This window comes from Pongo pygmaeus, chromosome 6 (assembly GCF_028885625.2).
Source record: "Pongo pygmaeus isolate AG05252 chromosome 6, NHGRI_mPonPyg2-v2.0_pri, whole genome shotgun sequence".
Classification (NCBI taxonomy): domain Eukaryota; kingdom Metazoa; phylum Chordata; class Mammalia; order Primates; family Hominidae; genus Pongo; species Pongo pygmaeus.
In genome coordinates, this window is record NC_072379.2 from 22,874,087 (window position 1) to 22,935,034 (window position 60,948).

General features: G+C 46.9%; 1 pseudogene; it reads left to right on the plus strand.

Moving 5' to 3' along the window:
* Positions 1-5,502: 5,502 nt before the first annotated feature.
* On the plus strand, positions 5,503-54,583 carry LOC129040877 (beta-glucuronidase-like; annotated as a pseudogene).
* Positions 54,584-60,948: the final 6,365 nt, after the last annotated feature.

Consider the following 60,948-nt stretch of genomic DNA (forward strand, 5'->3'; position numbering starts at 1 on the left):
CCAGGCCTCTCTTCTTGGCTTGTAGATGGGCCATCTTCTCCTTGCATCTTTCCTCTATGTGTGTTTCTGTGCCCAAATTTCTTTCTTTTTTTTTTTTTTATGAGGACACTGGTCATGTTCTATGAGGGCCCACCCTAATCACCTCATTTTACATGTTTTTTTGTTTGATTTTTCTTTTTTTTGACAAAGTCTCACTCTGTTACCCAGGCTGGAGTGCAATGGCATGATTTCAGCTCACTGCAACCTCTGCCTCCCAGGTTCAAGCGATTCTCCAGGCTCAGCCTCCCAAGTAGCTGGGATTACAGGTGTGCACCACCATGCCCAGCTAATTTTTTGTATTTTTAGTAGAGACGGAGTTTCACCATGTTGGCCAGGCCGGTCTTGAACTCCTGACTTCATGTGATCCGCCTGCCTCGGCCTCCCAAAGTGCTAGGATTACAGGTGTGAGCCATCGTGCCCGGCCTTCATTTTACTTTGATTACTTCGGCAAAGAAGGTCACATTCTGAGGTACTGGAGGTTAGGATCCCAAGAAAGGAATTTTGAAAGGGATACAGTTCAGCCTAGGACAGTGAGACGTGTGGAAAGGGCCCCAGGTCACGGCTGCTGGAGGATCCAGGACTAATGAGCAGCTAAAGGAAAGAAGGGCTGGAGAAGAGCAGATTTCCAAAGGCCTGGGCACCCTCCCATTTAGGAAGCCTGCCCCAGAAGTCCCTTTGTGGCAGCTTTGAAATGCACCTTTCTGGCCCAGGCCAAGGGCTGTGCTATTGTGATGATGTGTGAACCAGAAGACACCCATTGGTGTGCCCGTGACACATCTCACAGACCCAAGACCGTCCTCTCCTCCCAGAAGTGAGTCAGCGAGTTTCAGGATCAGAGCATCTGGGCAGGTGACAGGTCAGCGATGTCCCTTCTGCACAGTTCCCAGGGTGTCTGGGATGGATTAGCTGGGCAGCAAGATCATAGAGCAACCAGGCCCTAAACTGCTCCAACGAGGAGGCAGGACTTTTCCTCCCTGCCCTTTTCAAACTTGCTGTGGTGGATTCCTTTTTTTAGTTCGGGGAAGATTGATGATTTCATTATTTGTGGCACTCAGCAACAAATCTCAGAGTTGCAGCTAAAGTGAGCTCTTTCCCCACGCTGCATCTTCTGCTCTGTTATTCATCATGTTTAATCATTCGCTTACCTCTGACTGCTGCCCGCCTTGGGAGGGCAGGGTATTATGGACTTGGGACAGTTTTACACTTTAGAGGCTGAGGGGAGGGGACTGTGTTAGGAAGGAACGGGGCTGGGGTGGGAGGGCCATGGCTCAAGGTGGGCGGGAGCCAGTGAAGCTTCAACGGAGGCAACAGAATGACCAATAAAGGGAAGTGACAACAAAACTCTCCTGGGACCTCAAAGGCTGGCCCTGTTTGCCAAGAAAATCTCTCATAAAAGGGGTGAGACTTAATGCCAAAAAGAAAAGGAGAGAAACGGCCAGAGGGTTCTCTGCCAAGAGAATGTTGAAGAATTTAATTCCAGATGAAATGTGCTCTTGTTTGTGTACAATTAATTTTCTCCCCAAATGAAAGGTTTTTTCTGTCACACGAGTGTTTCAATAGCAACCACGTAATTAAGGTAGCATGTGTCTCTTCAGTTTGGGAAGCGGCTGTTTGTGTTCACTTGTTGGGGAAGCACACATTGCTTGGACTTGTTCCTGGGTCTAAGAAGGTAAAAAACAAAACAAAACAAAACACACAAAGAATGGAAGAAAACATCTCCAAATAGAGACTTGGCTCCCGTGGGGATAATGTCATCCGGAAAATGTGAGCAGGACCTTCCCTGAGAACCAAGAGGCCTGAGCTTCCTGGGATGGGAGGCTGTGAGGAGGAGAACTTAGACAGTTTCCAGAAATTCTAAAAATGGAGTCATGAATTCAAATGCCCGCGGGGGCCAGGTAGAAGGTGTATGTCCTGGAAGGGGTTGGCTGTAGTTTTTCAATACAAGTGTGTTTTGTTTGCATAGCAATACACAGGTGTGAAAACTTTAGTTCCACAAAGGAGTATGCACTCTCATTTGTGTTGAAATTTATGGATCTCTTAATTTAACTTTCGTGGGTGTTTTTTCCTTTTAATAAAGAGATGGTGTATTACTTTTCTACTGCTGTGTAACAAATTGCCACAAACTTAGGGGTTTAAGAGAGCAACCATGTCTTATCTCACAGGTTTTCCAACATGATGTGGCTGGATTCTCCTCTGACGGTCTGACCAGGCTAACATCAGGGTATCTGCCAGGCTGTGGTTCTTATTTGGGACTTGCCGGGTGCAGTGGCTCACATCTGTAATCCTAGCACTTTGGGAGGCTGAGGTGGGAGGATCACCTGAGGTCAGGGGTTTGAGATCAGCCTGGCCAACATGGTGAAATCCCGTCTCTACTAAAAATACAAAAATTAGCCAGGCGTGGTGGTGTGTGCCTGTAGTCCCAGCTACTCGGGAGACTGAGGTGGGAGAATCGCTTGAATTTGGGAGGCAGAGGTTGCAGTGAGCCAAGATCACACCACCACACTCCAGCCCGGGCGACAGAGTGAGACTCCCTCTCAAAAAAAAAAAACAAAAGTACATTGTGTTACCCTAAAACTATCTCTTTCACCCCATGTTGCCCATGGAGCAGTGGTGAAGGGCTCTGTCCTGGGGGATAAGTCTACACTGGGCTGCTCCCAGCCCTTGGAAGTAGATTAACTAGGCTGAATGGAGGAGGAAACCGGGCCACAGCGAGATATGCATGTCAATGAGTCAGCAGAAAAGGAAGACTCCCCCCAGTTAAAGAGAAAAATGAGGCTAGCCAGGTGTGGTTGCTCACGCCTGTAATCCCAGAACTTTGAGAGGCTGAGACAGGTGGATCACCTGAGGTCAGGAGTTCAAGACCAGCCTGGCCAACATGGAGAAACCCCGTCTCTACTGAAAATACAAAATTAGCTGGTTGTGGTTGTGCACACCTGTGATCCCAGCTACTCAGGAGGCCAAGGCAGGAGAATTGCTTGAACCCAGGAGGCAGAGGTTGCAGTGAGCCGAGATTGCATTATTACACTCCAGCCCGGGCAATGAGCAAACCTCCGTCTCAAAAAATAAATCAATAAAAATTTTAAAAATAGAGAAAATGAGGCGAGTGGGAATACTTTTGCTGAAACATATGCAAGGAAGTCTTGTTGAATGATTGCTGAGCAGGGATGTTAATAAAGAGCTTCTGGAAGTGTGGGGTGAGGACACCTCACTGTCACGTGGTCACCATTAGCCACTGCACCTGGCCTGGACTTTTTAAGCGCATAATTGGATAAGCAGGCATTGCCAGAGGGGAGTGTCTAGAGAGGTTAGGAGTAAAGCATTCAGAGAGGAGGGAAGGAAGAAAAACAAAGAGGGTGATTTAAATAACTGAGGTCCCTGATTACAAACTCCCCACTGTCAATTTCATTCTGTCTCTACGGAAAACAGACAACTGATTCATTCTGGCTACTTCCTATTGAATAGGGGCACAGTCAGGGGGCCGTGGAATGAACCTATCCACCCGGAATTGAAAGTACTCGAGAGTCCCTGGACTTAGAGAAGAGATCCGCTGGAGCATCATGGGGAGTGTGTTACAGCAATACAGTCCACAGCAGAAGAATAATCCTATCCTTGTAATCATGAGCAACTTTTCCCACCAGGAGGCCTGATACAAATCATGAGGAGAGCCATTGATTTAAAGACATTGTGGGATCAGACATAGCACTGGACTGGTTTGCTTGTGCATGTCTTGTAGGGCTGAGGATGTTTCCAGAGTTATCCTGGAAGTACACACAGCAGTCGATCTTTTTTTTTTTTTTTGAGACAGAGTCTCATTCTGTGGCCCAGGCGGTAGTGTACGGCTGTGATCTCGGCTCACTGCAACCTCTGCCTCCTGGGTTCAAGCAATTCTCGTACCCCAGCCTCTGGAATAGCTGGGATTAGAGGTGTGCACCACCACGCCTGGCTAAATTTTTTTTAATGTTTAGTAGAGATGGGGTTTCACCAGGTTGGCCGGACTGGTCTCGAATGCCTGGCCTCAGGTGATCCACCTGCCTCAGCCTCTCACAGTGGTGGGATTACAGGCGTGAAACATCATGCCCATCCAGCATTCAATCTTAATTATTAAATGGATTAATAATAAATTCTGCACTATCAATTGTACCCCGCGGCCTCTATGGTGATCTGACAGCAGAATGGTTAAATGTATTTAACAGGTTACAGGAGGAGCTGTGAATAATCACGAAGGAGGTCCTGACACATGTGCATTGAACAAATAAATATGAATGTAATATAAGACCAGTGTTCATTTTGGGATGCAGATTTAACATTTAAATGTACAGGCTTGAGCCACTGTGCCAGGCCTGCTTTTTAATAAACTTTTACACCTGTTCTGCAACTTGCCTCCTTCTGGCTTTATGCCTTATGACCCTCAGTCGAATTCTTTCTTCTGAGGAGGCAAGAATTGAAGTTGTTGCAGATGTGTACAGATTCATCACCAGGAACTCGGATACCTACCACCGGCAACAGGTGGAGGATGCTAGGTGAAAATGTTATGTAAGCTGCATGGTTTTTACAAATAGTAGTGGTTTTCATGTCCAGCCACATCCACTGCACCTTTCCTGTATGAAAGTCCCGTCAATAAACCTTTGCTGTCTCCAGATCTCTTCTTCTACCTCTTCCACATGGTGCCTTCCCTACTGGTGTAAAGTGGGGTCCTGCAGGGCACCCTCTCCCTGCATTTTTTTTTTTTTTTTTTGAGACAGAGTCTCACTCTGTCGCCCAGGCCGGAGTGCAGTGGCACGATCTTGGCTCACTGCAAGCTTCGCCTCCCGGCTTCAAGCGATTCTCCAGCCTCAACCTCCCTAGTAGCTGGGATTACAGGCGCCCATCATCACGCCCAGCTAATTTTTCTTTTTTTTTGGTATTTTTAATACAGACGGTGCTTCGACATGTTGGCCAGGCGGGTCTCCAAATCCTGGCCTCAAGTGATCCCCTTCCCTCGGGCTCCCAAAGTGCTGGGATTACAGGCATGAGCCACAGCGATGGAAGATTCCCGCTGGAGAAAGTGAGTGGAGGTGCTCCTTGAAGAAACGGGAATCCCACCAATCTCAGGGGTCCTCTCCTGGCCTGCGGCCCTGGATCGTCCAGCCTGGGCCGAGGAGGAGAGCAGACGTCGCCCTTCTTGGCTGGGGCAGAGGGTGTGGGTCCCGTTTCCCCAGGGTTCCCAGCCATTGGCTCCACTGGGCAGCGCCCGGCCCCGCCCAGCCCCTCAAGGTCTGGCACTCGCCCTCAACAAAGATGGCGCGGACGGCCTCAGGCGCACCACGGGACATGTGCGTCACGCGACCCACCTGCAAGGCTCCTCCCGCGGTGCGCTTAGCCCCGCAGACGGCGGCCGAGCAGAGGAGCGGGAAGCGTGCTCTGGTCTTTGCCCTGGCGGCTCTCTAGCGCTGTTACGGGGCTGCGCGCTGGCTGCAGGGCAGGATGCTGTACCCCCGGGAGAGCCCGTCGCGGGAGCTCAAGAAGCTGGACGGCCTCTGAAGCTTCAGCGCCGACTGCTCCGACAACCGGCGCCGGGGCTTCTAGGAGCAGTGTTACCCTCGTCCGCTGCACGAGGTGCGTGCTCGGGGCAGGGCCGGCAGGCGCACGGAAGCCCGGCGGCGGGAGTGGGAGTAGGGGAGCACGGTCACCCCCTCAGGCTCCTTCACCTGAGCGCCTTGAGACTGGGAGCCCAACTGGGAGGAGGTTAAAGGTCAGCGGGCTTGGGGACGCGGGGTTGGAGGACAGGGGGACCAGGGGGAACCAGAAGGGCCGAGGCAGAGGATGCAGGAGAAGGAGGAAGCACTCCTGCCGAGCCCCCTCCCGAGGCGAAGGCTGAGCCCTAGCAGTGTCCTATTTTTTATGTTTATTTTTAATTTTTAAAATTGTTTGAGACTGAGTTTGGCCCTGTCGCCCAGGCGGGAGCGCAGTGTTGCAATCCTAATTTCTGACCTCAAGCGATCCTCCCACCCCAGCTTTGCAAGTTAGCTGGGGCCACCACGCCTGGCTAATTAAAAAAAAAATTCTGACCAGGCTCGGTGGCGAACGCCTGTAATCCCAGCACTTTGGATGGCCGAGATGGGCAAATCACCTGAGGTCAGGAGTTCGAGACCAGTCTGGCCAACATGGTGACACCCTGTCTCTGCTAAAAATATAAAAACTACTTGGGTGTGGTGGTGCATGCGTGTAATCCCAGCGACTTGGGAGGCTGAGGCAGGAGAATTGCTTGAACCCAGAAGGCAGAGGTTGCAGTGAGCCGAGATCACGCCACTGCACTCCAACGTGGGTGACAGAGTGAGACTCCATCTCAAACAACAACAACAACAAAAAAAACTTACTTTTTTTAAGATATAGGGTCTCACTATGTTGCCCAGGCTGGTCTCGAACTCCTGGTCTCAAGCCATCCTCCCACGTTGACCTCCCAAAGCGCTGATTATAGACATGACCCACCCAGACACTCATCTGGCCAGAGCAGCAGGCGCTGCACAGAGCTGGGCCCAGGGATGGGGAGGAGGGGACAGTTTAGACGTCATGAGGTCAGCTCTGCCTAGGCAGGAAGTTTCCTTGGTTTTCAAGTTCAGATAGAGGACAGAACGTGACAGGCCAGGGACGCCACCCCTGTTCCCCTCCTCACTTGGATGTGGTTAGCAGAGAAGTGGGACCAGGTGAGATCTGAGCCGCTTTTGCCTGATCTACATCCTCTTTTTCTGACTTTGCGGCATTCAGTACAGGAGGAAGAGAGAAGAGGACTGGGTGCCTGTGTGTGCCCCACTCACAGTGTCCTAAGCAAAGCCCCCCCATGCCCCCAACCAGCCTTCCTCCCTGTGCCAGGCAGTGGGTCATCTGTCTCTTAGTTATGGGTCTGAACCTTCTTGCCTCGGGCTGGGATGTGGCCCTGGGCTCGCTCCTGTCTCGGGAGATATTGGGCCCCATCCACTCTGAGGAGGAACTCCTGGCCCCACTGGCCCAGGTGCACAAACCGCTCTGGCAGTTGACCTGTCATCAGCGAGTAATCTGTCGGTTCTGTCAAGAGTCCCCGCTATGTGTCAGGGCTTCCGCTAGGCCTGGGGACACAGCTGTGCAGCACACTGGTCCCAGATCCCTTTGGGGTCCTAGGAGCTGAGCCCGGCCCTTCTCTCCACAGTTGGGCCCCACCCTGGACATGCCGGTTCCTTCCACCTTCAACGACATTGGTCAGGACTGGTGGCTGCGGCATTTTGTCGGCCAGGTGTGGTACGAATGGGAAGTGACCCTGCCAGAGCGACGGACCCAGGACCTGCACACAAGAGTGGTGCTGAGGATTGGCAGTGCTCACTCCTATGCTGTCGTGGTCAGTGTGGCCAGGAGGAGGCAGGGTAGGTGGGTGGGCATGGCTGCTGAACAGCATGGGACCCCCAACTGCCACCCACAGCCTATCTTCTGGGGTGGGACAATGGGGTGCCCTGCCTTGTCCTGGGGGCTGTGCCCTGTGTAGGGGGATAGGTGGCCTGCTATACCCCATTGGGATGTCATTCTTCCCGTCTGGCTGGCAGGCCCCTGAGCCCCATGCTGCAGGTTATGTGAGGGAGTGCCTGATAGCAGGACCCCTTCTCGTGCCCTGACCTGACGCCCCTTCCCCATATCTCCTGTGTCTGCAGTGGGTGAATGGGATCGAAGCACTGGAGGGTGAGAGGAGCTATCTCCCCTTCCAGGCCGACATCAGCAGCCTGGTCCTAGTGGGGCCTCTGCCCTCCCACCTCCGCATCACTGTCGCCACCAACAACACACTCACTCCCTCCACCCTGCCACCAGGGACCAATCATGATATGACCGACACTTTATGTGGGTACCATCCTGCCTCCACCGCGCGCACGCACCTTCCTGCCCAACCTTGTAGTCTTCTTGCTAGGGTCAGGGTGGCCTTCGCAGAGTGGAGGCCCTGGATCTGGGGAGGCTGGGGAGGCCTGTGAACTGAGGTAAGGGACCCAGGGCAAGGGCCCAGCGAACCATAGTCCTCCCACCCTAGGTATCTCAAGGGTTACTTTGTCCGGAACACAGACTTTGACTTCTTCAACTATGCAGGACTGCAGCGTTGTCTGTGCTTCTGTACACAACACCCACCACCTACATCGATGACATCACCATCACCACCGGCATGGAGCATGACAGTGGTGAGGGTTTCTGGTAGGACCCTCCCTCAGTGGGGCCAGGGTGACTCTGTTTGTTCCCTGTTTGGAAAGTTCTCCCAGGAAAAAGGTGCTGCCAGCATCTCTAAACCCTCCCAGGTTCCCATCCCCCTAGGAAGCTAAAATCCAGCTTGTCTGAGCGGGCACCGGCTCCTGAAATCACCCATGTGGTTGACCTGGCTTGGAGAAGAGCGGTCTGGCCTAAGGTCACACAGCTCAGGGTGGCTGTCCTTTCCCTTCCCCACGGTGCTGCTCTCACTCCAGCTCCCCTTGCTACACATCATGCTCAAGGAACAGGCCGCTTCAGGGGGCTGGGCATGGTGGCTCACTCCTGTCGACCCAGCTCTTTGCAAGGAGGCCCTGGTAGGAGGATCACTTGAGGCCAGAAGTTCAAGACCAGCCTGGGTAATATAGCGAGACCATCACCACAAAAAATTAAAAAATTTGCCTGGCATGGTGATATGTGCCAGTAGTCCCAGCTGCTGAGGCAGGAGAATCACTTGAGCCTGGGAGTTCAAGGGTGCAGTGAGCTATGACGGCACCACTGCACTTCGGTCTGGGCAACAGAGGGAGACCCTGTCTTGTTTTGTTTTGTTTTGTGATAGAGTCTCGTTCTGTTGACCAGGCTAGAGGGCAGTGGTGTGATCTCGGCTCACTGCAACCTCTGCCTCATCGGTTCAAGTGATTCTCCTGCCTCAGCCTCCCGAGTAGCTGGGATTACAGGCACCCACCACCACGCCCAGCTAATTTTTGTATGTTTTTAGTAGAGATGGCATTTCACCATGTTGGCCTGGCTGGTCTTGAACTCCTGACCTCAGGCGATCCACCCACCTCAGCCTCACAAAGTGTAAGGATTACAGGCGTGACCCACCGTTCCCGGCTGGGATACTCTGTCTTTAAGAAAAAAAAAATTAAGTTTTTTTACTTTTTAAAAATATATCTTTTTCTGAAATGAGGCCTTGCACTGTCGCCCAGACTGGAGTGCAGTGGCGAGATTATTGACAGCTGTTGTGGGACCACTGTACTAAGTTTAAAAGAATTTAGGCTGGGTGTTGTAGCTAATGCCTGTCATCCCAGCACCTTGGGAGGCGAAGGTTGGCAGATCACTTGAGCTCGAAAGTTCAAGACCCGCTTGGGTAACATAGTGAGACTGTGTCTCAAAATAAATAAATTAATTAAATTAAATGAAAAATAAATAAGAATTTAAACAAGAATCACAAGGCAAAGACAATGCAGCATAGAGCAATTGCAAAGGAAAAGTATTTTGGAAGTTAAGTGCAGAATAGCCAGGGCACAGTGGCTCATGCCTGTAATCCCAGCACATTCAGAGGCCGAGGCAGGTGGATCACCTGAGCTCAGGAGTTCAGACCAGCCTGGCCAACATTAGCTGGGTGTGGTGGCGTGTGCCTGTAATACTGGCTACTCAGGAGGTTGAGATGGGAGAATTGCTTGAACCCGGGAGGTGGAGGTTGCAGTGAGCTGAGATTGCAACACTGCACTCCAGCCTGGGTGACAGAGCGACACCCCGTCTCAAAAAAAATAGTGAAGTGCAAAATACACAGTTCACCCTGAGAGAGAGAATTCAGGGCAGGCTGCTCAAAAGGATGAGACAGCGCTGATTATTACAAGGGAAGCTCCCTTTAAGGAGCTGGGAAGAGGTGTTACTCTAAGCAAGCTCTGGGTCGTCCTCTTGGTGCACATGCACAGTAGCTGTACTTGCTTGTTCACAGGTCGCGTGTCTCAGTGCCGTAAGGATGCGGTCACTTTCTTGACTGCTTACCCTGCCTCAAGATCGTAGCTCACTGCAGCCCCGAACTCCTGGCTCAAGCAATCCTCCCACTTCAGCCTCCCAAGTAGCTGGGGCTACAGGGGCTGCTGGGGCTGCAGGCATGCACCAACATGCCTGGCTAATTTTTTTGTATTTTTAAGGAAGAAGTGGTTTCCCTATGTTACCCAGGCTGGTCTTAAACTCCTGGGCTCAAGCGATCCTTCCACCTCAGCCTTCCTAAGTGTTGGGATTACAGGTGTGACCACTGTGCCTGGCCAAAAAAATCTTTTTTTAAATTTAAAAAGAGCGCCAGACACGGTGGCTCATGCCTGTAATGCCAGCACTTTTGGAGGCCGAGTCGGGTGGATCACCTGAGGAGTAGGTGCGACTTCTACAATTGGTTTGGTGGAAATCAAATCCAAGTACTACTACAGCCAATGGACAGGGGACCAGGCCTTCTGTGATGGTGAGTGATAGCATCCCCAAAAGTTAAAAATACCAAATGCGTGACAGTTCTCCCTTGACTGGTTAATAGGGTGATAGTCACTAGTCCATCGAGATGTCTTATTTAAGGGGAACATGTGGGCAATCTTAGTTTTATGGCCCTGAGGTAAGAACCAGATGCCAGGTATAGTTGCAGTATAGTCACCCCCAAGTATTATGGGCCTGGAGCAAGGAGGGTAACACACCCAAGCGGGATGATGATTTCTCGGAGGTTGGTAGATTAAGATACCAAAATTTGGTAGGAGATATCCATATTGGGAGGGTGGTTTTGACTGAAATGTGCTATTCCAATGAACCAATGAATGTACTATGTAATATTAAGGATTTTGAGTACTGGTCGATATCCATGTGGAACTAGTTCTATATGTAAGTGTAGTATTATGTACGATAGTTAAGAAATTGCTAATACTTATATTCATGTGGAGCAAGCTTGTAATGTCATATAATCTGAGAATATACTGTGTACAATTGGGCATTGATAGTGCTGTATATTCATGGAGACTAGCAATAATGCACAAAGTACATAAAAGTATTAGTGTATTAGTGTTGATGGTCAGCACTTACATAGTAGTTAAAATGCGTGCCAAAAAGAATACAGAGAATAGTTTAATTAGAATCTTGGCTTTGGGTGTTGATGGTGAAGTGGGAATGCTTTTTCTCTGAGTTGCCCTGGGGAGGGGACTCTCCATTTCTGCTTTACAAGACTGATGTATTGGATTATACTACAAGGGCAGTTTCATTTAAGTAGTTTATTTTCGATTAGGGCGGTGAGTGGTATGAGGGCAAGAATAATAGAGAAATATATCTTAGATGCTATCTGTCCAATGGTAATAAAAGGCTGTTCAACTGGCTGTCCTCTGATTCATGTGAGTGTGAATAGGTCGGTGACTAAGATTCAGAACAGATACTGACTTAATGGGTGAAATATGATGCTTTGTTGTTTGGATGTGTGGAGTGCAGGAATAACTGCTAGAATGAGAATGGATAATAGAAGGGCCAGTACGCCTCCTAATTTATTGGGGATGGATCATAAGATTGCATATGCAAATAAAAAGTATCACTGTGGTTTAGTGTGGGGCAGGGTATTTAGGGGGTTGACTAAGGTGTAATGATCTGGGTCACCCAGGAGGTCAGGCGAAAACAGTACTAGAATTATTAAAAGGAGGAGGAGAAAAATTAAACCTAGAATATCTTTGGTTGTGTAGTAAGGGTGGAAGGTGATTTTGTCAGAATGTGATAAAATTCCTGAAGGGTTATTAGACCCTGTTTCATGTAGGAATAAAAGGTGGAGAAGTGTTAGCGCTATGATGATGAAAGGTAAGATGAAGTGGAAGGTGAAGAATCGTGTAAGAGTGGCTTTGTCAACTGAAAATCCACCTTAGATTCATTGGACAAGGTCAGTTCCAATATATGGGATGGCTGATAGTAGGTTTGTGATTACTGCAGCGCCTCATGGAAGAACAATGGATTCATTGGCCTCATGGAAGAACATAGCCTATAAATGCTGTTGCTGTGGTTGTGAGTAGAAGGATAATGCCACTATGTCAGATTTCTAAATATATGAATGACCCATAATATAAGCCTCCGCCGATGTGTAGGAAGAGTCAGATGAAGAGTGCTGAAGAGCCGTTAGTGTGAAAATAGCGGACTCTTCAGCTGTAGTCCACATCTCGGTTAATATGGGTGACTGAAGAGAAAGCAAATGAGGTATCTGGTGTGTAGTGTATGGCCAGAAAGAACCCTGTGATGATCTGGAGGATTAAGCAGGTACCAAGAAGTGAGCCAAAGTTTCATCATATAGAGATATTAGATGGTGCGGGGAGATCAATGAATGAGTAATTAATGATTTGTATTAGTGGGTTTGTTTTACATATAATGGTCATTAGTGTTCTTATAGTTGAAGTACAGTGATGGTTTTTCATATCATTAGTCATGGCTATAACTCATGTGGGAATAATGACATATGCTTTATTCTTATTAAGTGTTCTTTTGTTACGGGATTTGTAGGTTTTTCTTCTAAACCTTCTCCTATTTATGGGGATTTAGGGTTAATTCTTAGTGGTGCTGTAGGTTGTGTTGTGTTGAATTATGGTGGGGCTTTTATGGGATTAATAGTCTTTTTTATTTATTTGGGGGGGATGATGGTTGTTTTTGGATATACTGTGGTGATGGCTATTGAGGAATACCCTGAGGCATGAGGATCAAGTATTGAGGTTTTAGGAACTTTATTACTGGGGATACGAATAGAGGTGGTGTTACTTTGATGAATGGTGAGTATGATGGGGTGGTAATCATAGTTAATTTTATTAGTGTGGGAAGTTGAATAATTTTTGAGGGTGAGGGGCCAGGGTTGATTTGTGAGGATTCCGTGGGTGCTGGTGCTTTATATAATTATGGGTGTTGATTGGTGGTGGTTGCTAGTTGAACATTGTTTGTTTGTATTTATGTTGCAGTTGAAATTACTTGGGGGTAATAGAGTAGACAAGAGTAAAGTTAAAAAGGGTGGAATAAAAAAAGAAGAAATAACATTTAATTAGGCCTTTTTGAGTAGTTATGGTAATGGAGGCTGTGATTTGGGTCTGTGAAATTGTCTTTGGTATGGACTTTTCTAGTCAAGTTAGATCTAGCAGAAGTGATGCCAGGTTTTGGCTTGTAGATAGGTTTGAGTGAGGGGTTGTAGGATGAATTGTGATTGAGTAGAATCCTAATATATTGGAGAAGTTGAATGTTTGTAATGGATATGTTATCTTAAGATTATTAGTTATAAAACTAAGTTCCATTGCCAGTAAGAGTCCTAGGATGGTTACACCCAAGGCTGTAAGTTTTGGTTGTTTGGGGGGATGAAGTTAGGGATAATGCTATTGGTGATGAGAAACCCAGGGAAGATACGGCAGACTATAAAGCATTTAATTGGGTTTATTAGGGAAGGGTTATTTTCATCAATGCTGATTAGGGTTGGGAAGCGGCGTTGTCCTATTAGAGCAAAGAAAATAATTTGGATACTATAGATCCTTGTTAGGGAGGTAGCAATAAGAGTACTAGAGAGGGCTGAGGCTTTGGTATATGATGTGTTTGCAGTTGTGATAATGAGGTCTTTAGAATAAAAGCCTGTGAGGAAAGGCATAGCCGTAAGTGCTAGGCTGCCAATAATAAGAGAGGAGGAAGTAAGGGGTAAAGTCTTAAATAGTCCTTCTATTTTTCGGATATCTTGTTCATCGTTGAGGTTATGGGTGATGGATCCTGAACATATAAATAATATAGCTTTAAAAAAGGCATGGGTGCAGATATGTAGGAATGCTAGGTGTGCTTGATTAATGCCAGTTGTAACTATTATAAGGCCTAGTTGACTTGAGGTGGATAATGCTATGATTTTGTTGATAACATTTTGTGTTCGAGCACAAATTGCTGTAAGTAAGGTGGCAAATAGCCCCTAAACACAGTGTAAGGATTTGGATTAATATACTATTTTCTATTAAAAGGTGGAAGTGGATAAGCAGGAAAACTCCTGCTACAACTGTAGTGCTAGAGTAGAGTACGGCTGCGACTGGGATTGGGCCTTCCATGGTGGAAGGAAGTCGGGTGGAGGCCAAATTGAACTGACTTTCCCGCTGCTGCTAAGAGAAGGCCAATTAATGGAAGAAGATCGGGGGAAGGATTTGGGATAAATGCTTGTTGAGGTTCTTATGTATTGCAGGATGAGAGGAATCATGCTATAGCTAAAATGAAGCCAATATCGCCAATGCGGTTATATAGAATCGCTTGGAGGGCTGCTGTATTAACATCTGCTCGGCCCTGTCATCAGCCAATCAGTAAAAAAAGACATAATTCCTATGCCTTCTCATCTGACAAGAAGTTGAAAAAGGTTGTTGGCGGTAACTAGAATTAATATTGTAGTGAGGAAAATAAATATTTGAAAAATTGATTAATGTTGAGATCTGATTTTATATACCATATTGAGAATTCTCTAATAGATCAGGTGACAAATAGTGCTACTGGGATAAATTTTATGGAGAAGTAGTCTAGTTTGAAGCTTAGTGAGAGATTAAGGTTTGGATTGTTATTCAATATCAGTTTGAGATGATGGCTTCGTGGTCTATATACACAAACATTGTGGGAATGAAGCTAATGGTGAAGGTGCATGCGGTAGATATTTTTACATAATATGGATACGAGTTCTTGTGAGAGTTGATTAAGGTAGTAATGATTGTAAGGTTAAGGAGATTAAGTTTATAGTAATGGAAAAATACATGATTATTACTTGTATTTGGAGTTGCACCAATATTTTTGGTTCCTGAGACCAATGGATAGCTCTTATCCTCTAAAACTTGAGAAAGCCATGTTGTTGGGCACGGGGGCATGAGTTAGCAGTTCTTGCATACTTTCTCAGTAAATAAGAAATTGCAGACTTCTGTTACTAGACCCACAATCTAATGTTCTGATTAAACTATATTCACAGGGTATAAAACCTATAATAATTTTAGGGTTTAGTGATAATAGGAGAATAGGTGCAAGGTGTACAAGTATTAGCATATTTTCTCGTGTGGAGGAAGGTTTAATACTGTTAATGTAATCTGTAAGTGTTCCTTGTGTTGTGATAAGCACGTATAGGGAATAAAGGGCTGTGATTAATATATTCGTCCTATAAGCTTATTGATGATGTTTGATCAGGAGAATGAAGCTACCCTTACAAAGAGTTCTATTAGATTAATGGTGGGGGGTAAGCCAAGGTTAGTAAGGTTTGCTATAAGTCATCAAAAGGCTGTTAGTGGGAGTAGTGTTTGAAGACCTCAAAAGAGTAATATGATTTGGCTATGGATTCACTCATAGTTTGAATTTGCTAGGCAGAATAGTAAGGATGAAGTAAGTCTGTGGGCAATTATGAGGGTGATTGCACCGGTAAAGCTTCAGGGAGTTTGAATGAGGATAGCCATAATAACAAGTGCTGTATGACTTACAGAGGAATATGCAATAAGTGATTTTAGATCAGTTTGTCATAGACAAATAGAGCTTATCATAACTATCCCTCATAAGGATAACAGGAGGAAGGGGTAAGGTGTATATTCTGTCGGAGCTGAGGATAAGGGTAAGCCGTATTATGCCATAGCCGCCTGGTTTTAGGAGAACTGCTGCAAGTACTATTGAGCCTGCAATAGGGGTTTGTACGTGGGCTTTAGGAATTCATAGGTGAAGTCCGTGTAGGGGTATTTTTACTGTAAAACCCATAATACATGCTAATCATATAAGGTTATTGGATCAGGAAATTAACAGTTCTTGGGTGGTAAATATTATTATCGTGTTCAGTGAAGCGAAGGTATTTTGAGTATAAATAAGTATAATAAGCAGGGGGAAGAGATCCCACTAGTGTATAAAATAAGAAATATGAGCTTGCATTGAGGCGTTCTGGTTGGTTACCTCAGGGGGTGATAATAATTAAGGTAGGGATAAATGTAGCTTCAAAGAGAATACAAAATATAATTAGCTCTGTGGCTGTGAATTCCATAATTAAAGAAAATTGTAGGGAAATCAATATGGAAATAATAGAGCTTTTTCCATGGGGGTGACTCACTGGAGAGGTGGTACTGGCTTGCTGTAATTATAAGAGGTAGTAGTCAGGCTGTTAAGATTAGAAGGGGTGATGTCAGCAGATCAGAAGAGAAAGTTAATGAGAAGTTGAATAGATTGTCATTGAATTGATTAAAAAATAATAGGGCAATGAAGCTGATGATTAGGCTGTGAATAGTCATATTGATTCAGATTATAGAGTTTTTAGAGAGTCATTTTATTGGTAGCAGTATAATTATTGGAATAATAATAATTTTTAGCATTGAAGTCAATTTAGGTTATGTATATAGTCTAGGTCATAGGTGTTGGAAATTGAAACTAGTATGGCAAGGCCCGCTGTGGCTTCGCAGGCAGCAAATACTAGGAGGGTAATGGGTATTATGAATGCTAGGGTGAAATGTATATTTAAAGTTATAAGGGTATTTATGATGAATAATGATAATATTATTCCTTCTAGGCATAGTGGGGATGATATCAGGTGGGATCGAAGATTAATATCCCCAGAAGTGATGTGTTATATGCTAATATGATATTGATACAAATAGAGGGCATTTGGTAAATATGTTCTATCATAATCTAATGAGTCAAAATCATTCATTTTGACTTAAACTATCTACCAATTCAGTGCAATCTAATCCTTTGGGAGTTCATTCATAAGTTAACCCTAGAACTAAAATTATAACTAGTATTAAGGGCTGTGCTGATTATGAGTGTCAGGGTGCTTGTTTGAAGGGCTCATGGCAAGGGTAGTAGTAGGACAATTTCTAAGTCAAATAGGAGGAATGTGATGGCTACTAGAAAAAATTTTATGGAGAAGGGAATGTGGGTGGAGGGTAATGGGTCAAATCCGCATTCATAGGGGCTGGATTTTTTTATATAAATATTAAGTTGTGGGAGCCAAAATGTAATAACTATTAGTGATAGGGCTAATAGGGCATTGACTGCTAGGGCAGGTTAATTACTCTTTTTCAGATGTTGTCGAAACTGATTGGAAGTCAATGGCACTGTTTATACTAAAAGAGTAAGATCCTCATCAGTAAATAGAAACATAGAAGAATAGTCATACTACGTCTACAAAGTGTCAATATCAGGCCACGGCTTCAAAGCCGAAGTGATGGCTAGATGTAAAGTGTTATTTTAATTGGCAGGGGAGACAGATAGTGAGGAATGTTGATCCAATAATGATGTGAAGTCTGTGAAAGCCTGTAGGTGTGAAGAATGTTGAGCCATAAATTCCATCAGAAATAGCAAAGGGAGCCTCCAAGTATTCTGAGACTTGTAGGAGGGTGAAGTAAATACCGAAGGTAATTGTGATAAGTAGTGCTTGAATTATTTGTTTTTGATTATTTTCTATTAGGCTGTGATGGGCTCAAGTAATTGAAACCCCTGATGCAAGTAATACAGATGTATTCGGGGCGGGGGGGTACTTCCAGAGGGTCGAGGGAGAAATGCCTGTTGGGGGTCAGTGTCCTCCTAGGTCTGGAGTTGGGGCTAGACTAGAATGGTAGAATGCCCAGAAGAACCCAGCAAAAGAAAAACAAAAAATTACTTCTGAGATATTAAATAGAACTATTCCATATCGGAGGCCTTTTTGGACAGTTGTTGCATGGTGGCTTTGAAATGTACTTTCTCAGATAATGTCATGTCACCATTGATATATAGTCAGTGTATTGTTTAGTAGGCCTAAGGTTAAAAGAGTAATAGAGTTAAAGTGAAATCATAATAGCTAGGCCAGATGTTATTAGGAGAGCTGAGAGAGACCCTGTTAACAGCCAAGGGCTGGGTTTCACTAAACGATAGGGGTGTGTTTGGTGGGTCGTTATGTGTTGTCATATAAATAAAGGCTTACTAATAGCATAAAGACACAAGCTTGGATATGGGCCACAGCGAATTTGAGAGTGGTCAATAGAATTAGAATAATAAGGGTGATTGAAGCTGTGGGAAGGTTAATAGTTGATAATACCAGTGTGGTTCCTCCAGTTAAGTGTATGAGTAAGTGACCGGCTGTAATGTTGGCTGTTAAACGTACAGCTAGTGCCATTGGTTGAATAAGTGGACTAATGGTTTTGACGATTACTAGTATAGGGGTAAGTGGAATGTGTGTGCCTGGTAGTAGGAAGTGAGCTAAGGAGTTTTTAGTTTTCCAGTAGAAGCCTGTGATTACTGTGCCTGCTCATAAGGGGATTGCTATACCGAGATTTATTGATAATCAGGTAGTTGGTGTAAATGAGTGGGGTGGAAACCCAAGGAGATTGGCTAAGGCAATAAAGAGAATTAGGGATATTAGTATAAGGGATCAGGTTCATCCTTTAATAGTATGTGTGATTATTATTTGTTTTAGAACAAGTTGAACTAGTCATTGTTGAATAGAAATCAGTTGGTTATTGATTAGGTAGTTGGAGGTTGGAAGTAGTGTGGTGGGAAAGAAGATGATTAGTGCTGCTGAGGGTAAACCTAGGATTGTCGGGGCAGTAAATGAGGTGAGCAGATTTTAGTTCATTTTAGTTCTCAAGGGTTGTTAACATTTTTGTGTTTTAATTATTTTTGGTGTAGGGGGTGTGTGGTAAATGAACTTTGATAGTTTTAATTGAATAATGGAGAATAAAGTTATGATTGTTGATATAGTAATAATAGGTCATGTGGAAGTATCTAGTCGAGGCATTCACTGTAGAGAGGTATGATTTCTCTCAGTCTTTAACTGAAAAGGTTAACACTGGGGTAGCTTTACAGTGATATTATAGTGCAGATATAGACCAAGTTTTGAAAGTTTTTAATGGGACTAATTCTAGAACAATAGGTATAAAACTGTGGTTAAATCCACACATTTCTGAGCATTGTCCGTAGTAGATGCCTGATCATGTAGCAGGTAAGGCAAATTGGTTTAAGCGTCCAGGGAATGCATCTGTTTTTAACCCTAGTGAGGGAATAGTTCATTAGTGCAGGAGATCTTCGGGTGCGATTAGCATACGGATGGGAATTTCTCTTGGGAAGATTGTTTGGTTATTGACTTCAAGGAGTCGAAGTTCTCCTCATTTTAAGTCGGCTGTTGGAAGCATAAGAATTGAAGCTTAATTCTTCATAATCTGTGTACTCGTAGCTTCAATACCATTGATGTCCAATTGTTTTAACAGTGAGAGAAGGGTTATTGATTTCATCTGTTATATACAGGATACATAGGGATGGGAGGGCAATTAAGATTAAGCTGATGGCAGGCAAGATAGTTCAGACAGTCTCTAATTCTTGGGCATCTGTGGTGCTAGTATGAATTAGTTTTGTTGTGTTAGAGAAATAATGTATAGAACCAGGGAACTAATTAGGAAAATAATTATAAGAATGTGGTCATGGAAGGCAAGTAGTTCTTCTGTAAAAGGGGATGAAGCGTCTTGAAGACCTAATTGAACTGGATGGGCCATTAAGATACATAGGGCTTAACCTATAACTTAACTTTGACAAAGTTATGAAATAATTTTACTAATACCGAGAAACTTACAGAGGTTATGGGATTGGCTTGAAACAGTCTGTGGAGGTTCGATTCCTTCCTTTTTCACTTAGGTCCTCATGTAGGTTGGTTCTTCGAATGTGTGAGAGGGTGTTGGACAGCCATACAGTCATTCTAAGTCGGTAGATGGTTGTGCAATTGTTAGAACTTTTCGTTTTGAAGCAAAGGCTTCTCAGATCATGAAAATTATTAGCATTACTGCTGTTAGGGAAATAAATGAGCCTCTGGATGAAATAATATTTCATGTGGTGTATGCGTCGGGATAATTGGAGTAACATCGAGGCATACCGGATAGGCCGAGGAAATGCTGCGGGGGAGAAAGTTAAACTGACACCTCTAAATATGATGGCAAAGTCAATTTTAACACAGATTTGATTAAGTGTATAACCTGAAAATAGGGGGAATCAGTGGACAAAGCCTCCTATGATAGCAAATACGGCTCCTATTGATAAGACATAAGGAAATGGGCTACAACATAATATGTGTCATGTAAAACAATATCTAGTGTTGAATTGGCTAGTACAATGCCGGTTAGACCTCCTACTGTAAAAAGGAAAATAAATCCCAGGGCTTAGAGTATTGTGGGAGATCATTTGATGTTACTGCCATGTAGTGTAGCTGATCAGCTAGATTTTGACACCAGTAGGAATAGCAATAATTATAGTAGCAGAGGTGAAGTATGCTCATGTATCTACATCTGTTCCTACTGTCAATATGTGGCGAGCCCATACAATAATCCCTAAGAAGCCAATTGATATTATGGCTTACACTATGCCCATGTACCCAAATGGCTCTTTTTTTCCAGAATAGTATGTTGTGATATGGGAAATTATCCTGAAGCCCGGTAGGATGAGGATACAGACTTCAGGGTGACCAGAGAATCAGAGTAAGTGCTGATATACGATAGGATTTGCCTCCACCAGCTGGGTCGAAAAAAGTAATATTAAGATTGTGGTCAGTTAACGGTATTATAGTGTCGGCGGCTAGGACTGGGAGAGAAGGGAGTAGGAGAACCGCTGTAATTAGGACTGATCAGACGAAAAGGGGTGTGTGACATTGGGACATAGCTGGAGGATTTATGTTAATAATTGTGATAAAGTTAATGGCCCCTAAAATAGAAGAGACACCTGTCAAATGGAGTGAGAAGATGGGTAAATCTACAGAGGCTCCTGCATGTGTTAGGTTTCCTGCTAAGCGGAGGGTAGACTGTTCAGCCGGTTCCAGCACCAGCCTTTACTACAGTGGATGCAAGTAATAGTAGGAAAGAGGGTGAGAGGGGTCAGAAACTCATATTATTTATCCGGGAAAATGCTATGTTGGGGGCGCCAATTATCAGAGGGATTAACCAGTTGCTGAAACCTCCAATTATAATTGGTATTACTATAAAGAAAATTATGAAAAATGCATGACCGGTAACGATGACATTGTAAATTTGATCATCTCCTAGTAGAGTACCTGGTTGGTGAATAAGGAGGCTTAAGGCTGTAGCCACTATCCCTGCTCATGCACCAAATAGCAGGTGTAATGTCCCGATATCTTTATGGTTGGATGAGAACAATCCACAGTTGGTGAACATAAGTGAAGTGAGAAAAGGTAAAAAGGCTGAGTAAGCATTAGACAGTAAATCTAAAGACAGAGGTCAAGGCCTCTTTTTAGCAGCCCCGAGGTGATTTTCATGTTGCATTGCAAATTCAAAGGAGCACCTTCAATCCTGCTGGGGCTTCTCTGCCTTTTTCCCCCAGAGGCGGGAGAAGTAGATTGAAGCCAGTTGATAGGGTGTTTAGGTGTTAACCAAATTTTCGTGGGTTTAAGTCCCACCAGTCTAGCCATGGCTTAGCTTAATTAAAGTGATTGATTTGCATTCAACTGATGCAGAATACAGTTTTGCAGTCTTTAGGTTTTTTGCAGAAACTAAGTATAATTCACTTGTTAAGAGCTTTGAAGGCTCTTGGACTTACTTAACCTAAATTTCTAGATTATAGGTAGCGTTACTGGAGAGATTGGTAGGAGGAGGGTAGAGAAGATGGTAAGTGGGGGGAGAAGTTATACGGGTTTTGTATTTTCAAACTATCATTTTATTTTTATATTATTGGATGTGGGGAATATTGTCACTGAAGTGGAGTAAACTAAGCATATGTAAATATACAGATTGAGTAGAGTTATGATAGCTATAATGATTGGGATAATAAGACTTATTTTTTGTAAACTCTTGAATGGTGATTCATTTAGGCAGGAATCCTATGAATGGAGGTAAACCTCCTAGGGATAATTGATAGAATTATAGATACTAACCATGTTAATTTGTTTCAGGCGTGGGATAGTGATAGGGTTGTGGTGCTTGAATTCAGGCTGAGTGCTAGGAATACAGTGGTGGTTAAGATGAAGTAAATAGGTTAAAAATGGTAATGTTTGGGTTATATATTAGTACTGCTCTTATTCAACCTATGTGAGTAATTGGGGAGTAGTCTAGAATTTTACGTCGTTGTGTTGGGTTAAGTCCTCCTCCACTGCCCACCGTAATAGGTAGGATTGAGAGAGAGAGGAGGATGTTGGTGTTTACTGATGGAAAAATTTGATGTATAACCGAAATAGAAGCTAGATTTATCATGTGAGGAGGAGGATGCCGGATGTTAGGAAAGTTCCTTGAGTTACTTCTGGAGCTCAGAAGTGAAAAGGGGCTATCCTTAGTTTTATTACTAAGGCTGTTATTATTATTAAGGATGAAAATTGATTAATAGTATTTATTATTGTTCACTGTCTGAAACAGGTTATTGGAGAGAATACTTATTATGAGGACTATAGATGTGGTTGCCTGTATAAGGAAATATTTAGTGTCTGTTTCTGTAGAGCGGGGGTTTATTTTTTTAATTAAGATTGGGATGAGGGCTAATATATTTATTTCTAAGCCTGTTCAGATGAAAAATCAGTGTGAGCCTAGCATTGTGATAAGAGTACCTGTAAAAATAGTAAGGTAAATAATAAGTTGAGCTAATGGGTTAATTGGGACGGGAAGGGTGTAACCAACATTTTCGGGGTATGGGCCCGATAGCTGATTTAGCTGACCTTATCTTAGGACATGGTGTGATAGGTAGCATGGGGAATTTTGGATTCTCAGGGGTGGCTTCAATTCCTATAGTTCTAGAAATAAGAGGTTGAAATCCTATTGTTTACTCTATCAAAGTAATTATTTTGTCAGCCATATTTCTTACATTTGAGGTGGGATGCTGGAGATTAGGATGGGTATTGAGATATGTCATATACAGAATGCTAGTGTAAGTGGTAGAAAGGTTTTTCATAGGAGGTGTATGAGTTGATTGTAGCCAAAACGGGGATATGCTGTTTGAATTCATAAAAATAGGGAGGTTAAGAGGAGGCTCTTGGTAATGAAATATGTAGTATAGAGTTCTGGTGAATATATAGTGTGTAATGTTCCTAGAAAAATTATAATAGTTAGGGCATTTATTATGATAATATTCATGTATTCTGCTATGAAGAAGAGGGCAAATGGACCTGCGGTGTATTCGATGTTGGAACCTGAGACTAACTCTGATTCTCCTTCTGTTAGGTAAAAGGGGCTCGGTTAGTTTCTGCTAATGTGGAGAGAAATCATATTATGCCTAGGGGACTCCAGAAGTGCTGATCCAGAGAGAGTGTCTAAAAATCTATTCTCAGAAATGAGGGAAGGCCTTATGTCCATGAAACAGCAGATAGTATTAAAATAATCATTGTAATACCTATAACACAAGGAGAACTGGAATAGAGAATCAGAAGATTGCTGTGGTGACAATTCTGCTGCCTCCATCGATGGGGCATACCCCATTCTAAGTGGGAAATCTGTTTTTAGACAATTCCATTAAAAAGTTCCTGTCACTGGGTATGGTGGCTCACACCTCTAATCCCAGCACTTTGGGAGGCTGATAGGGAAGGATCTTTTGATCCCAAGGTAGGAAGCCATCCTGGCCAACATAGCAAAACCCCTTCTCTACAAAAAATAAAAAGAATGAAAAATTAGCCAGTTGTGGTGGTGTATGTCTGTAGTTCTAGCTATTCAGGAGGCTGAGGAAGGAGGATCCCTTGAGCCTGGGACTTCTTGAGGCTGCAGGGAGGTATGATCACACCACTGCACTCCAGGCTGGGCAACAGAGTGAGACCTGGTCTCTAAAAAAAAGAAAGGAAAAAGGTTTTCTCCCTAACCAAACTACAATTAGCTGACCAGTGCCTGTCACCCATGAACTTGAACACATGTGGTCTGACCCCACTGGAAGGAACGAGCCTGTCTTAGTTCAGGGAGATCCAGGATTTGCATAGCTCTTCTCCAGCACTGAGCTACTACTCACATTTGCCTCTCCTGTTCTGCTATCAACTGGCTTGATCTTTTTCTCTTCCTTTGTCTTTTAACATCTATTTACACCAAAGCTCAGTACTGGCTTCCTATGGCTGCTGTAATACATTACCACAAATTAAAAAAAATAATAATGATTTTGGCCAGGCATGGTGGCTCACACCTGTAATCCCAGTGCTTTTGGAGGCCGAGGCAGGCAGATCTCTTGAGGCCACAAGAGTTCAAGACCAGCCTGGCCAACATGGTGAAATCTCATCTCTACTAAAAATACAAAAGTTAGCTGGGCGTGGTGGCATGTGCCTGTAGTCCCAGCTACTTGAGAGGCTGAGGTGGGAGAATCACATGAAGCTAGGAGGCAGAGGTTGCAGTGAGCCGAGACCATGCCCCTGCACTCCAGCCTAGGTGATAGAGTGAGATTCCTTCCTAAAAGAAGAAAAAAGAGAAACCAAACTTTTTAAATAATTTTATTTTATTTTTTAAAAACTGAGATGGGGTCTTAAACTCCTAAGCTCAAGCCATCCACCTGCCTCAACCTCCCAAAGTGCTGGGATTATAGGCATGAGCCACCATGCCCGGCCTAACCCATGAATTCAATGACTCAACGTAATATGTGTTGTCTTATAATTCTGGACATCACAAATCTAAAATTGGTTTTTCCGAGATGAAATCAAGTGTCAGCCAGGATCTGGAGGAGGATCCATTTCCCTGTTTTTTTCCAGTTTCTAGAGGCCACCTGCATTCCTTGGCTTGTAGTTCATTCTTCTGTCTGCAAGAGCAGTGGTATAGCATCTTCAAGTCTCTCTCTGCTTCCATTGTTGATCTTACTTTTTTTTGAGACAGAGTCTCGCTCTGTCGCCCAAGCTGGAGTGCAGTGACGTGATCTTGGCTCACTGCAACCTCTGCCTCCCGGGTTCAAACAATTCTCCCGCCTCAGCCTCTCAAGTAGTTGGGACTACAGGTGCCCACCACCACGCCTGGCTAATATTTTTGTATTTTTAGTAGAGATAGGGTTTCGCCATGTTGATCAGGCTGGTCTCAAACTCCCGAACTCAGGTGATCCACCCACCTTGGCCTCCCAGAGTGCTGGGATTTCAGGCATGAGCCTCCACACCTGGCCTAGTCCCATTACTTTCAGTGGGAAAATCCGCAATTACTTTTGTACCAATGTAATAGTAACATCAAGGATCACTGGTCACAGATCAGTGTGACAGATATTATTATAATAATTATAGGATGGGCGTGGTGGCTCATGCCTGTAATCCCAGCACTATGGAAGGCTGAGGCGGGTGGATCACCTGAGGTCAGGAGTTCAAGACCGCCCTGAATAAAATGGTGAAACCCTGTCTCTATTAAAATGCAAAAACTTAGCCGGGCATGGTGGTGTATGCCTGTATTCCCAGCTATTTGGGAGACTGAGCCAGGAGAATTGCTTGAACCCGGGAGGTGGAGGTTGCAATGAGTGGAGATCACACCATTGCACTTCAGCCTGGGCAACAAGAGGGAAATTCTGTCTCAAATAATAATAATAATTATTATTATTATTGTTATTCTGGGCACAGTGGCTCATGCCTGAAATCCCAGCACTTTGGGAGGCCAAGGCGGGTGGATCACATGAGGTCAGGAGTTCGAGATCAGCCTTGCCAACATGGTGAAACCCTGTCTCTACTAAAAATACAAATATTAGCTGGAAGTGGTGGTGGATACCTGCAATCCCAGCTACTTGGGAGGCTGAGGCAGAATTGCTTGAACCCAGGAGGGGAAGGTTGCAGTGAGCTGAGATCATGCCATTGCACTTTAGCCTGGTTGACAAGAGCAAGACTGTGTCTAAAAAATAAATAAAATAAAATGAAGAGGAGGAGGAGGAAACAGCCAGGTGAGGTGACTCACGCCTGTAAAGGAAGAGGAGGAGGAGGTGGTGGTCCTGGTGGTGGTGGTGGTAGAAACAGCCAGGTGTGATGGCTCATGCCTGTAGAGGAGGAGCTGGAGCTGGAGGAGGAGGAGGAAACAGCCAGGCAAGGAGGCTCATGCCTGTAAAGGAGGAGGAGGAGAAGGAGGAGGAGGAGGAAGAAAAAACAGAGGAGGAGGAAGAAAAAACAGAGGAGGAGTAAACAGCCAGGCAGGTGGCTCAGGCCTGTAGAGGAGGAGGAAACAGCCAGGCACACTGCCTCCTGCCTGTAAATGAGGAGGAGGAGGAAACAGACAGGTATGGTGGCTCACGCCTGTAAAGGAGGAGGAGGAAACAGCCAGGCGTGGTGGCTCACGCCTGTAAATGAGGAGGAGGAGTTGGAGGAGGAGGAGGAGGAGGAGGAGATAGCCATGTGAGGTGGCTCATGCCTGTAAATGAGGAAGAGGAGAGGAAACATCCAGGCATGGTGGCTCACGCCTGTAAGTGAGGAGGGAGAGTAGATACAGCCGCAGTGGCTCACGCCTGTCAAAGAGGAGGAGGAGGAAACAGCCAGATGTGGTGGCTCATGCCTGTAAAGGAGGAGGAGGAGGAGGAAGAAACAGGAGGAGGGGGAGGAAACAGCCAGCCCCTGTGGCTCATGCCTGTAGAGGACGAGGGGGAGGGAGAAAGGTGGGGAGGGGGAGGGGGAGGAGGCAAAAACAGGCAGGCTCTTTGGCTGGCAACAGCCAGGCATGGTGGCTCACACCTGTAGAGGAAGAGGAGGAAACAGCCACAGTGGCTCACGCCTGTAAAGGAGAAGGAGGAGGAGGAAACAGCCAGATGCAGTGGCTCACGCCTGTGAAAAAGGAGAAGGCGGAGGAGGAGGAAACAGCCAGGCCCAGTGGCTCATGCCAGAGGAGGAAGAGTGGGGGAGGTTGATGGGGGAGGAGAGGAAGGGGGAGGGGGAGGAGGAGGAGGAGGAGAAAAATAAGAAAAAGAAGGAACAGAACAAAAAGAAAAAGGCATGTTCCATGGCTGGCAATAGCCAGGCATGGTGGCTCATGCCTGTAGAGGAGGAGGAGGAGGAAACAGCCAGGTGAGGTGGCTCACGCCTGTGAAGGAGGAGGAGGAGGAAAAAAAGGTGGAGGAGGGGGAGGAAAAAAAGGTGGAGGAGGAGGAGGAAAAAAAGGTGGAGGAGGAGGAGGAAAAAAAGGTGGAGGAGGAGGAAAAAAAGGTGGAGGAGGAGGAGGAGGAGAAAGAAAAAACAGCCAGGTGTGGTGGCTCATGCCTTTAATCCCAGCAGTTTGGGAGGGGGTGAGGCAGCAAGCTGAAAGGAGGGAGGAGGAAAAAAAAGAGGAGGAGGAAGAAAGGAGGAAGGAGGGAAGAGGAAAAAGAAACAGGAGGAGGAAAGGCGGAAGGAAGAAGGACGAATAAAACAGCTGGGCTGGGCTCCGTGGCTCATGCCTGTAGCCCCAGCTACTCGGGAGGCTGAGGTAGAAGAATCTCTTGAACCTGGGAGGCAGAGGTTGCAGTGAGCTGAGATCATGCCACTGTACTCCAGCCTGGGTGACAGAGTGAGACTCTGTCTCAAAAAAAAAAAAAAAAAGAAACAGGCACGGTGCCTCACGCCTGTAATCCCAGAATTTGGGAGGCTGAGGCGGGAAGATTGCTGGACATCCAGGAGTTTGAGACAAGCCTGATCAACATAGTGAGAACCCATGTCTACAAAAAAAGTTAAAAATTAGCCAGGAATGGTGGCACAAGGCAGTCATCCCAGCTACTCAGAAGGCTGAGGCAGGATGATCACTTGAGCCTAGGAGGTTGAGGCTGCAGTGAGCTATGGTCAAACCGCTGCACTTAAGCCTGGGCAGTGGAGTAAGATTCTATCTCAAAAAAATAGTAATAAAGTTTGAAATACAGTAAGAATTACCAAAATGTGACACAAAGACACCACATGAGCACATGCTGTTGGAAACATGGCACCAATCCACTAGCTCAACACAGGGCCACAATCCTCTAATATGTTAAGAAATGGGCCAGGCATTGTGACTCACGCCTGTAATCCCAGCACTTTGGGCTGGATCGCCTGAGGTCGGGAGTTCCAGACCAGCCTGACCAACATGGAGAAACCCCATCTCTACTAAAAATAAAAAATGAGTCAGGCATGGTGGCGCATGCCTGTAATCCCAGCTACTCAGGAGGCTGAGGCAGAAGAATTGCTTGAACCCAGGAGGTGAAGTTTGCTGTCAGCCAAGATCATGCCATTGTACTCCAGTCTGGGCAACAAGAGCGAAACTCCATTTAAAACAAACAAACAAATAGAAAGTTAAAAAGTTAAAGAACTGGTTGTTGGAAGAGCTTGGCACCTCCGCTCTCTTGCTTCCTCCTTTGCCGTGTGATCTGCACATAGCTCCCCTTCACCCTTCTGCCGTGAGTGGAAGCTTCCAAGGCTGCAGCAGAAGTAGATGTTGGGGCCATGCTTCTAGTACAGCCTGCAGAACCGTGAGCCAGACAAATCTCTTTTTGACAAAAAAGAGACCAATGACCCAGCCTCAGCTGTTCCTTTATAACAACCTAAGAGGATGAGCTACTTTATTGGGTTGTTGTGAGAAGTAGATGAGATAATACAGGTAGAGCCCCCAGATGAGGGTCTGTCTGGCACGTGGTGTATCAGTCAGGACAGGCTAATTAAGCTGCAGTAACAAACAACCCCAAAACCTCAGTTGTTTGGATCAATAAAAGACTTACTTCTCATTCATGCTACACATACATGACAGGTTGGAAAGGGGGCTTTGATTTCCATAAGTTGCTCAGGGATCCCAGCTGAGGGATGCTCAGTTTCACTTGTGCTTCCATGATCACCAAGGCAGGAAAAAGGGTTGCAGAAAATCAGGCGTTGGCTTTTAAAAATATTGCTGTTTGCTGGGCATGGTGGCTCATGCCTGTAATCTCAGCACTTTGGGAGGCTGAGGTGGGTGGATTGCCTGAGGTCAGGTGTTCATGACCAGCCTGGCCAGTGTGGTGAAACCGCTTCTCTGCTAAAAATACAAAAATTAGCTAGATGTGGTGGTACACGCCTGTAGTGCCCGCTACTCGAGAGGCTGAGGCAGGAGAATCACTTGAACCTGGGAGGCAGAGGTTGCAGTGAGCCGAGATCATGCCACCGCACTCCAGCCTGGGCAACAGAGTGAGATTCCGCCTCAAAAAAATTTTTTGTTGTTATTGTTTTTTGTTTGTTTAAGGCTGGGCATGGTGGCTCATGCCTGTAATCCCTGCACTTTGAGAGGCCAAGTAGGGGGCAGATTACATGAGTTTAGGAGTTTGAGAACAGCCTGGCCAACATGGCAAAACCCCGTCTCTACAAAAAATTAGCCCAGCATGGTGGCGTGCACCTGTAGTCCTAGCTATTCGGGAGGCAGAGTTGGGAGGATTGCTTGAGCCTGGGAGGCAGAGGTTGCAGTGAGCTGAGACCGTGGCACTGCCCTCCAGCGTGGGTGACAGACTGAGAACCTCTCTCTCTCTAAAAAAAAAAAAAAAAAAAAAATCGCTGTTTACATTTCATTGACCAAAAAGTCACACGGTCACCCCTCACATGACAGGGTCAAAGACATGCAGCATGCAGTTCCACTTCGTGTCTAAAAAGAGGGCGAAATAAATATTTGGTTAACATCTACGGTTAATCATAATTTAAAAAGTAGGCAGAGGAGAGCTCACTGAGGATGCGACATTTGAGGTGAGGCTTCAATGACAAAGAAGCGGAAATTATAGGAGCTACACATGCAAAGTCTCTAAGGCAGGAATGGGCTTTTAAGGAACAGAAAGTAGTAGCTTGACTGTTTGGAGAACGGTGAATGAGAGTAAGAATTGAGCAGGGGCTGGGTCATACAAAGCTTTCTTGGCCATAGTAAGGAGTTTGAATTATATTTCAAGTGCACCAGGAGACCGGGCAGGGTGGCTCACACCTTTAATCCCGGCACTTTGGGAGGCTGAGGTGGGAGAATCATTTGAGCCAAGGAGTTTGAGACAGACCAGCCTGAGAAACAAAGACCCCAAAATGTCACCCAAAAATTTAAAAATGAGCAGGTCACGGTGGTACATGCTTGTGGTCCCAGCTACTTGGGAGGCTGAAATGGGAGGATCGCTTGAGCCTAGAAGGTCGAGGCTGCAGTGAGATGTGATGGTGCCACTGTACTCCAGCCAGGGCAACAGAGTGAGATCTGTCTCAAAAGAAAAAAAAAATTGGCTGCGTGTGGTGGCTCATGCCTGTAATCCCAGCACTTTGGGAGGCTGAAGCAGTGGATCACTTGAGGTCAGGAGTTTGAGACCAGCTTGGCCAACATGGTGAAATATGTTTGTATTTACTAAAAATACAAAAATTAGCTGGGTGTGGTGTTGCGTGCCTGTAATCCCAGCTACTCAGGAGGCTGAGACAGCAGAATCGTTTGAACCCAGGAGACAAGAGATTGCAGTAAGCCAAGATTGCACCATTGCACTCCAGCCTGGGAGGCAAAGTGGGACTCAGTCTAAAAAAAAAAAAATATGTGAACTGATACATTGGGCTGTGACTTCATGAAAAGATACTATCATTGTTTATAGTACTGGTACAGGTTTGTACCCTATAAACACAAGAATTGTAATAACTTCTAGTGCACATAATTATCATAAAAATGCAAACTCTATTTTAAAAAGTTAGCTGGGTGTGGTGGCATGCACCCGTGTCCAGCTACTTAGGAGGCTGTGGCAGGAGGGTTGCTTGAACCCAGGAGTTGGAGGCTGCGGTGAGCTATAATCGCACCACTGCACTCCAGCCTGGGTGCCAGAGCACATCCATGTCTCTAAAACATGCAAGCAAAATGAAACAAAATAAAAACTCTGTGTGTGTGAGATTGCACACACCAAATGATTGAGGCCGTTCTGTTAGGAGTGATGACACATTATGACTGGGTAGCAACAAGAATGAAATTATATGCTTACAATTGTACTTCTCTGATGACTCGAACTATTTCATACACATTAGCTTCTGGGTCCATATATATCAAATGTTATTTCTTTTTCCTCTTTTTCTTTTCCTTTTTTTTTTTTTTTTTTTTTTGTTTGTTTGTTTTTGAGACAGAGTCTTGCTCTGTCACCCAGGCTAGAGTGTAGTGTCACAATCTCAGTTCATTGAAACCTCTGCCTCTGGGGTTCAAGTGATTTCCTTGCCTCAGCCTCCCGAGTAGCTGGGATTACAGGTGCATGCCACCACACCAGGCTAATTTTTTGTATTTTAGTGGAGACGGGGTTTTGCCATGTTGGCCAGGCTGGTCTCGAACTCCTGACCTCAGGTGATCTGCCGGCCTTAGCCTCCCAGAATGCTGGTATTGATGGTGTGAGCCACTGCACCCAGCCTTCTAATGTTACTTTTCTACTACCCTTTTTTTTTTTTTTTTTTTTTGAGACAGGGTCTTGCTCTGTTCCCCAGGCTGCAGTGCAGTGGTGCAATGACAGCTCACTGCAGCCTCAACCTCTCATGCTCAAGCGATGCTCCCACATCAGCCTACTGGGTAGCTGGGACTACAGGTATGTGCCACCACGCCTGGCTAATCTTTGTATTTTTTTAGAGATGGGGTTATGCTATGTTCCCTAAACTGGTTTCAAACTCCTGAGCTCAAGCAATCCGCCCACCTCAGCCTCCCAAAGTGCTGAGATTACAGGTGTGAGCCACTATGCCCAGCCAAAAAAAAAAAAAAAAGGAAGAAAGAAAGTATTCTGCTTACCGTGATCCTGGGAACTGGGACGTCTAAGTCCATCAGATCCTAATGTTATAAAGACTGGAAACATGGCCGGGTGTGGTGGCTCACGCCTGTAATCCCAGCACTTTGGGAGACTGAGATGCGCGGATCACGAGGTCAGGAGATCGAGACCATCTTGACTAACACAGTGAAACCCCATCTCTACTAAAAATACAAAAAATTAGCTGGGTGTGGTGGCAGGCGCCTGTAGTCCAAGCTACTCAGGAGGCTGAGGCAGGAGAATGGCGTGAACGCAGGAGGCGGGGCTTGCAGTGAGCCAAGATTGCGCCACTGCACACTAGCCTGGGTGACAGAGTGAGACTCCGTCCCAAAAAAAAAAATACTGGAAACACATTAGAAAACTCAGCCAGGTGTGGTGGTGCATGCCTGGAGTCCCAGCTACTTGGGAGACTGAGGTAGAAAGATCTTTTGAAGGCTGGGTGTGGTGGCTCACACCTGTAATCCCAGCACTTTGGGATGCCCAGGCAGGCAGATCACGAGGTCAGGAGTTCGAGACCAGCCTAATATGGTGAAACCCCAGCTGTATTAAAAATATAGAAATTAGCCAGGTGTGGTGGCAGGTGCCCATAATCCCAGGTACTCAGGAGGCTAAGGCAGGAGAATCGCTTGAACCCAGGAGGTGGAGGTTGCAGTGAGCTGAGATCACACCATTGCACTCCAGCCTGGGTGACAGAGCAAGACTCTGTCTCAAAAAAAAAAAAAAAAAAGATCTTTGATACCAGACTGAGCAACGTAGTGAGACCCCATTTCTGAAATAAATGTTTTTTTAAAAATTTGCCTGGGCCGGGTGCGGTGGCTTAAGCCTGTAATTCCAGTACTTTGGGAGGCCGAGGTGGGCAGATCGCATGAGGTCAGGAGTTCAAGACCACGCCACCCAACATGATGAAACCCTCTCTCTACTAAAACTACAAAATTAGCTGGTCATGGTGGCACATGCCTGTAATCCCAGCTACTTGGGAGGCTGAGGGAGAAGAATTGCTTGAACCTGGGAGGCAGAGGTTGCAGTGAGCCGAGATCACGCCACTGCGCTCCAGCCTGGGCGACAGAATAAGACTCCGTCTCAAAAAAGAAAAACAGAAAACTTTTTTTTTGTAAGATACAGGGTCTCACTACATTGTCCAGGCTGTTCTCGAACTTCTGACCTCAAGACATTTTCCCACGTTGACCTCCCAAAGCGCTGATTACAAGCATAAGCCACCCAGACACTCATCCTGCCAGAGTGTCATGTGTTGCAGAGAGCTGGGCCCGGGGATCGGGAGGAGGGGACAGTTAAGACATCCTGAGGTCAACTCTGCCAAGGCAGGAAGGTCCGTTGGTTTTCAAGGTTCAGATAGAGGACGGGATGTGACATCAGGCGAAGGATGCCACCCCTGTTCCCCTCCTGACTTGGGTGTGGTCAGCAGAGAAGTGGCACCAGGTGATGTCTGGGCCGCTTTTTCCTGGTCTACATCCTCTTTTTCTGACTTTGTGGCATTCAGTACAGGAGGAAGAGAGGAGAGGGCTGGGTGCCAGCATGCACCCCACTCACAGTGTCCTAAGCAAAGCCCCCCATCCCCCAACCAGCCTTCCTCCCTGTGACAGGCAGTGGGTCATCTGCCTGTTAGTCATGCGTCTGAACCCTCTTGCCTCAGGCTTGGATGTGGCCCTGGGCTCTCCCCTGTCTCAGGAGATATTGGGCCCATCCACTCCGAGGAGGAACTCCTGGCCCCACTGGCCCAGGTGCACAAACTGCCTTGGCAGTTGACCTGTCTGGCCCTTCTCTCTGCAGTCGGGCCCTACCCTGGACATGTGAGTTCTCTCCAGCTTCAACGACATCGGCCAAGACTGGTGGCTGTGGCATTTTGTTGGCTGGGTGTGGTACAAACGGGAGGTGACCCTGCCAGAGCAATGGACCCAGGACCTGCGCACAAGAGTGGTGCTGAGAATTGGCAGTGCCCACTCCTATGCTGTTGTGGTCAGTGCGGTCAGGAGCAGGCAGGGCGGGTTGAGTGCACACGGCTGCTGAACAGCATGGGACCTCCATCTACCACCCCACAGCCTGTCTCCTGGGGTGGGACAGTAGGGGACACTCCCCTGCCCAGAGGGCTGTGTGCTGTGTAGGGGGATAGGTGGCCTGATCTACCCTATTGGGATGTCATTCTTCCCATCTGGCTGGCAGGCCCCTGAGCCCCATGTTGCAGGTTATGTGAGGGAGTGCCTGATAGCAGGGCCCCACCTCTTGCCCTGACCTGCCACCCCCTCCCCTTATCCCCTGTGCCTGCAGTGGGTGAATGGGGTTGACACACTAGAGCATGAAGGGCAGACATCAGCAGCCTGGTCTAGGTGGTGCCCCTGGCCTCTTGCCTCCCCATCGCTATCACCATCAACAACATGCTCACCCCCTCCACCCTGCCACCAGGGACCATCCGCTACATGACCAACACCTCCAAGTGGGTACCATCCTGTCTCCACCACACCCACCCACCTTCCCATCCCACCCCGTGGTCTTCTTGTAAGGGACAGGGTGGCCTTCACAGAGTGGACTTCTTCAACTAAGCGGGACTGCAGTGGGCTGTGCTTCTGTAGACGACACCCACCACTTACATCGATGACATCACCGTCACCACCAGCGTGGAGCATGACAGTGGTGAGGGCTTCTGGTAGGATCCTCCCTCAGCGGGCCCAGGGTGGCACTGTTTGTTCCCTGTTTGGAAAGCTCTCCCAGGAAAAAGTTCTCCCAGCTTCTCTAAACCCTCACAGGTTCCCATCCACCTACGAAGGTAAAATCCAGCCGGTCTGAGTGGGCACAGGCTCCCAAAATCACCCATGTGTTTGACCTTGCTTGGAGAAGAGAGGTCTGGCCTAACATCACACAGCTCAGGGTGGCCATGCTGTCCCTTCCCCATGGTGCTGCTCTCACTCCAGCTCCCCTTGATACACATTGTGTTCAAGGAACAGGCAGCTTCGGGGGGCCGGGCACAGTGGCTCACTCCTGTCAACCCAGCTCTTTGCAAGGAGGCCCTGGTGGGAGGATCACTTGAGGCCAGGAGTTGAAGACCAGCCTGGGCAACATAGCGAGACCATCACCACAAAAAATTAAAAAATTAGCCAGGCATGGTGATGTGTGCCACTAGTCCCAGCTGCTGAGGCAGGAGAATCACTTGAGCCTGGGAGGTCAGGGGTGCAGTGAGCTATGACCATGCCACTGCACTCCGGTCTGGGCAACAGACGGAGACCCTGTCTTTTTTTGGAGACAGATTTCTCGCTCTGTCACCCAGGCTGGAGGGCAGTGGTGGGATCTTGGCTCACTGCAACCTCCACCTCACGGGTTCAAGCGATTCTCCTGCCTCAGCCTCCCGAATAGCTGGGATTGCAGGCACCCACCACCATGCCCGGTTAATTTTTGTATTTTGTTTAGTAGAGATGGAGTTTCACCATTGCTGGCCTGGCTGGTCCTGAACTCCTGACCTCAGATGATCCACCCGCCTCAGCCTCCCAAAGCGTAAGGATTACAGGCGTGACCCACCATGCCCGGCTGGGATACTCTGTCTTTAAGGAAAAAAAAATTTTTTTTAAGTTTTTTTCTTTTTTAAAATATATCTTTTTCTTTTTCTGAGATGAGGCCTTGCGCTATCTGCCAGGCTGGTGTGCGGTGGTGAGATTATTGACAGCTGTTGTGGGGCCGCAGTTCTAAGTTTAAAGGGATTTAGGCTGGGTGTGGTGGCTAATGCCTGTTATCCCAGCACTTTGGGAGGCCAAGGTGGGCGGATGACTTGAGCCGAAAGTTGGAGACTCACCTGGGCAACATAGTGAGACCCTGTCTCAAAAAATAAATAAAATAAATAAGTAAATAAGAATTTAAACAAGAATCGCACAGCAAAGACGATGCAGCATACAGCAATTTATTGCAAAGGAAAAAGTGTTTTGACAGTTAAGTTCAGAATAGCCTGGATGCAGTGGCTTGTGCCTGTAATCCTAGCACTTTCTGAGGCTGAGGTAGGTGGATCACTTGAGCTCAGGAGTTCAACCCAGCCTGGCCAACATTAGCTGGGCATGATGGCATGTGCCTGTAATATACCAGCTACTCAGGAGGTTGAGATGGGAGAATTGCTTGAACCCAGGAGGTGGAGGTTGCAGTGAGCTGTGATTGCAACACTGCACTCCAGCCTGGGTGACAGAGCGAGACCCCGTCTCAGAAAATATAATGAAGTACAAAATACACGGTTCACCGTGAGAGAGAGAGAATTCAGGGCAGGCTGCTCGTAAGGATGAGACAGCGCTGATTATTACTGGGGAGACACTGGGAGTCTTACATGATGAATTCCTAAGGAGCTGGGAAGAGGTGTTACTCTAAGCAAGCTCTGGGTCGTCCTCTTGGTGCACATGCCCAGTAGCTGTACTTGCTTACATCTACTTACAGGTGAGTTTACACATCACCTGTCTCAGCGCCGTGGCTGGCATGTCCAAAGGACACGGTCACTTCCTTGACTACCTACCCTGCCTCAAGATCATAGCTCACTGCAGCCCTGAACTCCTGGCTCAAGCAATCCTCCCACTTCATCCTCCCGAGTAGCTAGGGCTGCTGGGAATGCAGGCATGCACCACCACGCCTGGCTAATTTTTTGTATTTTTATGGAAGAAGTGGTTTTAATATGTCACCAAGGCTGATCTTGAACTCCTGGGCTCAAGCGATCCTTTCATCTCAGCCTCCCCAGGTGTTGGGATTACAGGTGTGACCATGTTGCCTGGCCAAAAAAATCTTTTTTTAAATTAAAAAAAAAAAAAGCGCCAGGCGTGGGGGTTCACACCTGTAATCCCAGCAATTTTGGAGGCCATGGCAGGAGGATCACCTTAAGTCAGGTGTTGGAGACCAGCCTGGCCAACATGTCAAAACTCCATCTCTACTGAAAAGTACAAAATTAGCTGGGCATGGTGGTACACGCCTAAAATCCCACGTACTTGGAAGGCTGAAGCAGGAGAATCACCTGAACCCAGGAGGTGGAGGTTGCAGTGAGCCGACATCATGCCACTGCACTCCAGCCTGGGGGACAGAGCGAGACTTTGTCTCAAAAAAAAAAAAAAAAATTAAAAGTTTTAAAAAAGCAACAGAAACAAATGACTGCCTGGGAGTGGTGACTGCAGGACACTCCCGTTTGTGTGGCCCAGGTCATGTCCCTCCCTCAGCCCTGGTATTTCTTGCCTCCTGCAGGGCTGGTGAATTACCAGATCTCCGTCAAGTGCAGTAACCAGTTCGAGTTGGAAGTGCCTCTTCTGGATGCAGAAAACAAAGTCGTGGCCAAGGGAGCCAGGACCCAGGGCCAGCTGAAGGTGCCGGGTGCCAGCCTCTGGTAGCCATACTTGACGCACGAATGCTCCACCTATCTGTACTCGTTGGAGGTAACGGTGGTTTGGGACTTGCTTAAGGGAGGTCTTTTGCCCCCATCTGGTGGCCCTGGCTTCAGCAGGAGCCCAGGACAGGTGGATGGGCAGGCATGGTCCTCTGATGTTTCCTACCCTTGGTGGGAGGCCCAGGTTTTTTTTTTTTTTTTTTTTTTTGAGATGGTCTCACTCTGTCACCCAGGCTGGAGTGCAATGGCCTGATTACAACTCACTGCAGCCTTGAGCTCCTAGGCTGCAGCAATCCTCCTACCTGGACTGCTGAGTAGCTGGGACTACAGGCACATGCCACCATGCCTGGCTAATTAAAAAAAACCTTTTTTGTAGGCTGGGCATGGTGGCTTACACCTGTAATCCCAGCACTTTCGGAGGCCGAGGTGGCTGGATCACTTGAGGCCAGGATTTGAAGACCATCCTGGCTAACACGATGAAACCCCGTCTCTATTAAAAATACAAAAAAAAATTAGCCAGGCGTGGTGGTGGTGGGCCCCTGTAGTCCCAGCTACTCGGGAGGCTGAGGCAGGAGAATGGCATGAACCCAGGAGGCAGAGCTTGCAGTGAGCCGAGATCATGCCACTGTACTCCAGCCTGGGTGACAGAGTGAGACTCCATCTCAAAAAAAAAAATAAAAAAATGCAAATTTGCTGGGCATGGTGGTGCATGCCTGTAATCCAACTACTCAGGAGGCTGAGGCAGGAGAATTGCTTGAATTTGGGAGGCAGAGGCTGCAGTGAGTTGAGATCATGTCACTGTACTCCAGCCTGGGTGACAGAGTGAGACTGTCTCAAAAAAAAAATTATTTTTAGAGATGGGGGTCTCACTCTGTCACCAGGCTGGTCTTAAACTCCTGGACTCAAGTGATCCTCCTGCCTTAGCCTCCCAAAGCGTGGGAACTCCAGGCATGAGCTACCCTGTCTGGTCAAGGGGAAGGCCCAGTTTTGAAGGGCAGGTCCCCAGGGTCAGCCAGGGAAGGGCAGAGCCTCTGTTTGCTACATCTCTGCTTGCAGCCCCGAGGCAGCTGCTGGGGTGCATGAAGGGCCTTCCTGCCAAAGGGCAGGCCAGATGGGGCTCAGGCTGTCAGGGTGCTCACACCTGGTGCTTTGGTTGTCGTAGGTGCGGCTGACTGCACAGATGTCACTGGGGCCTGTGTCTGACTTCTACACACTCCCTGTGGGGGTCCGCACTGTGGCTGTCACCGAGAGCCAGTTCCTCATCAATGGGAAAACTTTGTATTTCCACAGCGTCAACAAGCATGAGGATGTGGACGTGAGTTGGGGCTCCTGGGTCCTCGTGGGGGCTGCTTCTGGTCACCTTCTACTTTTGCCTTCCCTGTGTCCCGCAGTTGAGCACAGCTCAGGGTAATGAGGCAAATGGCTCCAAACTGCCCTGTGGTGGAGCTGGTGCTTGGGCTGGAGAGGGGGCTCGTGGGGTGGCTCTCCAGGGTCCTGGCTGTTGGAGGAAGTGCAGCTTTGACAGGGACATGGGTCACTCGGCTCTGCTGTCTCCTAGATCCGAGGGAAGGGCTTCGACTGGCCGCTGCTGGAGAAGGACTTCAACCTGCTTCGCTGGCTTGGTGCCAATGCCTTCCACACCAGCCACTACCCCTACGCCGAGGAGGTGCTGCAGATGCGTGACCGCTATGGGATTGTGGTCATCGATGAGTAGTGTCCCTCCATGGGCCTGGTGCTGCCATGAGTCCCCACCACGCACCCACTCCGCCTTCCCAGCCCGCGGGCCTCACCGTGATCTTCTGTCCCTTCCCTCCTGGCCCGCAGGCAGCTCTTCAACAACGTGTCTGCATCACCACATGCGGGTGATGAAGGAACTGGTGTGCAGGGACACACCCTGCCATGGTAACGTGGTCTGTGGCCAAGGAGCCTGCATGCTACCTGGAATCTGCCGGCTACTACTTCAAGTGAGTGCCCCCTGCCTGCCCTGGGCTGGATTGGGAAGGAGACCCAGGCAGGTGGCTCGCTGGGGTGGGTGTGTGCTGTTCAAGATCAGCCCGTCTCAGCCCTTTGGGAGGGCTGCCCATACCCGGACAGTTCAGGGGACCAAATATCTACCCACCCAAATTATGGTTTTCTTTTGCTTGCTTGCTTTTTTTTTGAGATGGAGTCTTGCTGTGTCGCCCAGGCTGGAGTGTGGCAGCACAGTCTTGGCTCACTAAAACCTCCGCCTCCCGGGTTCACGTGATTCTCCTGGCTCAGCCTTCTGAGTAGCCAGGATTAGAGACATGCATGAGCCACTGCGCCTGGGCTGTTTTTTGTTTTTTTGGACAGGGTCTCACTCTGGTTGCCGAGGCTGGAGTGCAGTGGCACAATCTCAGCTCCCTGCAGCCTCAACTTCCCAGGCTCAGGTGATCCTCCTGCCTCAGCCTCCCAAGTAGCTGGGATTGTAGATGTATGCCACCATGCTCAGCTAATTGTTGGCCTTTTTTTTTTGAGATGGATTCTCACTCTGTCGCCCAGGCTGGAGTGCAGTGGCATAATCTTGGGTAACTGCAACCTCCACCTCCCAGGTTTAAGTGATTCTCCAGCCTCAGCCTCCCAAGTAGCTGAAATTACAGGTACGTGCCACCACGCCCAACTAACTTTAGCACTTTTCAGTAGAGACAGTGTTTCACCATGTTGGCAAGGCTGGTCTTGGACTCCTGACCTCAGGTGATCTGCCTGCCTTGGCTTCCCAAATGCTGGGATTACAGGCGTGAGCCACTGTGCCTGGCTAAGTTTTGTATTTTTAATAGAGATGGGGTTTCACCATGTTGGCCAGGCTGGCCTCGAACTCCTGGCCTTAAGTGACCTGCCTGCCTCAGCTTCCCAAAGTGCTGGGATTACAGGTGTGAGCCACCGCACCCGGCCTCCCTTTTTTCCTTACAATCATGCAATTCTAACTCAGCGTTCAGAGGTGGATTTTTCACTTGCAGCAGAGGCAGTAGAGGTTGTAGAAATGCTCCTTGAGGCAGACGCCACACCCTGATTTCATGGAGTGCTTTGGGCTGAGCCAAGTCTGCAGTAGGCAGAAGGTTCTAAGAAGTTGTCCCAGCCTGGGCAAAGGACAGTTCAGAGCTGGGGGGCACAGGGGTGTGCTCAGCAGGACTGGGTGGACAGGTCCTTTGTTGCAAAGGTGGAGAGCACTGGCTTCCAGGAGCAGGTGCCTGACACAGGCTTCTTTGGGAGGTGGCCAGAGGAGATGCTTGATTTCCGGGGCAGGAATTGGAGGGAGCTGCCCAGGCTGGAGTGGTTCAGCCAGGCTGTCACAAGGCTTTGAAGCTTCTCATCTGAGAGCCCACACTCCCTGTTTGCTTGATGCATTAGTAAATATCCCACCCAAATCTGCATCCATCCGCTCCTGTGTTCAAGAGCTGTTTCAGGGAGTCAACCTCATTTTTGCCAGTGTTCAGCCCACTGACCTCAGCTCTGTGTACCTGGAAAGGTGGCTGCTCCTCTGGGGGGACAGGATTCGGAGGCAGGGGAAGAAAGAGTGATGTTAGAGAGCTCAGTCTAGGACTACAGGATCGTGTGCCCTTACATAAAATACATCTGAAGTTAGGGAAGAAAGCAGTGGCTTCATGCCTTTTTTTCTTTTCTTTTTTGTTTTGTTTGTTCATTTGTTTGTTTCGAGACAGGTTCTTGCTCTGTGGACCAGGCTGGAGTGCAGTGGCACGATCCCGGCTCACTACAACCTCCACCTCCTGGGTTCAAGCGATTCTTGTGCCTCAGCCTCCTGAGTAGCTGGTGTTACAGACGTGTGCCACCATGCTCGGCTAATTTTTGTATTTGTAGTAGAGACAGGGTTTCGCCATGTTGGCCAGGCTGATCTTGAACTCCCGACCTTAAGTGATACACCTGCCTCAGCCTCCCAAAGTGTAGGGATTACCAGTGTGAGCCATTGTGCCTGGTCTCGTGTTGTGTTCTGGTGGGGGAAGATGGGACAGAGAGGATGGAAGGGTGTCTGAGCCATTCCTGGACTGATGGAACCTGTCTTCTGCCTTTTGTAGACAGGATGGTGATCGCTCACACCAAAGTCTTGGACCCCTCACGGCCTGTGACCTTTGTGACCAACTCCAACTGTGCAGCAGATAAAGGGGTGAGCCTGGGGGTCCCCCCTCATTTTTCCCCACCTTTGCCTGGGCTTGTCCTGAAGCCTGATCATGGAACAACTGGAAAGGACCATGAGCTGCCAATCTGGGTTTTTTTTTTAATTTTGTTTTCTTACTTAAAAAGATAGAGACAGGGTCTCGCCATGTTGCCCAGGCTGATCTTGAACTCCTGGGCTCAAGTGATCCTCCTGCCTCAGCCTCCCAAAGGTCTGGGGTTACAGGTGTGGGCCACCGCACCGAGCCTCAGCCAGTCTGTTTTCAAAGATGATCTTTAGGTTAGTGAGAATTCTCTCCCTGCTTACTTGCCAGGCAGTGTGGCTTTCTCAATACAAGGAGGGTGGGCATAGGACAAATCCCATAGGTGGGATTTGTTTGCTCAGTTTGGACTCAGCGTTTTTTGCACTTTGATTTAATAGACTCATAAAATGTCAAAGGTTTAAAGGAGCTTAGAGTTCATCTGGCCCACACCTGGCTGATCAGAATCTCTAGGGGAAGTTTTTTTGAAATGGCAATCTCTGCATTCTGAGATCCTGATTCAGTAACTCCAGGGTTGGAGCCTTTGTTTTTCTTTTTCTTTTGTAGAGGCAAGATCTTTCTCTGTTGCCCTGGCTGGAGTGCAGTGGTGTGATCATAGCTCACTGCAGCCTTGAATTCCTGGGCCCAAGCGATCCTCTTGCCTCAGTGTCCCGAGTAGCTGGGATTCCAGGTGTGCACCACTGTGCTTGGCTAATTTTAAATTATTTTTTAGAGATGGGATCTCACTATGTTGCCCAGGCTGGTCTCAAACCCTTGAGCTCAAGTGATCCTCCTACCTTGTCCTCCCAAAGTGGTGGGATTACAGGCACAAGCTGCCATTAGCATTCTTTTTTGAGGTGGAGTCTTGCTCTGTTGCCCAGGCTGGAATGCAAAGGTACAATCTTGGCTTACTGCAACCTCCCCCTCCCAGGTTCAAGCAATTCTCCTGTCTCGGCCTCCGATGTAGCTGGGATTACAGGCGCACACTACCATGCCCGACTTAAGTTTTGTATTTTTTAGTAGAAATGGGATTTTGCCATGTTGGCCAGGCTCGTCTCAAACTCCTGACCTCAGGTGATCCACCCACCTCGGCCTCCCAAAGTGCTGGGATTACAGGCGTGAGCCACTGCACTTGGCCAGCATTCTTACTAGAAAGAAGTGTATTCAGGATGCATTAGAAACTAGCCAGTTGGACACAGAAGCCTCTGCTGCTCAGCCCTGAGCACCACTTTGCTGAAGCTGCCGGTGGCTCGGTCATCTCTGCCCTGCTCCTAGGTGGGACTCTCAGGCCCTCTACAGCCCACAGTGCTGCCTCGTGAATGCTGCCTCATGAAAGGTGCCTCAAGATTCTCTGTGATGACCGGGCATGGTGGCTTACGCCTGTAATCCCAGCACTTTGGGAGGCTAAGGTGGACAGATCACTTGAGGTCAGGAGTTCGAGACCAGCCCAGCCAACTGGTGAAACCTTGTTTCCACAAAAAATACAAAAAATTAGCTGGACGTGATGGCGCATGCCTCTAATCCCAGCTACTTGGGAGGCTGAGGCACGAGAAGCACTTGATCATGGGAGACAGAAGTTGCAGTGAGCAAGATCGCGCCCCTACGTTCTAGCCTGGGCAACACAGTGAGGCTCTGTATCCAAAACAAAACAAAAAAAGACTTTCTGTGAGAATGACTGCATCGGCCCCTCAGATGGGAGCGCTTCTCCAGAGCAAGGTGAGGGGAAGCCCAGTGATGGGACTGCTGCCTGGAGAAGAGTCAGTTCCAGTGGCGGGGGCCCTGGGCTTTACCTGAGGACTGCGTGTTGGCAGCTGCTCTGCTTCTCTCAGCCGTTTTCAGCTGCCACATTGGTGCAGTCACAGGCCTGCTTCCTTTGGGCCATTTTGTCACCATGTTTCCTGCCTGTGAGGCAGGGTAATTTCAGGATCTAAACTGGTGAACTTGGATGTTCTCAGCCTTGAGAGGTGGCTCTTCCCTTCTAGTTATTTTTTTATTTTTTATTTTTTGTTTTTGTACAAATGGGGTCACATGACGTTGCCCAGGCTGGTCTCAAACTCCTGTGCTCAAGCATTCCTCCCACCCTGGCCTCTCAATGTGCTGGGATTACAGGCCGGAGCCACTGTGCCCTGTTCATTGTCTTACTACTGTATTTTTAGATCCAGGGTCTTGCTGTGTTGCCCAGGCTGGTCTCGAACTCCTGGCCTCAAGGCATCCTCCTGCCTCAGCCTCCCAGAGTGTCTGGATTACATCCCCTTCTTACCTTCTCTGCCAGAAGAGCCCCTAAAGCGTATGAGTGCTGAATCATGTGGTCTTCTGGGCGCTGAACGGGCTCAGCTGCTCTGGTCCTAGGCTCATGTGAACATGATCCGTGTGAACAGCTACTACTCTTGGTATCATGACTACAGGCACCTGGAGTTGATTCAGCTGCAGCTGGCCACCCAGTTTGAGAAGCCCATTATTCAGAGCGGGTACGGAGCAGAAACAATTGCAGGTTTTCATCAGGTAAGTGGTATTGAACTTTCTGCTTGTGTGTTCTCTCGGGACAGAGATGTCACTCACCTCCCCCAGCCTGCCCTGCGTCCACTGCACTGCTCCCCTCACTTCAGCTTTGGGCTCATCTCCCACTGCCCCATCCATGTTCCCTCCCCGCCAGCAGCCAGGCCTCTGCCCCACTCACTTGATCCTCTGAGGTGGCCTCCTTATCGGCTTTGTTTCTAGACAGCCTCGTATCACCCGTGCCCAAGTGGTCTTTCTAACAAATCCAAATTTGTGTGTGTTTGTTTGTGAGACCGGGTCTCTCTCTGTCTTCCAGACTGGAGTGCAGTGGTGTGATCACTGCTCACTGCAGCCTAAACTTCCTGGGCCCAAGTGATCCTCCCACCTCAGCCTCCTGAGTAGCTGGGAACATAGGCACATGCCAACATGCCTGGCTAATTTTTTTACTTTTGTAGAGATGGGGTCTTGCTATGTTGCCCAGGCTGGTTTTGATTCCTGGGCTCAAGTGATCCTCCTGCCTCACCCTCACAAAGCACTGGGATTACAGGTGTGAGCCACTGCGCCCGGCCACAGATCAAAATTTGAGAGTCCTGTCATTGGCTCCCCCATGCCCACAGGACAAAGCCCTAACCCCTGGTCAGGACACTCAGTGTCCTCTGCTCTCTCCTGGGTTTTCATCTCCTTCTCCCCTCTATCCCAGCCACTGATCTGTTTCCACTGCCCTCGTTTGCTCTCCTGCTCTTGCTTGAGCTGTTTCTTCTGCCTGGAATGCCCATGTGGGCACCATAATCACCAACTAAAAGATTCTTGTTTTTTCTTTATTTTTTTAGAGATAGGTTCTTGCTATGTTGCCCAAGCTGGTCTCGAGTTCCTGGACTCAATTGATCTTCCTGCCTTGGCCTCCCAAAGTGCTGAGATTAGAGGTGTGATCCACTGTGCTAGCCTTTTTTTTTTTTTTTTTTTTTTTTTGACAGGGTCTTGTTCTGTTGTGTAGGCTGGAGTGCAGTGGTGCCATCATAGCTCACTGCAGCCTTGAACCCCTGGGCTGAAGCGATTCCCCTGCCTCAGCCTCCTGAGTAGCTGGGACGACAGGCATGAACCACCATGGGCAGTCTATTTTTAAAATTTTGGGGGCTGGGCGCGGTGACTCATGCCTGTAGTCCTAGCACTTTGGGAGACCGAGATGGGTGGATCACGAGGTCAGAAGTTCAAGACTAGCCTGGCCAACATGGTGAAAGCCCGTCTCTACTAAAGATACAAAAAATTAGCCGGGTGGAAGTTGCAGTTAGCTGAGATTGCGCCATTGCACTCCAGCCTGGGTGACAGGACGAGACTCCATCTCAAAAAAAAAAAATTATTTTTTTGTAGAGATCTAGTCTCACTCTCAGGCTGGTCTTGACCTCCTGGCCTTAAGTGATTCTCTCCCCTCAGACTCTCAAAGTACTGGGAATATGAGCATGAGTCACACGATGCATGGCTGAAAAGATTTCTATTCACTCTCAGAGTCTCCCCACAGCTGTCCCCCTGTGGGGAGGTTTACCCTACCTGCGCCAGGCTGAGGGAACCTTCCGCATGCTCTGCCCCTGTTGCAGCCCGAACCTGGCTCTCCCAGTGTTCTCGCCAGGCACTGCCGATGTTTCTTTGCCTCTCTTTGACTGGACTGTGGGCTCAGGAGAGAGGAGTTCTATGTATTGTTGCTTCCCAGGTACTCTGTGATGTCTGACAAAGCACGCGCTAAATAGTATCTATTGAGGGCATGCCGTCTGGAACATGATCTTGCTTTCATACCATGATTTTGCTGTCAAACCATATTTTCATGTGGACGCAAAGTTACATTCTACAGAGATCCAGTGTGTTATAAATGCAGATTTTCTAATAAATTCAGACTCAAGAAGGCTTCTTGTTGCAGAGTTTGTTTTCATGCACAGAAAAGGTAGAGTTTCTTATTTCCCAGGTGTCTGGGGAATGATGATGAATACCAAGAAGTATCTTAATGAATGTGTTTATTTGTTGATTCATTTTTGAGACGGAGTCTTGCTCTGTTGCCCAAGCTGGAGGGCAGTGGTGCAGTCTTGGCTCACTGCAACCTCTGTCCCCCAGTTTCAAGCAATTCTCATGCGTCAACCTCCCTAGTAGCTGGGAATGCACCACTACACCTGGCTAATTTTTGTATTTTTAGAGATGGGGTTTCACCATGTTGACCGGGCTAGTCTCAAACTCCTGACCTCAGGTGATCCACCCACCTCAGCCTCCCAAAGTGCTGGGATTTCAGGGGTGAGCCACTGTGCCCAGCCTACAAGTTTATTTTTTATTTCTTGGGAAGAATCAACTTAAGTACTAGTTAACCTCAACTCTGGTTCCACTTCTCCCCTTATCTTGCTGTGCAGATTTGGAAAAGTTAATAAACCTCTCTGTGTACTAGGTTTCTGAAAGCTGGCAAAGCACATTTACCATCCTTCATTCACAGCATTATTATTAGGAACATATAAAATATTATGTGTACAGCAACAACAACAACAACAAATATTTCAGTCCCTGATAGTGAATGGAGAAGGCCTTAGTTGTGTTTGCGGTGGTTTTTATGTATTTGTGGTTGGGATGTAGCCTTGGGCTGAACGTCTTTTCAGGTTCTTGAATTTGTAGGGAAAGCAATATAGACATAGGAAGATTTGGGCTCAGACTGGGTGCGGTGCCTCATGCCTGTAATCCCAGGACTTTGGGAGGCCTAGGTGAGAGGATTGCTTGAGGCCGGGTGTTTGAGATCAACCTGGGCAACATAGCAAGACCCCATCTCTACACACACACACACACACACACACACACAAAAGACAAAATAAGCCAGGCATAGTGTGCACACCTGTCATCTTAGCTACTTGAAAAGCTGAGGCAGGAGAATTGCTTGAGCTCAGGAGCTGGAGGCTGCAGTGAGCTATGATTGCACAATTGCACTCCAGCCTGGGTGAGAGAGCAAGACCCTGACTTGCTTTCTCAATATAGGGCGACCCCATCTCTACAAAAAATAATTTTTTAAAGTGAGCTGGGCATGGCGAGGCATGCCTGTGGTCCCAATTACTCAGGGGCTGAGGTAGGAGGATCGCTTGAGCCCAGGAGGTCAAGGCTGCAGTGAGCTGTGATCATGCCAGTGCACTCCAACCTGGGTGACAGAGGGAGACCCTGTCTGAAAAGAAAAAATAAAAAGATCTGAGGTTGGTGTTCCAGGTAAATAAAAATTTGCCAGTGAGTAGGGGGGCAGTTGGATATCACTAAAGGGGAACGCTTTAGGGAGGACTTTGATCACCACTTCAGTGTTACCTAGAAGTATCCTCCACCCCTACCATTACAATAGGGGCCCAGTTTGGGAAGGATAGGGATGCCCTCTCCCCACCCCCCAATTTGGGTAGTTTCTTCTTACACACGCACACAGCAGTATTCAAAGATTCAGGCAGAGACTCACTCCTTCTGTCGCCCAGGCTGGAGTGCAGTGGCACAACCTCAGCTCACTGCACCCTCCACTCCCAGCAGGGTTCAAACGAATCTTCTGCCTCAGCCTCCTGAGTAGCAGGAATTACAAGTGTGCACCACCACGCTCGGCTAATTTTTGGTAGAGACAGTTTCACCATGTTACCCAGGCTGGTCTGTGAATCACTGGATCTCTCTTTCTGGCTTGGCTTCATTATCTCCAGGAAACATCCATGCCAACTCCAGCCACCTGCCCTAGAACCACACTCTGTCCCTTCAATTCTGCAAGGCCACCTGGCTTTGCTGTGCTCCCTGTCCACTGGGATTAGCCATGGTACCTCTCTGCAGGTGGTGAGTTGGGGCACTCCTACAGCTCACCTCATTTGCTGGTCTTACTGCAGGGATCAATGTCCTGTGTTGTCTATTTTTCAATCTCTGAAAACACTTGGCTCTTCCATTTATCTGATGTTCTAGTCATTTAAGGCTGGAGTGGAACTCTGATCCGTGTTTTACTTTCACGGATAGAAATGGAAGTCTTTCATCTTTTTTTTTTTTTTTTTGCAGGGGCATGGAATGGAGTCTCACTCTGTTGCCCAGTCTGGAGTGCAGTGGTGTGATCTCAGCTCACTACAACCTCTGCCTCCCGAGTTCAAGCGATTCACCTGCCTCAGCCTCCCGAGTAGCTGGGACTAAGGCACGTGCCACCATGGCTGGCTAATTTTTTGTATTTTTAGTAGAGACAGGGTTTCACCATGTTGGCCAGGATGGTCTCGATCTCCTGACCTAGTGATCTGCCCACCTCACCCTCCCAATGTGCTGGGATTACAGGTGTGAGCCACCACCGCGCCTGGCCCTTATTTTTAATGGGTGATTCAGGATTGCCTTTTCCACATAGATTTCTCCAACTATTCCAGTTTTTATTCTCTCTCTCTCTATTTGGGGGGACAGTGTCTGTCACCCAGGCTGAAGTACAGTGGCACTGCCTCAGCTCACTATAACCTCTGCCTCCTGGGTTCAAGCAATTCTCCTGCCTCAGTCTCCCAAGTAGCTGGGACTACAGGCACCTGCCAACCCACCCAGCTAAGTTTTGTATTTTTAGTAGAGATGGGGTTTACCATGTTGGCCAGGCTGATCTTGAACTCCTGACCTCGTGATCCACCCGCCTTGGCCTCCCAAAGTGCTGGGATTACAGGCATGAGCCACTGCACCCGGCCTCTCCTTATTTATAATACATGATTCAGGATTGCATTTTCCACATAGATTTATCCAACCATTCCAGTTCCTATTCTCTCACTGTCTTTTCTTGGGGGAAACAGGGTCTCTCTCACTCTGTCGCCCAGGCTGAAGTACAGTGGCACGATCTCAGCCTCCTGAGTAGCTGGGACTACAAACACATGCCACCACGCCCAGCTAATTTTTTTGTATTTTTAGTAGAGATGAGGTTTTGCTATGTTAGCCAGGCTGGTCTCGAACTCCTGGCCTCAAGAGACATGCTTTCCTCAGCTTCCCGAAATGTGGGATTACGGGCATGAGCCACTGCGCCCAGCCCCAGTTCTTACTATCGGTCTCCTGATAGATGGGGTGATGTGCGGCATCCCCTTGGCCATGAGCTAGGAAACCAATTAAAACAAATCTCACTAATTCTATATGCACCAACTCACAGCAGATTCACAAGCAATCTGTGAGGTAGGTGAGGTCATTTTTGTTTCCATGAATCAAAGGTAACTTAGCTGATGGCAAAGATAAGATTTGGACCCATATCCTCTGACTCTTCATATCACATGTTAAAATAAGTTCTCTATAGAATAAAGGGTTAGAAGGAAGAAATGAGAGGCAGGCACAGTGGCTTATGCCTGTAATCCAAGCACTTTCAGAGGATGAGGCAGGAGAGTTGCTTGAGGCCAGGAATTGGAAATGAACCTGAGCAACATAGCAAGACCCCATCCCTATAAAAACAACAACAACAACAACAAAACGCAAAATTAGCCAGGCATAGTGGTGAACATAGTGTACATAGTGGTGTAGTCCCAGCTACTTGGGGGGCTGAGGCAGGAGAGTTGTTTGAGCTCAGGAGTTGGAGGCTGCAGTGAGCTATGACTGCACCATTGCACTCTAGCCTGAGTGACAGACTGAGATCCTGACTCTGGAAAAAAAAAAAACAAAAAACAAGAAATAAGAACATCCGACCAGGCTTGGTGGCTCATGCCTGTAATCCCACCACTTCGGAAGGCCAAGGCAGGTGGATCACTTGAGGCCAGGAGTCTGAGACCAGCTTGGCCAACATGGCAAAGTTCCATCTCTACTAAAAATACAAAAAATTAGCCGACCATGGTGTGACATGCCTGTAATCCCAGCTACTTGGGAGGCTGAGGCCAGAGAATTGCTTGAACCTGGGAGGGGGAGGTTGCAGTGAGCCGAGATTGCACCACTGCACTCCAGCCTGGGCAACAGAGTGAGACTCTGTCTTTAAAAAAAAAAAAATCAAAATCTACAAGAAAATACAACTGACTATTTAGCTTATCTACAGATGTCAACAAAAGCAGTGGGTAAAAGACATAAAATATTTTGTTGTAGGACTCTACTGTGACCAAACCAGATTTCTAGATTTAGTCATTTATTTTTTTACCTACTTTACCCCAGTAATAACAAGAGTGTGACGAATGTCTTTTTGTATAAAACTTTCCTTCCCTCCACCAATCTTGAATTATTGCTTTAAGATAAGTTTTCAGAAACCGAATTTAGAGATAATGTTTCTGTGTACTTTTACTATTCTTTGTAGATAATTCTGAAAAGATGGAACTAATTCATATTCCAGCCAAAAGTATATGAGGCTGCACATTGCGTTATATATTTACCACGATTTGGATCATCATTTTTGTATCTTTGCTAATTTCATGGACAGAAAAGGGCCTCCTACTTGATTGCATTTTTTTCCCCATTTCTGCTGTGGCTATATATTGTTTTAAAAGTTTGTTAGAAATCTCTTTGTGTTTTTGTTTCATGAGAGGATCTAAGTGTTTATTTAAATTATTCATTTGCTCTGTAGAAGATAATTAAATATTAAATAGATTAAGCATTTGTTGTAAAATGTTAATAATTATTTTATTTTAACTGCAAATTTGTTTCATGTAAAATATGGAGGTTGCCTTCCTGAAGTCCTAATATTTAAGCAAGCAGATTAGAAGAAATCAAGGTTGTGCTTGCATGAAATAAACATCTCTGCTGTCAATTATATCCAGCTAATCCCCCAGATTTTACCTTGTATGTAACTGGCTTCCTCCTCGCTCCATCTCCATCTTCCATTTTTGAGCCGCAACTCCTCCTCTAAATGGGATTTCAAATGTGAACAAATGGTAATTGTCTTTTATCTCATCTCTCTCTCTCTCTCCTCCCCTCCCAGACTCTATTTATGCATTAAGTACCATAACATTCACAGGATGGGCCTGTGAACCATCTGCCATTACACAGAGAGAGCAGTTGAGAAGAAATCATGTGTAGATTAGAGGCTGTCTCCTGTCACTTAAAGAAGCACATCCCAGATTTGTACTGTAATATAAATGAGAGAGGTAAGCTAAATGTCTGGGCCATTTAAGTTGTATGAAATTAGTACTGTGTGGTTGGACAGTTCTCCAGAAGGGACTGGGAGGAACATCTTCCCATGAATATCTCAGTGGAATTTTTTAAAATATAAGATGGATAGCAAGAGAAGATAATAGTAGTTAATTCAAGACAGAAGGCTACCGACAGTGAAATAAAATATTTGTTCAAAATCTATTACACATGACTGTATCTCTGCCATGTGAAAAATTCATGTATTCATTCACTCACTCACTCATCCACTTATTCACTCAACACACGTGCATGGCACGGCTGGGGCAAGGCGGTGACGGTGTGAGTGTGATACACAGTCATGGGTCTTATAAACACAGACTAATGGAGGCGTAGACAAGCAAATAAATAACCAAGTGCCGTGATCAGAATGAGGTGCTTAAAAGGGCCTGCCCTTTGCAGCCGACACATCGCAATTAGAATTTTAGCCTAGGAAACTCACTGACTGTATGACTGGACTTAAACTTTCTGAGGCTTAAATCTATCGTTTATAATATGTGGATAAAAACATCTCTCTCTGGCCAGGTGTGGTGGCTCACACCTGTAATCTCAGCACTTTGGGATGCCCCCTAGTTTGGGTAGTTCCTTTCTCCTCAGTTTGGAGGCTGAGGCAGGAGGATCCCTTGCAGTTGGGAGTTCAAGACCAGCCTGGGTGACATAGGGAGACCCCATCTCTACAAAAAATTTTTTAAAAATTAACCAGCCATGGTGGCACATGCCTATAGTCCCAGCTACTCAAGAGGCCAAGACAGGAGGATTGCTTGATCCCAAGAGTTTGAGGCTGCATTGAGCTATGATCATGCTACTGCACTCCAGCCTGGGTGACAGAGTAAGACCCTCTCTCAAAAAAATAAAATCTCTATAAGGAGTTTGTGTGAGGATCAAATACACAAAATAGCAACCTTAGAGCCTATATCCAACAGGCATTAAATAGGTAATTAAAAACAAAGGCACATCCAAAGTACGATGATAAGTCCAAAGAAAATAAAAACTGAAAACACTTAAAAAAAGAGTCATCACAATAGAGTGGATATTTGAATTGGGTTTTGGGGGAAATGTAGGAGTTCTCCTGGTAAACAAAGCAGAGAGACAATTCCAGGCAGGCAGATGAACACACACAAAGCCTGAGAAGAATGAAACTGCCAACAATTTGGGTTAATACTTTAAGACAGGCCTGTGGTAAAGGTGGAAGGTCACCAAGGAAGTTTGATTTGCTGTCATGAGGCTTCACATGACGTCAAGGTCAGTGAAATGTCCCTCTAAGTTGAGCAAGCCTATAAACTTGATATTGTCAATGCACTCTGAGGGGAATTGATCTTCAGAAAGACTCACAGTAACCCAACTCTAAATAGACCGATGTGTAACCAGAAAGCCTGTGTTACCTTTCTTCAGATCCCTATAAATATAGGGTACTTATAGAGCTGGGTGTGGTGGCTCACGCCTGTAATCCCAGCACTTTGGGAGGCCAAGGTGGGTGGATCATGAGGTCAGGAGATCAAGACCATCCTGGCAAACACGGTGAAACCCTGTCTCTATTAAAAATACAAAAAATTAGCCGGGCGTGGTGGTACTCGCCTGTAGTCCCAACTATGTGGGAGGCTGAGGCAGGAGAATCACTTGAACCTGGGAGGCAGAGGTTGCAATGAGCCTAGATCATGCCACTGCACCCCAGCCTGGGTGACAGACTGAGACTGCATCTCAAAAAAAAAAAAAAAAATATATATATATATATATATATATATGCACATATATATACAGTAGCACATATACAGTAGCACATCAGCACCTTTTCCCCCTGTACGTAGGTGCACGGAAGATGGCTTCTCAGTTAAGACAGATTGAGGTACATTGCCTTATAAGAAGAGCGAAAGGGCTGTAGTGCTTTCTCTCTGTCTTCTGCTGAGAGATACCACCAGACGAAAGATGCGTCTCCAAATCTTTGCCACACTGACCAACAACTGCCCCTTCTAGTTAAAAAAAGATTTGATATTTTTGAGATTGTTAACTCATTCACTTAGATCATGGTTAATCTTGCTCCTGTCTAGGAGACAGTCAGTACCCCAGCAATGACAGTGTCTTCTTGCTCTGATCCTTTAGGTAACTTGCCTCTCACCGTATCTATACTTCCTAGAACTGTGCCTCTCTACAATCCGCACACAGCAAATATCTTTTAAAGAATGAATGAAAGGTTCATGACTGTAATCCTCGCATTTTGGGAGGCTGAGGTGGGAGGATCGTTTGAGCCCAGGAGTTTGAGACCAGCCTGGGCAATGTAGTGAGACCCTGTCTCTACAAAAAAAAGTTTTTTTTTTTGGAGTCTTGCTCTGTCACCCAGGCTGGAGTGCAGTGGCGTGATCTCGGCTCACTGCAGCCTCTGCCTCCTGGGTTCAAACAATTCCCCTGAATGAGCCAAGCATGGTGGCTCATGCCTGTAGTCCCAGCTACTGAGGAGGCTGAGGTGAGAGGATTGCCTTGAGCCCAGGAGTTAAGAGGCTGCAGTGAGCCATGATCACGCCACTGTGTTCCAGCCTGGGCAACAGAGCAAGACCCTGTCTCATTAAAAAAAAAAAAGACATAGAATGAATGAGAGATACTGAAGAAGATATACAGAGGACAAATAAGCACATGAAAAGATACTCAATATCGTTAGCCATTAGGGAGATGTAAATTAGAACGGCAGTGAAATATTCCACACCTATCAGAATGGCTAAAATTAAAAAAAATAGTAATAACAAATGCTATTGATAATGTGAGGAAACCAGATCATTTATACACTGCTGGTGAGGATGTAAGTTGGAAAAATAGTTTGGCAGTTTTCTGAAACAAGCCAATAGAAAAGAAAGTTGGAGGTAAGTGGATGTGGCTATTAAAAAAGCAACCAGAAAGATGCTTGTGGTGATGGAAATGTTTTATATCTTGGTCGTATCAATATCAATATTCTGATTTTGTTAATGTATTTTTGCAAGCAATTTCTATTGGAATAACGGGGTAAAAGTTATATGGAATCTCTGATTTATTCTCTATAACTGCATACAAATCTACAATTATCTCAAAAATTAATACATAAATTATTGGGTCTGCAATATTCTTATTTCATACCTAGCTTTCAGAAGGCTGTCTTTTGGCCAACTAAGGTGATTTCACTTCTGCCCCCTTTTCTCAGTGTTCCTGCTGCAGCCTTGTTGACCTAGAATCTAGAGAGAGTGCGAGGCTGGTGGGAGACTTGGGGGAGGGAGAAGGTTAGGGTCTAAAGAGTCTTGTATTTTAAGCCAAGGAATAATAGTCAGAAACCTCAGTGAGGTTTTCCTCTTCTCCACTGAGACAACTATCGTTTCTTCTGCCTTAATTAAGTAATTTGAGCCTCTATGATAGTTAATTCCCAAATCTCAGAGGTTAAACACACTGGCTGATCTCTCACTCAGAGCCCCGGGTTGGTATTTGCTGGTTGGCCTTTCACGTGTGGTGATTCAGGAATTGAAGCTACTTGCATCTACTTCTCTGCCACCCTTGAGAGCAGAGGTTCTCTATTTGTGGTCCTGAGTCCAGTTGCATCAGGACCACCTGGGAATTTGGAAGAAATGCAAAGAGAGACAGAAAGAAAGAGAGAAAGAGAAATGAGAGAGATAAAGAGAAATGGAGGTGTTGGCCTCCAGGACAGGAAAACCCCCAATATGGAGTCTTACAAACATTCATCTACTAGTGCTTCTCTGCCATGGGCCCACCCATCCACATGAGGACTCAAGGGGACCTCAAGCCCTTCCTCCTGCTTTTGGTGCACAATGCCTGGTGCACTTCTCAAGTCCTTGCTAACAGTGGTCTCAAACATTTCCCCCACAGCAAACTCACCACAACTGGCACATCCCAAGGAGATTTCACAGATAGGACCACCGTGTCTGCCACCGGCATCCTTTCTCCATCAAGCAATGACTCCAAGTTCTTAAGAAATGGGACATCTCTTAAGGTAATGGTAAAAATTCCTTTCCAGCCTTTAACTTTAGGAAGTTTTTTGACTTCCTTGGTTTAATGAATGTGTATGAAAATCTGGTCCTCCAAATCTGTGCATCCTCCCAAAAATAGTAATTCCGATCATGGCGTGTTTTCACAGTGTCGTACCTTTGACACGGGTGCTATTTTGAGCCTCATTAATTCCTTTAGTAACACAGCATTCAACAGTTAGGTGGTACCTGTGGCACCCACCACCAGGTCTAGCACAAAATAAGCCCTGGAGAGAGAATTTCTTGGCTGACAAAATGAAATAAGGTGTGGTGTTCTCTTGGCTCTGCAATTACTGCGATGCAATTCTGACGCTGGGCACTTGGAGTTAACATCAGACTCCACAGGTTTAAGGGCACAGTTTCCAGCAAGACCATCCTCATTTCAGAGACCATTTCAGGGGTCACCAAGCCACATGCACTTCTGACCAACTGGCCCCCAATCTGGGAGGGAAAGGGGTTTCATGACCCTCCTTAGGATCAATAAGTTGCTAAAATGACTCAGAATTCAGGTAAGTTCTATACTTTTTATTACAGTTTTATTATAAAGAGTACAAATCAGGACCCACCAAATGAAGAGACATATAGGGCAAGGCCTCAGGGGAGGGTCCCAAATGCACAGGTTCCAGGCTCTGTCCCCATAGAATCTGGCACACCTCTATGTTCACCAACCAGGACGCTCCCTCAAGCCTCAGTGTCCAGAATTTTTATTGGGGTTTCATCATAGATGTTATTCAGTGAATCGTTGGCCATGTGACTGAACTCAGTCTCCAGCCTCCCACCCTACCCCACCCCACAGGTTGGGCTGATATCCCCTGGCTCAAAGCTCCAACCCTGTAATCACATGGTTGGAATTTCTGGCATGGCCAGCTCCCATCCCAAGTCACCTCATTAACATAAACTCAGGCGGGAGCAGAGTGTGTGAATAACACACACTCCTATCACTCGGGAAGTTCCAAGGATTTAGAAGCTCCCTTTCAGAAACCAGGGAAATTCTTCATTCTAGAATAAATTTTTTATTTTATTCTATTTTATTTATTTATTTATTTATTTTTGAGATGGAGTCCTGCTCTGTCCTCCAGGCTATAGTGCAGTGGCGTGATCTCAGCTCACTGCAAGCTCCGCCTCCCAGGTTCATGCCATTCTTCTGCCTCAGCCTCCCAAGTAGCTGGGACTACATGTGCCCGCCACCACGCCTGGCCTATTTTTTTGTATTTTTAGTAGACATGGGATTTCATCATGTTAGCCAGGATGGTCTTGATCTCCTGACCTCATGATCCGCCCGCCTCTGCCTCCCAAAGTGCTGGGATTACAGGCCTGAGCCACCACGCCCGGCCCATTCTAGAACAAATTTTTAATTATATAACAGCTCAGATCTTGCATGATTATTTTATTTTATTGAGTTGGGGTCTTGCTCTGTTGCCCAGGCTGGAATACAATGGTGTGATTATGGCTTACTGCAGCCTCAACCTCCCAGGCTAAAGCCATCCTCCCCCCTCAGCCTCCTGCATAGCTGGGACTACAGATGCAAGCTGCCATGCCCGGACTGGCTAATTTTTTTTTTTCTTTTTTTTTTTTTGGTAGCGATGGGGTCTCACTATGTTGCTCAGGCTGGTCTCTAACTCCTGGGCTCAAACGATCCTCCTGCCTTGCCCTCCCAAAATGCTGAGATTATAGGTGTGAGCCACTGCACCTAGCTTTGGGTTAATAAGTGGTTCAACTGAACACAACAGCTGAGTTCCAAAATTTTGATGGTCAATCCCTAAATATAATCCAAATTAATCCCATGAGACCCTGTTCCAATGTGGCATCACCTTCAAAGAAATATACCCATTAAATAAAAACCACCAATTGATATCTGATAAATGAATGTTTATGGCTCTCAATTAAGATGACACATTAGACCAGGTGCAGTGGCTTACACCTGTAATCCCAGCACTTTGGGAGGCCGAGCCAGGTGGATCACCTGTGGTCAGGAGTTCGAGACCAGCCTGGCCAACATGGTGAAACCCTGTCTCTACTAAAAATACCAAAAATTAGCCGGGTGTAATAGTGGGCGCCTGTAATCCCAGCTACTCAGGAGACTGAGACAGGAGAATCACTTGAAACTGGGAGGTGGAGGTTGCAGTGAGCCAAGATCACGCCATTGCATGCCAGCCTGGGCAACAAGAGCAAAACTCCATCGCAAGAAAAAAAAAAAAAGATTATACGTTAGTGCTTCTTGTAGGTCTTTGTCCTTTGACATTTTGAATTCCTCATCTTGACAACTGCCCAGATTCTTCACTTCACCCCTTCCACCCACATCCACCAAGAATTCTGCCCTAACCCAGGCCCCAGGCATGCTCACTGTTTCGTTCTCTCTCCCAGGAAGCTGAGCTACTAAAGACTGTGCCTCCAACTCACAGATGAAAAGAAGAGACCAGGCCAGGCATGGTGGCTCACACCTGTAATCCCATATCTTTAGGAAGCCAAGGTTGGAGGATGCCTTGAGGCCAGCAGTTCGAGACCAGGCTGGGCAACATTAGGGAGACCTTGTCTCTACAAAAAAAATTTTTTTTTTTAATTAGCCAGGCCTGTGGTTCCAGCTGTTCAGGAGGCTGAGGTGGGAGGATCTCTTGAGCCCTGGAGGTCGAGGCTGTAGTGAGCTATGATTGTGCCACTGCACTCCAGCATGGGGGACAGAGCAAGACCCTGTCAAAAAAAAAAAAGAGAGAGAGAAAGAAAGAGAAAAGAGACTTCCTAACTTCCTAAGTCTAAGCTGGATTTTATTTTGTTTTTTCTGTTTCTTTTTCTTTTTTTTTTTTCTTTTTTTTTTTTTTGAGACAGAGTCTAGCTCTGTTGCCCAGGCTGGAATGCAGTGGTGCAATCTCAGCTCACTGCAACTTCTATCTTCCAGATTCAAGGAACTCTCCTGTCTTAGCCTCCTGAGCAGCTGGGATTATAGGCATGTGCTGCCATGCTTGGCTGATTTTGTATTTTTAGTAGAGACAGGGTTTCACCGTGTTAGCCAGGCTGGTCTCAAACTCCTGACCTCAGGTGATCCACCTGCCTCAGCCTCCCCAAATGCTGGAATTAACAGACGTGAGCCACTGCACCTGACCTAACCTGGGTTTTAGAAGACATTTGTTCCTGTCTCTTCTGACACCCTCCCACCTGGTTGGTAATGGTAATCCATGCTTGCACAGTGATGTGAAAGTCAAAGTGAGCAGACAGATATCTCATTTAATGTGAGCTTTACATGCCCCTGAATGGTCCATAAAGCATATGCCTCTCTCTTCCGCCATTACAGAGGGAAAGTATTGTAGCTCAATCACAGGGACTTGCCTGAAGTCCCACAGCAGAGAGATGTCAGAGCCAGACTCTCGCCTGGATCTTCTGGTCCTGAGACCAGGACATTTCCAGAAGACCAGATTGAGAAGTCATGTGTAAAACTCTGCTCTGGAAGGATCCTCAATTCTTCAAGCCACGATGCAACCACATTTATTCTTCTCCGTGGACATTCTGGATTTTTTTTAGTATAAATCGGAAAGTTTCAACCGGGGGGTGCTCCTGATGAGCACTCAACTAATGAGAACAAGACACCCACTACTCCCCCACCCACCCATTCCCTGAGCCCTCTGCATCCTGGGGGTAATTAGTGTGAATTCCAGTTTCTAGCCAATTCTGTTTTCCAAATTTCTTTTTTTTGGCGGGGGGGTGGGGAACGGAGTTTTAATTCTTGTTGCCCAGGCTGGAGTGCAGTGGCGCTATCTCGGCTAATGGCAACCTCCGCCTCCCAGGTTCAAGCAATTCTCCTGTCTCAGCCTCCCAAGTAGCTGGGATTACAGGTGTATGCCACCACACCTGGCTAATTTTTGAGTTTTTAGTAGAGACAGGGTTTCACCATCTTGGCCAGTCTGGTCTCCAACTCCTGACTCAGGTGATCCGCCCGCCTCAGCCTCCCAAAGTACTGGGATTACAGGCATGAGCCACCACGCCTGGCCTTCTCATGTACCTTCTTAAAAAGTTCTTTAGTTGACCAGGCGCGGTGGCTCTTGCCTATAATCCCAGCACTTTGGGAGGCCGAGGCAGGTGGATCACGAGGTCAGGAGATCCAGACATCCTGGCTGACACAGTGAAACCCCGTCTCTGCTAAAAAAAATACAAAAAAAATTAGCCGGGTGTGATGGCGGGCACCTGTAGTCCCAGCTACTCCGGAGGCTGAGGGAGGAGAATGGCGTGAACCCGGGAGGCGGAGCTCACAGTGAGCCGAGATCGCGCCACTGTACTCCATCCTGGGAGACAGAGTGAGACTCTGTCCCCCCACCTCTCCCCCCAAAAAAAAAAGTTCTTTAGTGGCCCGGTGCAGTGGCTCATGCTTGTAATCCCAGCACTTTGGGAGGCTGAAGCAGGTGGATCACCTGAGTCAGGATTTCAAGACCAGCCTGGCCAACATGGTGAAACCCCATCTCTACTAAAAATACAAAAATTAGCCGGGCATGGTGGCGGGTGCCTGTAATCAGCTACTCAGGAGGCTGAGGCAAGAGAATTGCTTGAACCTGGGAGGGGGAGGTTGCAGTGAGCCGAGGTCTCATGACTGCACTCCAGCCTGGGTGACAGAGCAAGACTCTGTCTCAAAAAAAAAAAAAAAAAAAAAGCAAAAAAAAACAGGCACACACACACATGAACACATGACATGCATAAGAAACAAGCCCGGCCGGGTGCAGTGGCTCAGTTGTGTAATCCCAGCACTTTAGGAGGCTGAGGTGGGCAGATCACCTGAGGTCAGGAGTTCAAGACCAGCCTGGCTAACACAGTGAAACCCTGTCTCTACTAAAAATACAAAAATTAGCCAGATGTGGTGGCACACACCTGTAGTCTCAGCTACTCAGGATGCTGAGGGAGGAGAATTGCTTGAAACCAGGTGAGGGAGGTTACAGTGAGCTAAGATTGCGGCACTGTACTACACTCCAGCCTGGGTGACAGAGCAAGATTCTGTCTCGAAAAAAAAAAAAAGAAAAGAAACATGTTCTTAGTATTCCTTGAGCCATAAATTGGGTGTGTGGCCAGGTACGGTTGCTCACGCCTGTAGTCCTAGCACTTTCGGAGGCTGAGGAGCATGGATCATTTTAGGCCAAAAGTTTGAGACCACCTTGGGCAACGTGGCAAAACACCGTCTCTACTAAAAATGCAAAAAATTAGCCAGGCATCCCGGTGCATGCCTGTGGTCCCAACTGCTCAGGAGGCTGAAGTGGGAGAATCACTTGAGCTAGGGAGGCAGAGGTTGCAATGAGCTGAGATTGCACCATTGCACTCCAGCCTGGGTGACAGAGTGAGGCCCTAACTCAAAATAAAAAAAGTGTGTGTGTGTCCGTGTGAATAATATGTGTGTGTAAAAATGTGTGTGTGTGGGGAATGAGGTTGGTAAAATACATAGGCATAGGAGCCAGATCATGAAGGGCATAAATTGTGTAATAAAGACATTATGTTAATTGGCCGGGTGTGGTGACTCTGGTAGGGTGCGGTGGCTCACTCCTGTAATCCCAGCTCTTTGGAAGGCCGAGGCAGGCAGATCACTTGAGGTCAGGAGTTCAAGACCAGCCTGGCCAACATGGTGAAACCCCATCTCTACTAAAAATACAAAAATTAGCTGGGTGTGGTGGCAGGAGCCTGTAATCCCAGCTACTCAGGAGGCTGAGGCAGGAGAATCGCTTAAACCTGGGAGGCAGAGGTTACAGTGAGTCAAGATTATGCCACTGCACTCTAGCTGGGTGACAGCGAGACTCCTTCTCAAAAAAAAAAAAAAAAAAAGATTTAATAGACACTGAAATTTGAATTTCATTTTTATTTATTATTATTATTACTTTTGAGACAGGCTCTCACTCTGTCACCCAGGCTGGAGTGCAGTGTCATGGTTGTAGCTCACTGCAGCCTCAAACTCCTGTGCTCAGGCAATCTTTCTCCCTCAGCCTCCTGAGTAGCTAGGTCTGTAGGCGTGCACCACCACACCTGGCTAATTTAAAAAATACTTTTGTAGAGATGGGATCTTGCTATGTTGCCCAGATTGGTGTTGAACTCCTGGCTTCAAGTAATCCTCCTGCCTCAGCTTCCCAAAGTGCTAGGATGACAGGCGTGAGCCACTGCAGCCAGCCTGAAATTTGAATTTCATTAATTTTGACATGTCAACAAATATTATTCTTCTAATTATTTTTTTCCAACTGTTTAAAATGTAAAAATCAGCTGAGCATGGTGGCTCACACCTGTAGTCCCAGCTACTCGAGAGGTCAAGATGGAAGGATCGCTTGAGTCCAGGAGTTTGAGGCTGCAGTGAGCTATGATGGCAACA